This window comes from Anolis carolinensis, chromosome 1, assembly GCF_035594765.1.
Source record: "Anolis carolinensis isolate JA03-04 chromosome 1, rAnoCar3.1.pri, whole genome shotgun sequence".
Lineage (NCBI taxonomy): Eukaryota > Metazoa > Chordata > Lepidosauria > Squamata > Dactyloidae > Anolis > Anolis carolinensis.
Genome location: NC_085841.1, coordinates 235681220 through 235735458, shown reverse-complemented (window position 1 = coordinate 235735458; position 54239 = coordinate 235681220). Strand labels below are relative to the sequence as shown.

The window sequence follows — 54239 nt, the reverse complement described above, 5'->3', positions numbered from 1 at the left end:
ATGGAGCACTGTTACTTTCCCACCGAAGCAGTGCCTATTGATCTACTCACATTTGCATGTCAGCCGGCGTTGTCTGCAGATGCCTCCTAGGTCATGTGGCTGGCATGCCTGCATGGAGCACTGTTACCTTCCCACTGAAGCAGTGCCTATTGATCTACTCACATTTGCATGTTTTCAAACTGCTAGGTTGGCAGAAGCTGGGGCTAGCAACAGGAACTCACCCTGTCCCACAGATTTAAACTACCGACCTTCCAGGCAGCAAATCCTGCAGCTTAGCGGTTTAACCTGCTGTGCTACCGTGACCCCTTCCTTGGCAGTAGGGATTCTTATTTTGACAGCATATTCAGTGTAAAGGGCACTTTACATATTTACAGAAGACAGACCTCAGTGCCAAAGTGCTCTCTTCTAGAACACAGAAAACATGGGAAGCCAATGAAGAGGGGGGCATTGTCATTTTTGGCTGTGACACAATGTATTTCAGTGACTACAAACGCATGTGTGTTGCACAGAATTCTGAAACATTCTATCTAGAGACCTGACCATCTGTGTGCTTTGCTGTAAGTAAAACCAACTACAACATGAAGTGAATCGGCCCAGGGGGAATTGCTGACTTGCTAAAAGAGTCATGTGTCTTCTGACTGTCTGGAAAAGGCTTGTGCAATTTCCTTGCCATCTTTTTGATGAGCTGAGATAATATCTCATGCCTCTTTACCTTGCAGTCCGAGTAGGAAAAGCAAGGGCCTGGAATTCATACAAATTAGATTCAAAGCACAATCCCATGCGAGTTCAGTAGTTGAGCCCTTGTTGTGAATACAAAAGGCCACAAATTAGATCCTTACATCTCCAAGGATGGTTCAGGAAAGCTTAGATCTGAATCTCCCAAGTAAACATCCTACTTCTGGATTATTAGAAAACTATTAGAATCCTACTTCTGGATTATTAGAAGCTTCATCAGAAAAGCAGATGAACTGCAGCAGACAGGATGCTGGACATTAACCAACATTAATTGGTTTCAAATGTCTGTTGAACTATGAAATTTCATGCATAACATTGAACAAGTCATTACTTGTCAGTGTAGTCTACCTAATTGTGGTGTTATGAGGATAAACTAGAATAATACCACTTTGTTTCTTTAAAGGACAGAATGAAAAGCTGTGTTACGGAGGTCGGGTAAATAAAGTATGCTGGAATATTATCAAGCACATTTGGCTTGACTCTCCCAAGGCTAAATTGATCTGCACTTCTCTAATGCAACTAGTGACTTGTAGCATTTTAAAGACTCATAAATTTTATTATGGTATAAGCTTTCATGGACAACACTTTAGCTGCCAAGCTTGGAGGGGAAAATGTTTTAGACTACAATTCTCACCTGTAATCCAAAAAAATAACTTTAGTTGCATCTGGTGATATCAGCTCTAGTCTGTGTTGAGCTCATTGCATAATGATATTGCTTTTTTTAAATAAATTTTTTATTAGATTTTCAATTAAAGAGCTTACAGTGAAAGTGTGAGAACAATAGTTTCCAAGGAAAGAGGTGAAAGAAAGAGAATAGACTTCAGGAAACAAAATAATAATAATAAAAAATAATAATAAAAATAGTAATAACAATAATAATAGTAATAAGTGAAAAAGGAAAAAGAAAATTATATTAAGAAAAAAAAATTAAAAAAGAAAAAAAATATAATAAAGACTTCCATCTCATACACAGTTATGAGATGATATTGCTTTTTTTGGTATGATAAATTAGAATGGCTACTTCACTAAAAAAATTTATTTCGTGTCAAAAGCATTGTATGACAAATACATTTCAAATAATGGAAATTAAAAAAAAAAGAAATCACAAGCAACTAAATAGTTTTGGACCAAAAGCGGGCAACAGCAACTGCATTGTCTGTAGCTTTAAACAACTCCTTCACTAAATGATAAGTAGGAATGCTATACTTGTCGAATTTTCACTAATTCAACACTTCCCTCCTGAACCTGCGCCCATGTCCACTAGTCAGCATCCATACAGTAACAGAGAAAAACTGATCACACCAGAATAACAACAATAACCACTTATGTATCCCAGTGTTTATTAGGTTCAGAAAAAAACCTCTGAGTGGCTATCAAAGGGATATTTTTTCCATTTAGTTCAATTTTTCAATTTTCTTTACAGTATCAAGTATGAGTTTATCAAGGTCAAGGCACAATAAAAGTAAGCAAAGAATGTCAAAATGTGCAGATCAAAGTTGCTAACCCTTGATATTCTCCTAGAGTTGCCCTGCCGTGAAAATAAACATCACCATTCTTTTTAATCTTCTTCTGCTCCCACTTCCCACAATCAATGTTTTTCCCTGTGTCCACAAATCTGTTTAAAACCGATAAGTAAACAAAGACCGTACTGCTTTGAACTAGTCTTCTTTTCCCTTCTGTATAAGCCTAGCCCAAAATGCATAGTAATTCCTAGTTCTTTGGTTTCAGTTACTTACTCATTTCTAATGAAACATTAATGGTGTCTTTTATTTAAAAAAAAACATGCTGCCTTAAAAAAACATTCTATATACTAAGATTCAATACTTGGAAATTTCAATTATTGTCACCCCTCGCCCCGATAACAATGCATCGATTATTATTCTGATCCCACACTTCCTGGACTTGATTCACACCTTCCCTGAATTTAGGCATTTTAGGTCCAGGATGCTGGTTAAAAGGTGCCTCAGGCAGCACTGAGTTCTGGGGCTGTTGTTCCATAGTCCCCTTGATCCGCTACTAAGTGCTCATTGGAAACTTCCTGGTAACCTCTGGTCTTGTGCCGCCGGATTCTGTATATCACAAGAGCAATGGTTGTTAGCAGGACAGCCATGGAGACTGAAATTCCAGCAATGGCGCCTGCAGATGGTCTCGACGTTTCCGTACCCTGTACAAGAAAAGCCATTTGCTTCTCATCTGTGGCATTGGCCAGCCGCCAGCTCCCAGTCTGGCGCATTTTAACCCAGGCCAAGCTACCATCAGAGCGCACTAGGATGGTTTCAGGAAGATCGCCACTTAAAGTTGGCGCACGTAAGAAGGGTGGAAGCTTGATAGGAGCTAACTGCTGAGCAAAAAGGGTCCCGGCCTGCAAGCAGTAGAGGATTTCACACCCATCACTGATGTAGGCCTTATGCTGGCTATTTCCAGATGGGCATTTCATGGGATATTGAGTGGAGGACTCCTGGTAGAAAAAGTCCTGGAGGATCCCAGGGCTCTGTCCCTTCAGTAATCCAGCCAAAGGGTTACCAGACTGACAACTAAAGAAGCCACCAAAGGGCACTGCAAAGGGTGTTCCCATCTCATAGTCACTACTGACACACACCTTGAGGTTATCAAATAGTTCCAGTGGGAAGAAATAGGCCGGGCAGGCATAGTTGCTGGTAATGGGGTTCTCACTCCCACTACTATACAGTCCTCCAAAGAGGAATCCTGAATTCTGAGGCACTGGCCCTGTGGCAGCACACCAGTAGGCATTGAACTTCACGGTGGTGGGGTAGTAGCGAATGCCACACACTCTATTACAGCAAGAAAACAAAAGCCAACAGGAATGGCACTGCTCATGGCACTCCGTCTTGGGTTTGCTTGTGGTGCGTTGCTCTCCATGCAGCAAGACGGTGGTAAAGTTAGCTGGGCAAGAAAATCCCCCTGTCAGTGGGTTCTGGACCTGATATGACTGGCAGAGCTCTTCTGTGTCCTGGCCAGCTATACCGTGACACTCCTGGAAGACCCCACCAAAGGTGAAGTTAGTCTTGGAGGCTTGACACGACCCATCATCTACATTGGCCTGGAAGTTGAAGTTGCTAGAATCAGGCTTGACACAGCCTGGGTGGGTGTTCACAGCATAGTAGAGGCGGATAGCGTTTTCCACCAAAGCCGCCACGCGTGTAACTGTTGGTTCTGGCAGTTCTGGTAAGGCCTCAGCTGTGATGAAAAATGGCAGAGGCAACCCAGATTTGCCTATGGCCACTAAGCCATTGGGGATGCCCTCCTGCCACTTCTGGAGGGTGATCCCAGGGTAGAAAGGCACGCTGCCCCAGCTCTCGAGCTTGGAATCCACCGTGTTTTCTATGTACCCCTTGGTCAGATCATCTGAGGTTTGCATCGAAAAATTGATTCCCACATTCACTTTGCTGAAAAAGGTGGCTGAGGCTGAGGCAGTGATGCCTGCTTTCTCAGACTCCTTGTCCAACACAAAACTGCGCTTCACCTGGTCCTCCTGGATTAGGCTGGCTCCAGCTTCCACACCTGTAAGCACATGGGTGCCATAGTTGAGAATCAGCATCTCTGCAAGATACTCAGCGGTCCGGCTCTGGTTGTTCTCCAGCTGGTTGCCTATGGTGAGCAGCTGATGACGGAAATCCTTGTTCAAGGTGAAAGTGGGCTGGGCTTTCACAGAGTAGATGTGATACCGCACTTGCATCCGTGTGGTGACCGTCTCATCGTAGACATTGTGCATCTTTGTCTCCTGGGAGCCCGACGAGAACTTGCCATTGAGTACAGAAAGGAAGGAAGCTTCTGCATTGATGGATGAAGCAAAGGCATCGGTGTAGCTCAGCCAGTCCTCAATGAGCTCCGAATGCACTTCCACCGTGCTCTTCTTGAGGGGCACCACATAGACATCATTGGGAATGAGGTACTGTCCATCTTCGGTGGTCCGGCACTGGGAATAATTGAGGCTCATCACCATTCCCATGTCCACATTGCGCAAATTGTCCCAGCCGCCTCCTGGCAGCACCTCCAGCACTTTCTCCTTAAAGCCTTGAAGCCTACAGGCCGTGAAAGCTATGTCTTCAGCCACTCCCTCCTCTGCCCTCAGGAGAACCAGGAGAGGCCAGAGCCAAAGAGCCATGCTGGAGAGAAGGGAAGGCACCACCTACAAAACAATGGGGAATCTTGTTGTTTAAAAGACCAGCAAATGTATGATGACATAAGCTTCACACTAAAGCTTAAAAAAATAGGGAAAGAATATGCATCCCATCTGAAATCCTTTGGCTTCCTCCTGTAGAATTCTGGGGCTTGCAATTTAGGGGAGGGGCCTTCAAAATGCTCAGCAAGAGAGATCCTGGGCCTTACTAAACTACAAGCCCCAGAATTTTGCAGGAGGTAGCCATAGGATTTCAGATGGGATGCATACTCTTTGCCTACTCTTTAAGCTCTGGTGTTTGTGATAAGGCTGTTGACCAAAGTCCATTTCACCAAATGCAGAACAGTTGCCTTTAAAGGCTGAGTAAGTATATAGAGACAATATATACACATGCCAAAGGAAACATGTTTATTTGGGCCTAGAATGATAAAGTACATCAAGTACATTTTTGACACTCCAATCACAACTTTAATGTGCCCATGATACACAATAGTCTGCAATTCACGATAGCAGCAATAGGAAATAACATGATCACCTTCTTTTGCTAAGGAGTGAATAGTTTTGGCAGGACAGGAAGCAGACAAAAAGTTACTAGGGAAAGTTATTTTTTTGGACTGTAACTCGTAGTTTTTTCCAGCTAGTATGACCACTTTCCCAAGCTCTGTGCTGGAATACCCTAAAAGGTATAGCTTTTTTAAATCGTGTTTTACCTGAGGAGGGGGCCATGAGGGGGTGCCAGAGTGGTCGCCAAAGACCACTAGAAAATACATATTTTTGATGGTCTTTAGGAACCTCTTTGACAGAGAAAGTGGAATATCTCTTCGCCTGTCCTTCTCTTCTTTTTTGGAAACAGACGGTGAATCCTCCCACCAAAAGCCCAATTTGCCCAGTTCTATCGTTGATGGGGTTCAAGATGATCTTTGATTGTAGATGAACTATAAATCCTAGCAACTACAACTCCCAAATGTCAAGGTCTATTTCCCCCAAACTCCACCAGTATTCACATTGGGCATATTGAGTATTCGTGCCAAGTTTGGTCCAGATCCATCATTGCTTGCATCCACAGTGCTCTCTGAATGTAGGTGAACTATAACTCTAAAACTCAAGGTCAATGCCCACTAAACCCTTCCAGTATTTTCTGTTGGTCATGGGAGTTCTATGTTCCAAATTTGGTTCAATTCCATTGTTGGTGGAGTTCAGAATACTTCTTGAATGTAAATGAACTACAACTCCCAGCAGCTACAACTCCCAAAGGACAAAATCAAATCCCCCCCCCCCAACCCCACTGGTATTCAAATTTGAGCGTATGGGGTATTTATGCCAAATTTGATCCAGTGAATGAAATCCATCGTGCATATCAGATATTTACATTATGATTCATAACAGTAGCAAAATGACAGTTATGAAGCAGCAATGAAAATAATGTTATGGTTGGGGGTCACCACAACATGAGGAACTGTATTAAGGGGTGGAGGCATTAAGAAGGTTGAGAACCACTGCATTAGATGACCTTGGGCAAGTCATTCTCTTTTACATCCAATTCTGAACAAATCTTTGCCAAGAAATCCCTGTGATAGGTTTACCTTTAGAACACGTATAGGCAAATTATAGGCAAATTAAGCAGCTGAGGGGGAAAAGGAAGGGGCCTGAGGCTGTTAGGAAGGGTGGGAGTCGAAGTCCAAAACATCTGGAGGGCCAAAGTTTGCCTATACCTGCTTTAGAACAAGAAGCCCCTCTGCAACTTTTGCATCCCTTTAAAAAAACCCAGGGTAAATGACCCAAAAGCCCACAAAGCTTCAAATATCACGTCCAGCCTCTGTGAAAAGGCCTAGGGTGCATCTACACTGAGGAATGGTTGTGGTTTGACACCACTTGAACTGCCATGGCTCAGTGCTATAGAATCAAGGGCGTTGTAGTTTTACAAGGTCTGCCAAAGAGCGTACTAGCACTCACTAAACCACAGACCCTAAGATCCCACAGTATGGCGACAGTGACAGTTCAAGTGGTCTCAAACTGCATCCATCCTCCAGTGTAGATGCTCCCCAGGAGGAGAATAAGTTCTTTACCTGCAACTCCTTGACTGCTTCTGTTTCTCTGGTCCTACAAGTGTTGTCCCCTTTCTGTCTCCAAGTGGGTCCTATGGTTGAGAGGAAGACACTGATTTTGAACAGGGGGTGAGGCGGAGAGAGCAACTCCTCTTGCTCAATGCTTTTGTTTTGGAGGCAACCCTCCTTCTCCCCATGGGTGTTTCCTTTCCTACCTCAAGGGAGTACGAGATGAATCACAGGTCATCTGACCTCAGGAACCGTCGCTGGGGGAAAGGGAAACACGAACCCCTCATAAAAAATCCCTTCTACGACCCATCGCTGCTGTGCTCACACCTTTCCTTGGATCCTGTTCCTTCCCTTTGCATTGGAGTCGATTCCCTTTGCAGCTGGGAATTTCCAGCCGGGGACTGAAACGAAAATGAAACCTTGCAGTTTCAGACAAATAAAAATGGGGAATTTCTAGCCTTAAGTGGCACTATTTGTATGCCGAAGGAAGATCACACTCTGGAAATCTTCGGGGAACATTTGCTTCTGTTAGAAGCCGTTTAATGTACAGTGTTTGCTCGCTTATCATTCCAGGACCACCCGTGAAAAGTGAAAATCCGCAAAGTAGGGATGCTATATTTGGACATTATATAGGGATGCTCCCGCCACTGCCTTATGAGGCAAAAACAAAGCTGCTTCAGCCTCCTTTGCTCTCCCTTCAGCTTCTCAGTTCCTTCCTTAGACTTCCCCTTAGGAAGGGAGTCGAAAGAGGGATTTGTAATATTATTTTATGATTTATAATATTTTAGTGTTTATTAAAAACCCGCAAAGTAGTGAGGGAACACAGTATGTGTTGTCGAAGTCTACATACCCTGTTTCCCCGAAAATAAGACATCCCCAGAAAATAAGACCTAGTAGAGGTTTTGCTGAATTGCTAAATATAAGGCCTCCCCTGAAAGTAAGACCTAGCAAAGTTTTTGTTTGGAAGCATGCCCGTCAAACAGAACACCAGAGCATGCGGGATCGGTAAATGTATGTACCATAGATTGTTGTACATGGAAATAATGATAGTAACAAGAAATTCTTGATAGGATTCACAGTTTGTCTGGTTATGCTGGTTTGTATGATATCTACTGTACAGTATATAATAAATGTTCTTTTTTTTTTGTTCAACAATAAATGTGAATTCTTCTTCATGGAAAAATAAAACATCCCCTGAAAATAAGACCTAGCACATCTTTGGGAGCAAAAATTAATATAAGACACTGTCTTATTTTCGGGGAAACATGGTAGAGATCACCAAATGCAGCATCGCCCAAACACAAATCAAGGAACATGAAAGGCACTGCAGACTCATTCAGTTGGAGAAGTCCGCCATAGCAGAGCATGTGATGAACCAACCTCAGCACAGTGTATTATTTGAGAACACAGAAATGCTGGATCACTCTAACAATCACCATGTCAGACTACACTGTGAAGCCATTGAAATTCACAAGCATGTGGACCATTTCACCAGGAAGGAGGAAACCATGAAAATGAATAAAATCTGGCTACCAGTATTTTAAAAAACTCTAAAATCAGGGCAGTAAATAAAGAACAACACTCTGAAAACAGGAATTCCAGACATGAAACAATCAGGGCCAGCTAACACCTCCAAACAAAGGATGCCCCCAGGCAGGAATCAACTAGGACATGAAGCTTTCAAGGCCATTAATGCTAAGCAAGGTGATTAATTACTACATTCACACTGTCCTCCAACAGACAAGAGTTCTTTCTCCCACCCTAGACATGACCTTTCACCCACATCTACAGAAGGAATCCTCAGAGGTTGTGAGGTATATTGGAAACTAGGCAAGGGAGGTTTATATATCTGTGGAAGGCCCAGGGTGGGAGAAAGAATGCTTGTCTGTTGGAGGCAAATGTGAATGTTGTAATTAATCATATTGATTAGCATTGAAAAGACTTGCAACTTCAAGGCCTGATTCCTGCCTGGGGGAATCCTTTGTTGGGAGGTGTTAGCTGGCCCTGATTGATTCATGTGTGGAATTGCTGTTTTCAGAGTGTTGTTCTTTATTTACTGTCCTGATTTTAGAGGTTTTTTTAAATACAGATAGCCAGATTTTATTTATTTTCATGGCCTTGAAGCTGCAAGCCTTTTCAATGCTAATCAAGGTGATAAATTACAACATTCACACTTTCCAACAGACAAGAGTTCTTTCTCCCACCCTGGACCTTCCACAAATATATAAACCTCCCTTGCCTAGTTTCCAATAAACCTCACAACCTATGGATGCCTGTCATAGATGTGGGCAAAATGTCAGGAGAGAATGCTTCTGAAACATGGCCATACAGCCCGGAAAACTCACAGTAGCCCAGTAATTCTGGCCATGAAAGTCTTCGTCAACACAAGAACTAATCTTATAGATAATTAATAGAAAGGGGTGATGGAGATGCTACCTCCATCACTCTGTGATGGAATAGTTGGCCTTTGTGATTACAATAACCCCATGAAAGGAGAACACTTTCAAAGAGGAGAAATACCAACTGGCTTGTTATTGCTTGTCAGGGAAGCCAGCTCTTTGTAAGCTGATATGTGACATCTTAAGCCGGCCATTCTCAGAAGAAGTTCGCCAGCGGCTGCCCTTGGAAGCAAACACTTAACCTTTGGAGGCTCGCTTAGCATCTCCCTTCAGATATAACTGCTCACTTGTTTCAGCAATCAGCAGGCATTTGCCTGAGCAACACTGACAGATCACCCAATCCTGGGGTTTCCAGACGTCCCCAATAGCCGTGGTAAATGACAAGTAGGCAGGGCAACTGGTGGCTTCCATGTCTGTGCAGCAGTTAATCCATGCTGATTTTAAATGTAAATTTTAACTGAGGCATCCAAACTGGCCAAATCTATTTTCGGGATAAGGTTCAGCACCTTGGATCACTCCTTTGAAGTATAGATAGTGGCTCTGTAGATCAACTCCAGGGCAAACTATAAAGAAGATATCCAAGTGCTGATCCTATCTCGGGCACCTTGGACTAAGGACCCCATCACATGTAGGACACTTTAGGTCCATTTAAAGTGGGTGAAGTGGCATGGAGCCCATCAGATAGTCAGATGACATTTGCCTACTTTTATTTTATTTTATTGTATTAGTAGCTTAGGTACCTGGCAATGCCCAGGTTATTTGAAAAGGGCCTTGTTTGTTTTATGATGTTAGGTAATATCAGTTTGGTCATATGTTAACACTATGTCTTAGAAAAAAATGTAGTCTTTGCTTTTGCTTTTTATGAATGCTCTCATTAGAAAATGCATAAGGATGCTGGTGAACTACAATTCCCCAAAATCTTGGGTCAACCCTCCCAACCCCCCCCCCCCCCCCCCCGTATTCACAGTTGGCCACGATGGATCTGTGTGCCAAATTTGGCCTAGATCCACCATCTGCTGGGTTCGATGTTCTCTGGATAAGGGCAAACTACTACTCTCAGATTCCTAGGGCAATCACCCCGAAACCGTGCCAGTATTCACAATTGGCCATGTTGGGTCTGTGTGTCAAGTTTAGTCCAGATCTGACATTGGCAGCATTTAGTATTTTCTGAATACAGGTTAATTGTAATTCCTGGATGCCAAATTCAATCACCCCCCCCCCCCAAACCCCGCCAGTACACAAAGTTGGCTGTGTTAGGTCTGTGTGGCAAGTTTTGTCCAGATTGGTCATCTGCTGGTCATCTGCTGCTCTGAATACGAATGAGCTATAACTCTCTGATGCCAAGGTCAATCACCCGCAAAGCCTGCCAGTATTTACAGTTGACCATGTTGGGTCTGTATGCCAAGTTTGGTCCAGATCCGTCACTTGCTGGGTTCAGTGTTCTGTGAATGCAGGTCAACTATAACTCCCTGATGTCAAGATCAAGCAACACAAGTTGGCAGTGTTGGGTCTGTATGCCAAGTGTGGTCCAGATCTATCATTGGTGGGGTTCAGAGATAAAGTTCAATCACCCCCCAAAGTCCACCAGTATTCCCAGTTGGCCATGTTGAATTTGTGTGCCAAGTTTGGTCCAGATCTGTCATCAGATGGGTTCAGTGTTCTCTGAATATGGATGAACTATAACTCTTGGATGTCAAGGTCAATCACCCGCAAACCCCGGCAGTATGCAAATTTGGCCATGTTGGGTCTGTATGCCATTTTAGTTCCAGATCCATCATTGGTGGGGTTCAGACTGCTCTTAGATTGCAGGTGAACTATACATCCCAGTCCCTACAACTCTTACAATTCATGGTGAATTCTCCCCAAACCTCTCTAGTATGTTCAGTTGGTGATAAATTCCTCTGTTTGCTGTGTGCCTTAGAAAAGGGTTGGTAAGGGTTAAGGGAGAGGCAGTGGGCGAGATCATGCAAATGAAAAGAGAAAGGAACACTGGGGTGTGCTCACTGTAACCTGCAATGTCCTGGGAGGGAGTCAGTTGGTGGCTCCTCAGCACCAGGAACTACAGCCTGTTTGGGGTGGCCAGAGGCTGTCTGTGTGAGCAGACACCCATGCCACATACACACATACAGATTTTCATTTTTATTATGTGTAAAGATTTTATGTTGTGAGCCTCCCTGTGTACCTTGGGGAGATGGGGCAGGATATCAAGTTTATTATTATTACTACTACTGGCCGTCATCTGTTGCCTTTTGTCCTTGAAATGGAACTGAAGCGTGTTGAAAGGAGTGAGTTCAGAACATGGGGAGAAATCGTGTTCTGAACCCTTGGCGCATACCAGAACCATTGCTAACACCGAAGAACACATGTGATGGATTCTGACAGATTCTTCCCCTGTTGAATGGTTTCAGTGATGTGGAAAAATGGGCATTCCTTACCACTTTGCTTTCAATGCATTTTTTCCTTAATAGTGATCTAGCCTCTAAATTGTGCTCTTGCTAGCTTTTTAATGTAACACTGGTCTAATGAAGAGAAGCAAAGCCCTGCAAGAAGGGATCAGAGCAAAGGGGCTTATAATTACACTGATATAATGGAACGAAGGAAGATATGGAAAAGACTTATTGTGGCAAAGGGGTTTAAAATTCCCCCACTCCCGCCCCCCCCCCCCAATGGGATAATGAAGTTATCCCTGATTTTTTAAAAAAAGTAATATGGAGAGGATAGAGAAAAATATGGCATTCCCCGTGTGATGTTTCTGTATGTAGGCGATAATGGACAAAAACCTGAAGAGAAAAACATGTGTGATGGGAAGACAGAACTTGAAACAGAATGATTTGGGATCCAATGCTACTATTCCCTTTGCTAGACAGATGGTCCCCCGCACTTCTCAAAGTCCATGTGATGAGGTCCTAAAATTTGAATGGAATCACAGTCCTGTTGACATGTATGGCAGAAGTTGCTATTGAAAGAAGGCGAGGTATTGTAGCAATCAACTTTTTTTTATATTGGCCCAAGGAAAGGAAATCCAAGAGACACAGATATCTATAGCAAACACCAAATAGCGAAACAACAAGTAGTCAACTGTTATACAGTACTAAAATGTATGAGTCAATTTAATCTAGAAATGAATAGCTGAACAAAGATATACAATGCTACAATACCCAATAATGCAGGTTTTTTTTTCCTTTGCAGAGATTATTAATATAATCAGAGTTTTTGTCTTCACTCGTACATATAGTATTTTAAATATAAATCCCGTTGGTAATCTGTATATTCCTTGTGGGGGTAGTTCAAACTGTCAGAGTTATATCTTCATTCTTCCATATAGTCTTATAATTGGTTGAAAGTCAGCTGTGATCAACATTGCTGTGCAATTTGAAGAGGCACGAATGGAGGGCGAAAGGGAGAGGAAGGCGTGTCAAGCCAACCCTGACTGGGACCGCCTTCCACCTGGAAACTGATGCCCTCACTGTGGAAGAACATGTGGATCAAGAATAGGCCTGTACAGTCACCTACAGACCCACCGCCAAGACACTACACTTGGAAGGCAATCATACTTGGACACGAGTGATCGTCGATGATGATGACGATAGTCAGTTATTGCTGGATGGTGACCTATTGAAGGACCTATAGAGTCTTAAAGAGAATTTTAAATCAAATCCATGGATAACCAAATCTGTAAAAGTCAAACTCACAAACGTGAAAGGCCAAGCATACACACAGAACAGTCAGCACTCCAATAAATGTTCTAATATCACTTGGATGTTCTGAAGGTTTTCACCCCATTACAATTTCTCCTCTAAAGTTCCCCACAAAACCTGTGCATTCCCAAAGACTCTCCTGAGACTGCTGAGATGTGTTTATTATGGCCTGATTTTATTAGTTGCATTCATACTCTGCCTTTTCTTCAGTAAGCTCCAGATGTGTTTCATGGCTCTTCTCTTTCCCACATTTTCCTCACAAGAACCCTGTGAGGCAGGCTGAGAGTGTATGATGCTCAAGAGCAGGGGTCCTCAAACTTTTGAAGCAGAGGGCCGGTCCACAATCCTTCAGACTGTTGAGGGGCCGAATTATCATTTGAAAAAAAATACAAACAAATTCCTATGCACACTGCACATGTCTTATTTTTTGTAGTGCAAAACAGCAACAACAACAACAATGATAGAACAATACAATATTTTAAAACGAAAACAATTTTAATCAACATAAACCTATCAGGATTTCAATTGAAAGTGTGGGCCTGCTTCTGGCCAATGAGATAGTCAAGTTAATTAGGATTGTTGTTGTGTGCCTTCAAGTCATTTCAGACTTTGGCCAAGCCTAAGTCTAAAATTAATTATTTATTTACTGCATTTATTTACTGCATTTATATCCTGCCCTTCTCACCCCGAAGGGGACTCAGAGCAGCTGTATGTACATACAATGTATTATATTATTAGCATAGTACAATATTAGCATTATATATTACTATATTGAACTATACCACTATACTGTAATATTATATCTAATATATAACATATAATTAATTAATATAATAAGGTAAAGGTTTTCTCCTGACGTTAAGTCCAGTCATGTCTGACTCTGGAGGTTGGGGCTCATCTCCATTTCTAAGCCGAAGAGCCAGCGTTGTCCGTAGACACCTCCAAGGTCATGGGGCCATTGGCATGACTGCATGGAGCGCTGTTACCTTTCCGCCGGAGCGGTACCTATTGATCTACTCACATTGGCATGTTTTCGAACTGCTAGGTTGGCAGGAGCTGGAGCAACAGCGGGTGCTCACTCCGCTCCCGGGGTTTGAACCTGGGACCTTTCGGTCTCCAGCTCAGTGCTTTAATGCACTTCGCCACCAGGGCTGCAGAATTAATATAATAAAATAATATTATTATCAATATTATATGTATATACAATATATTATATTATTAAAACTGATATAAAAATATTATATTATAAAACTGAGGACTGGGGCCAGGTAAATGACCTTGGAGGGCCGCATCCGGCCCCCGGGCCTTAGTTTGGGGACCCCTGCTCAAGAGTGTGTTTTATGGGTCAATGAAAACAGATATTCAAGTCCCAGGTCATCACTTTCCAAATTAAGTTATCATATAAATATGACTGCTGTATTGCTTTGGATTATGCCTCTCCATGTCTATGAGATGTGTCTTTTTAAATATCCGGACACGGACACAACATTTTTAATTCGCTGTGTAGGATCAAATCTTGCAATTTTATGGTACGGGCCTATCATGGTGACCTGAATATAAAAAGAGATGGACATTCTCAGGACCGCTAAAAGGAAATACTTTGCTGATCCTCTTTTTCCCAACAGCAGTTTTTCCTTTTTGTGGGATTTTTCAATATTTCCTTCATGCTGGATCACAAAAGATACTCAAAGGACCCGCACAAAGGACAGGATCTGACTTGCTGTCTATGCAGGAAGAAGGCAACATCCCTCATTCAGCTTGACCTTCTAAGCATGGAGCACCCACAGTCTTGGCACACATCTTGTGTTCTTGCACATTATTAGTAGAGGAGGAGTTATACGGCTCTTGTATTGCATTTCTTTCCTAAGAGCTGCCCACAAGTCCTCAGAAGAACAATCAAGTGGTTGTCCAGTATCTCACTTCTATGGTGGCGTGGATTGCTTGTTTCTGGTGAAAACATCACCCACGGTCTGAAAGCCTCTAGTTTCAGATCTGAGCATAAATTTTGTCTAATGAGCCAATCTGGAAACAAATGCCTAATAGCCTGCCAAAGGAGACTAGAAAGAGGTCTTGTTTGTTGCCTTGTGTAACCTACTAAACACACAAATCCCACATAAATCTCATTATTAGCCAAATATGTTGGAAATGACAACCTTCATCTAACAATCTGTTTGTCTATGATCTTGTTGCTTGGTGTTTCCTGTATGTATGTTCTGATGTGCAACTTCCTTTATGGTATCTGAGAAATTATAAAAGGGGCTGCAGACTACATGCTCTTTTTCTCTCCTTTTGACTATGTGACCTGTTGATAGCTGTTTTGTCACTAGAGAGATGCCCTGGCCAGCTGGCACAGGGAACCATCTCAAAGATATTTGAAACTGGACTAACAAGTTTTTGTACCTGTGTATGCTGATCACATGAAAGTTGTAAGTAAACCAAATATGTTATTTCCATCAAAGTCTACTTCATTTGTGTCTCTTGAGTGCATGATATGAAACAAGTCGTTTTATGGAAGAATACATTTTAGGCACTGAAAAAGAAAACACTTCTAAAGCTCTGCTGTTTTTATGCACTGGCAAATCTCTCTTTTCCTGACAGATCGGAGATTACTGGTTGTTCAATCTAACAACTGAAACCACTGCCTAGCATGATTATATTTGGTTGTATACTACAAGAGGAGATTCTGCACTAAAGGGTTGTTGTTGTTTTTTTGCTCTTCTCTAAAAGGTCATGTTCTCTAATCCATCACCCTGAGGAATAGTATGTTTCACACAAATGCACACTTGCGAAGTTCTTTTTTTCATGCACTTAATCATAGCAATCATTAAAATGTTCAGCCTAGTTAAGACTGAAAGTCATTTCTGTTAAAGAAAATCAAGAAGCTCAGTGCTGAAGAAATGGCAGCATTAACAAATATAATTTTTGTATTCCTACCATGGGGTGATAGCTAGGCTGAGGGCTGTTTAAAAATATCAGGCACATTGCGCCCTCCATATCTGTAGGACCCAGATCTGTAATTTAGCAATCATTTGTGGTCTTTTAATGCATTATATATTGGGATAATGGATAATGGCTTGTTAGGATCACAAACTATTAGGTAGCAGAGTTTCAGGAGTGTGTCTTTAGTTTATTGGGTAATGGAAGATCACTGGGCGTGTAAATATCTTGTTTCTATTCGATGCTCTCAGTAGACAAAATTTCAAGTATACTTTAAAATAACGTGTTTGTTTTACTCATAACTTCATGTATTTAAATATACAGATACATTTCTTATCAGGTTAAGCTTTAAACATTTAAGTTTGTATCTTTAACTTACAGTCTCTTTACAAACCATATTGCTCTGTATAGCTCTTTTTTATAACAGTCTACTTCCAAGAAACTCAAGCCTCAATATCTTCTAACTCCTAACACTGGCTTCTGCACTCTAACAGACTCAAGCCTCAACTGACTTCTAACTCCTAACACTGACTTCTGCACTCAAACAGACCCAAGCCTCAACATCTTCTAACTCCTAACACTGGTTTCTGCACTCCAACAAACTCAAGCCTCAACTGACTTCTGTTATCTTTTTAAAACTGAACATTCTAAACAGTCTCTGAACCAGACACATAGTCTGCAGCCCCCCCCCCACCCTGCTTTAAGTACATAGAGCTAAGAAAACTGCAAACCAAAAAAGATATACACTTCAGGAAATAAAACAACACGCTATAAACAGACAAACATCAAATAAAGGAGGCTTGAGAAGGTTGCTATCTCCAACATTATAACTGTATTCTCAATTCGATTCTGACATGACAAATAAAGAATTGGCTGTCTGCAAGGACGTTGCCCAGGGGACGGCTGGATGTTTTGACCATCCTTGTGGGAGGCTTCACTCATGTCCCCGCATGGAGCTGGAGCTGATAGAGGGAGCTCATCCGCGTTGTCCCCGGGTTGGATTCAAACTGGTAGCCTTCAGGTCAGCAACCCAAAGCGCTCTTCCTGGGTTTGATTCGAACCGGCAACCTCCAGGTCAGCAACCCAATCTTCAAGTCATCAGTCCTGCTGGCACAAGGGTTTAACCTACTGCGCCACCGGGAGCTCTGGGATAGGAGTAGCTTTGGGTGTTCCAATGCACCTTGGTTTGGACTAATGAGGCTACAGCAAAACAGATCACAATAAATTATCATAGAATCGGAAAGGACCACAAGAACCACCCATTCCAACTCCATTTTGCCATACAGCAATTATTTTTATTCCTATATGACAGAATAGGGTTGGACTAGATGGCCCTTTTGTTCTCTTCCAGCACTATATTTCTATTATTTCTACAATTTACTCTGGCTCCCTCTTGTGGAATTTGTTTTCATCTACTAATACATATTGCAAATGCAAACCTCGGACTTCAACTCCCAGAAGCCCCAGTCAGCTGAGCCAGTATTCAGGAATTCTGGGCGTTGGAGTCCAAAACCCCACAGTCTAGTTTCCAAAGCATCAAAATGCTGCTGCTCAATAGGCGCTTGCCATCCCATAAACTCCAGCGGAGATGCACCTCTGGATAGAGCAGATGCGACTTGCAACATAATATCCAGTGACCTCAACGGGATATAAGGGAAATGAATAGGACTCTGACTTTCTCTATTAGGAATACAGCTTCCGCGTCGAAGACCAATAAGCAGCTCGGGAAAGTTTTTGCGTCACAGGACGGGAGAAAATGAGCCAATGGGATTTTAAGTTTCTCTTTCCTTCTGAAGAGGCGATTTTCAGGAAATCGAAAGCGCGGGAAATTTAAAAACGAAAAAGGAGAGAGTGGTCGTTCGTTCTTTCTTTTTTGGTAAGTGGGCTCGTTTTGGGGGTTGAGTGGGTTGCATCTACGCTGTAGAATTAATGCGGTTTGACAACTGCCAGGTCTCAATGCTGTGGAACCATGGGCGTGGTCCTTTTAAAATGACTTCATAGAATCCTAGCGTTGGAAGAGACCCCGAGGGCCATGCAGTCCAGCCCCATTCTGCCACTCAGGGATACACCATCAAAGCCCTCCCGACAGATAGCCATCCAGCTTCTGTTTAAAAACCTCCCGAGAAAGAAACTTTGCCTTATCTCCCAAAGACCTTGTAAACTACTGCCTCACTAAACTACAACTCCCAATAATAATAATAATAATAATAATAATACACTATTTCTACCTCACCACCATCTCTCCCTGAAGGAATGCGGGTGGCTAACAAAATCTCACTTATCCAAAATAAACGGGCCAGCAGAACATTGGATAAGCAAAAATCTTGGATAATAAGGAGGGATGAAGAAAATTTATTATATTTATTTATTTACAGCATTTATATTCCGCCCTTCTCACCCTGAAGGGGACTCAGAGCAGATCACATCACACATATAGGCAAACATTCAATGCCTTGACATAGAACAAAGACAAGACAAATACAGGCTCTGAGCTGGCCTCGAACTCATGACCTCTTGGTCAGAGTGATTGGTCTCAGCTGGCTGCTCACCAGCTTGCGCCACAGCCCGGTCCTATTAAAAAAGCCTATTAAACATAAAATTACATTATGATTTTTCAAATTAAGCACCAAAACATAATGTTTTACAAGAAATTGACAGAAAAAGCAGTTCAATACACAGTAATGTTATCTAGTAATTACTGTATTTATGAATTTAGCACCAAAACATTGCAACGTTTACTACAAAAACAATGACTACTAAAAGGCAGACTGCCTTGGATAATACAGAACCTTGGATAAGTGATACTCTACTGTACAGCAAAGTGCCGCATACAGACAATACATAAACCCAAAACGATAAAACCATAGAATTATAATCACACACATACATAATTACAGTGTAAAATATTAAAATTCATAGAATGCAGTCATAGCTGTGGATAAAAACAAGTTGTTTCTATTGACACAGCCCAGTGCTGATGTGATGCCCACAGTAAGTCCTCAGACTAATCCTTAAAGACCTACATAATATCAAAGGCTTGCTTAAAAAGCCATATTTTTAAGCTGGAATGGAAGGCTTGAAGCAAAGGGACTAGCCTGATCTCTCTAGGGAGGGCATTCCAGAGCCAGGGCAACACCACCAAGAACGTCCTTTCTGTCGTCCCATGTATTCCATGGTATTGAGCCATGGCTGTTAAAGTACTGTCAAACTGCATTAAATCTACAGTGTAGATGCAGACTGAGTTGATGGGCCATTAGTTGGAAAGGGGCGGAAGGCATAATAACCACAAATGGTAGGATCAGTGGGATACCTTGGATTGATCTTGCTTTGATTGCCATCACTCCTTTCTTCCAGGGAACCCAAGTCCTTTCGTGGATCTCTGCTTCCAAATGTATCCTTAAAACAACGCTGTGAGGAAAGTCAGACTTCTGTGACCACTGGGGAAGCTTCACTAAACAGGTTGTACAGAGGAGAGCAGAAGCATTGCTTCATCATCCGATAAATTTCATAACAGAATAGGAGTCTGAACCCAACTTTCTTTGGCACTCTTTTAATATTGTTTTAATATTTTTGTGATGTTGATGTATCTCAGAGGTGGAGGAATATGTGGTTGTTTTAAGACTTGTTGGGCTGCAATTCCCATTATCCTTTGCTACTGGGAAGGTGGTTAGAGTTGCTGTCCAACATCTGGAAGATTATTTTCCCCAACCTTCATGCACTCTCTAGATTCTTATTATCACCCCAGGGAGAAGGCTGAAGATGAAGCAAAGGTGGCAAGAAACCATTATGGAAAGGGGCAGAAGAAATAAACTGAGTTACAGAAATGCCAAAAGTCTGTCAAAGGGAATCTCTATTGAATGTTTGTGGGTTACTACAGTGTAGGCAATGGTTGCAGAATTATCAAAATAGGGTTCATTTTGAGTTAACGCCAGGCATGGCCAAACTTCGGCCCTTCAGATGTTTTGAACTTCAACTCCCAGAAATCCCAGCCAGCTTACAAACCAGTTAGGAATTGTGGGAGTTGAAGTCCAAAACACCTGGAGGGATGAAGTTTGACCATGCTTGGGTTAACCTATCATTGGCAACTATTGTGGCTCCTTTTTTTAAAGTTTAGGATTATTTTTTTTTAAATGGGTTGCAAAATTAGATGGCCAAATTCAGCTAAGTGGCGTTCATTATTTACTGTCTTTATATTTACTGTTTTGATTCTGGTGTTTAATACAAAGGAGGAAACCATGAAAATGAACAAAATCTGGTTACCAGTATTAAAAAAACCACCAAAATCAAAACAGTAAATCATGATCACTATTCAAAAACTCCAGGCAATAAGCAATCAAGGGCCAGTTAACACCTCCCAAACAGAGGATGCCTCCAAGCAACAGAGAATAGGCTATCTCTATGCAGATGATCTCACTGATTGACTTTGCAGCTTCATGGTTACTCATTCTATTCAAGCTTGCTAACTGCAACATTCACATTTGCTTTAAACAGACAAGGGTTATTCCTCCCACCCTGGACATCCCACAGGTATATACACTCTCCACTTGCCTCACTGCCAACAGAACCTCTGAAAATGCCAGCCACAGATGCAAGCGAAACAGCAGGAAAGTATGCTTTTAACATGTAATTGGAGCAGTGTAATAAGTAACCATGAATCAAAGTGATTGACAAATGGATTACAATTTGGATGGCGTGATTTTAATTGTTGTTTTGATAATTTATGTTTTAATTGTTTGGTTTTTAATTGTAACTGTTATTTTAACATATATGTGCATGGCATCGAATTGTTGCCTGTTGTAAGGCCATCTTGAGTCCCCTCTGGGGTGGGAAAGGCAAGATATGGTAAATAAATAAATAAATATGTTTTTGGAACATGGCCATACAGCTCAAAAAACTCACAGCAACCCATCCCTTTACTTGCTTTGATGTTGGGAGTAGACACCATGCCATCAGTTAACATCAATTAATATTGCTGCTATGGCACTGGAAAGATCCATCATGTTGTATAGGAGTATTTGCAGAAAACTCTTGAGGATAAAGCACAAAGTAATTTTTTGCATCAGGAAACAGAGTTTTCTTATATATTGCTGAATAAGTCTACTTTTCCTCTTATTGTTGCTTAGTACAACATTCTAATGTAATTTCTTACCTAGTTTCCAGATGTCAGATCTTGTAGGAGAACAAAAGCGGATCTCTACCAATCACTTCAAAGGTAAAGAGTGGTAGAACAACCCGCATTAAGGGAGGAACCTTATATAATCTACTGATTTATCATGCCACCATTTCTGAATTTACCAATTTCTTCCCTTAGTTGTACCTATAAAAGCCAATATGAATCCTAGAAACAAGAAGAAGCGTTCTAATAAAAAAAAGCATTCAGTTAAAAAAAGGACCAGTGATGGAAATATTGTTCCTTTTCTGAAGGTATGATTTTAATTTATTATGATTGCTTAATTTCTATGTATCAAGCCACCACATGCTCCAGTATCTTGCCTAAAATTGAAAGATTGGAGACTGGTCTGTAGTTGTCCAGTACAGTGGGGTCTAGGGAAGGTTTTTTTTTAAAGAAGTGGTCTTACCACAGCTTCTTTGAGTCCTGCGGGGAACCTGCCCTGATGCACGGAAACATTAATTGCTTTCCTGACCCACTCTACCAGTCCCCCTCTGGCCTGTTGGATGAGCCAGGAAGGGCAAGAGTCTAGAGTACATGTGGTAGCTCTCACCTCTCCAAGAATCCTGTTCATATCCTCAGGCTGCACAAATTGAAAATTACCTATCAGCGCTGGACAAGCCAGAGCGAGGGTTACATCCACTGGAGCTGTATCAACTGTGGTGTCTAAGTCAAAGCGAATCTGAGCGATCTTATCTGCAAAGGACAAGCTCCTCACAATCTGCTGTTTCGTGGGTGGAATTCTCTTTTGAGCCAGGTTGAATTAGGCCCCTAACCACCCGAAACAGGTCTACTTGGTTGATTTTGTACTGCAGCAATAGTTCATATAAAATGCTCTTTTGCTGCTTTTATTGCCCCACTGTAGATCTTCAGATAGATACCAATTGGGACAGACATACGGTTATAATGGCAGACATGAAGTCCTGAGCCACTCCCAACAGGGCAGTCTCAGCATGGATGTTGAAGTCCCCCAGTACTATCAGATGTGGAGACTCCCAACACCAACCCCGAGACCACCCTGCCTAGCTCAGGAAGGGAGACTGTTGAGGAGCAGGGTAGGCAGTACGCCAACAGAATCCCTATTCTGTCCCGGCTCCCCACCTTTAGGTAAAGACACTCAAATCCTGCAGTCTGAGGGACAGGCCATCTGGTTGGGGATGTTTTCCCGATATAACACTGTAACTCCACTTCCCCACCCCCAGGCCTTGCCTGCTGCTGCACAGAGAATCCTGGTGGGCAGAGCTGAGAGAGATTGACAACCTCAGTCTCATCCAGACAGGTCTCTGTAATACATGCCAGGTTGGCATGCTTATTCTGGATCAGGTCCTGAATGGCAGCTGTTTTGCCGTTTACTGACCTGATATTAAGCAGCAGCATTTTCAGCCCTGGGGGTTGCTACCAAGGCTATCCAGATTATTTGGGATGGGTGACAGTTTTGGGGTGACCAACACCCTGTTGTTAATTTTGCCAGCTGGGCGATATGACTGTTCTGTATGCTATTCAGGAGATACATAAAACTAATGGGAGATACGGGGATCAGAGTGCTCTTAGACTGCAGGTGAACTATACATCCCAATCCCTACAACTCCCATAAATCATGGTGAATTATCCCCAAATCTCTCTAGTATGTTCAGTTGCTGATCAATTCCAAGTTGCTGTGTGCCGTTGAAAGGGTACGAAAGGGTTAAGGGAGAGGCAGTGGACGGGGTCATGCAAATAGACAGGGAAAGGAACACTGGGATGTGCTTGCTGTAACCTGCAATGTCCTTGAAGAGAATGACTTGGTGGTACTTAGCACTGGGAACTATAGCCTGTTTGTAGAGGCCAGAGGCTGTCTGTGGAGTGGACACCCATGCCACATACACACATACAGATTTTCACTTTTATTATGTGTATAGATTACTATTCAATAAAACAATCTTGTGAGCATTGCTTTATATTTACTCCTGTCAGTATTCTAGTGACACCCATTATTATCTAAAAACAATAGTAGTAAGTGATACAGAGAAGCAAACATTCACTAAAGAAGACTGGCTGGTCTTTATGATGATCAACTTGACTAAAACTGCACCCTAGTGCTCCCTTACTGAAAGTACACATGTGAAATATGGAGAAAAGCTATACATTGAGGGGCCTAGACAGAATGCTTATCAATTTTTTTTAAAGCAAATCACATAAGCAAAAATGTTTATTTAATATCTTGTCTTTCATTAGTGCTGTAATGAAGGATCTGAGCCCAGTTCAAGTGTCAAAAGAATGAAAAGAGGACATCCTTTGACAGAAATTGGGAATCATCCTGAAAGACAGGCTCCAACAAACACTGAGAAGACAATAGATGAAGAGCGAGAATTCACAGTGAATTTGGGTGATAGTGGAAAGGAGCATGTGGTGAAAGGCACAATCCACGATAGCCTGCTCAGTGCCCTCAAGGCTTCTAAAGATGTTAATGCACATATGGACAAAAAGAAGGGCAAGAAGATGTACTTGTTAGGGAAGAAAGGGATTGAGGGTTGCATTAATTTGGGGATGCCTCTGAAATATGTGCCTAGTGGCTCCCAATTTGAAATGAAATTTTACATAAGTAAGCAAACTAAGAGCTCTGATGAATTAGAATACAGGCAGGATGAAATTAAGAGCAAGGAATGTGTCTTATTCTTTGTTGCTCCAAATGCAAATAAATTTAGAACCAATGAGCCACTAAGTGATAAGATAATTAGATGCAATCAGCTTCTGAAAGAACATAGCAATCTATGTGTCTTTGCCCCAAAAGAAGAAACCATAAAGGATGCCCTATGTAAAGATGGCCGCTTTACGTCTCTTCTAAAAGAAAGAGATTGGGTGCTAATGGAGAATAAAAAGTCCATACCAAACAACCTCACAGTTGATTCATTATCTAACAGGACCTTTACCGTCCATGTGAAGACTGAGAAACGGGCCAGTTCTACTAAAGGTCCAAATAATGAACATGTCCTTCCTGTTTCTCAAGCGGCACAACTCAAAGCTTTGTATAGTTTTAAATCTAATATCCTAAACGCATATCCTGATCTGGAAAACCAGAGCGAAATAATCAATACCTTCTTTCAAAATGTCAGGAAGCAACCTAAACATAAGAATGATATTTTTCGCGTGTACAAAGAAGCCTTTTGCAAGAAGAAAAATAATTCAATTCCAATTAAACTGGAAAATCTCCATGTTAATCTCAGTAATTCAGTTGGGTATATAATGTGGGACAAATTTTTAAAGAAGGGGACTGCTACTTGTTTTGTCTTATGTGACAAGTACATACTCACCTGCCACCATGTGGTAAAGTTCATAGTTGGAGAAGGTGTGGAAGAAAAAGACTGGGCGCGCAAAATAAGTCAGTCAGCCTGTGTGACTTTCTCTTATGTAGATTCACACCCAAATTCTGATCCTGGTAACTGGTTTGAGCTTGAAGAATGGTTTGAAATATCAGATATGGATCTTGATTTTGCTGTCCTGAAACTGAAAGAAAATGTAAACAAAAGTTCACCTCCTGACGGCTTGGTGCAGTTCACCTTCGATCTACCATGCAACGGTCTTATTGATATCATTGGTCATCCAGATGGAGAAACAAAGCAGACAGATGGCTGTTCTGTTATCAATGTGTATGAACGCCCACAAGAGTTGTTTCATCGCGTACTGCAGGAACAAGAGACACAATGCAACCCCATTGAATGTGGAATTGATGCCTACGGTACAAAATGCATCCATTTATACAATCCTAGAGATTTCCCAGAAATCATTGATAATCATAATACAGTCACCTATGACACCTCTTTCTTCCATGGCTCTTCAGGTTCACCTGTGTTTGACAGAAATGGCCGCTTACTTGCAATGCATGCTGCAGGATATCTTTATAGAGGAAAGCGTAAACAGAAGAGCATAATTGAATTTGGTTATTCAATGATGTCAATCCTCGCAGCAATTGAAAAGAAGCATAAGTCTTGGTATGACTCTGAAATTGGTCCTTTTCTACAGGCAGGTTGTGATGGTGACAAGAATGCTGTTGGTGCGTACCCTACAGATGTAGAAATGCAACCAGTTGATTAGCTCAATCCCATTTAGCCAAACAATGGGATTTTTTACTTTTTAAAAATAATTCAAACTATTACACAAAATAAAATTACATTATAAGATTTTCTTTTTTAAAAAATAGTTTTTATTGAATTTAAAATTTTTCATACAATAATTACTTTTATCACATAGCAGATATATAATGTATCATACAATGCTTGCATAATTATTTTATATCTATTGTTGATTTATATCTACTACAATATTAACATTTGTCCATCTATATTTCTTCACCACTGTGTATCCCCCCATTATAAGATTTTCTGATACAAATTGTGATATTCTAAGGAATGAACACAAAATCATTTGTCATAATTTTCAATAAAAGCAGATCTAAATATAAATCCAGATGTAAGTTGCATTTATGTATCACAATGTTGAGTGATGGAAGAAGAAGCTGAATTGAGGCATGTAAAGCAATGATAGACGGGGAAATGTGGTGAAAGAAGATATATAATGGAGTTTGGATGGGTTTATTTTAGGGATTTTGGCTGGGATTCAAAGACATTGAGAAGGCTACAACAGCTATTCTCAAGGATTTTTTTTAGGGGAAACCCCCCTAAAAAGAATCAATACAGCTCCCATTTGTAAAAAACAAAAAAAACCCTTTAACAATCCTGAGTAATAGTGGGGGCCAGTCCTATTCAAAGTAGTGATCATGACATCAAGGCTGTCAGCTATTGATGACTTTTTAGGAAGGAAATCTTTTTTGACAATGGGTATAAATATTGTACCAGCCCGACGTGTGTGTGTGTGTGTGTGTGTGTGTGTGTGTGTGTGTGTGTGTGTGTGTGTGTGTAGGAATGACACCGCTGGGTCCCCCAAATCAGATGGCTGAAGAGTTTAGGCTGTCCCATGTAATTGCGTTCACATATACTAATGTAAAGGTAAAGGTTTCCCGTAACGTTAAGTCCAATCGTGACCGACTCTGGGGGTTGGTGCTCATCTCCATTTCTAAGCCAAAGAGCCGGCATTGTCCATAGACACTTCCAAGGTCATGTGGCCGGCATGACTGCATGGAGCGCCGTTACCTTCCCGCCGGAGCGGTACCTATTGATCTACTCATGTTTGCATGTTTTCGAACTGCTAGGTTGGCAGGAGCTGGGGCTAACAGCGGGCGCTCATTCCGCTCTTGGGATTTGAACCTGGCACCTTTCGGTCTGCAATTTCAGCAGCTCAGCGCTTTAACACACTGTGCCACCAGGGACCCCTACACATATACTAGACCAGGGGTCCCCAAACTTTTTAAACAGGAGGCCGGTTCACGATCCTTCGGACTGTTGGAGGGCCGGACTATAGTTGGCCACCGAGCAAAAATAATTAATAACATCAACAACAACAATAATAATAAAGATGGTTGGAAGAGACCCTTTGGGCCATTGAGTCCAATCCCCTTCTGCCTTTGAGCACCAAAAGCACAAGCAAAGCACCCCTGACAGATGGCCACCCAGCCTCAATGTTAATAATAATAATAATAATAATAATAATAATAATAATAATAATAATAATAATAATAAAGAGGGTTGGAAGAGACTCCTTGGGCCATTTAATCCAACTCCTGACTTTGTGCACCAAAAGCACAAGCAAAGCATCCCTGACAGATGGCCATCCAGCCTCAATGTATAATAATAATAATAATAATAAGGGTTGTAAGAGAAGAGACCCCTTGGGTCATTTAGCCCAACCCCCTTCTGCCCTTGTGCCGTGGGGGCCGGATAAATAGCTTCGATGGGCCGCATCTGGCCTCCGGGCCTTAGTTTGGGGACCCCTGTACTAGACTAAAGGAAAGCTTTAAAGCAGGAATGGGAAATGTCACAGAATCTGAGGACTGGTTTTACATACATACGACCTGCCATGGGCCACGATAACACAATACGTAGAAATTAAGACACATTTTTCAAAAACACTTTAAAACTTTTTGAAACCAACAAGTTTTTTGGAAGGGGGTTGTATCAATAGTTTTTTTTTTTTAATGACAGCTTCTTTGATCAGAATATTCTGAGTCGGGATCTTTCTGTAATATATTTTTCAGCAATGATGATACCTGGACTAACAAGTTTATAAATGGCAAGTCTCATAAAAATATCAGAACTGCTTTAGAAACATCTTTAGGTTTAAAAAACACTGACCCTGCCTTAGTGAATTACACCTTGATGGCTGTAGTCTTGTATATGCCCTGATTTAATTATTAACTATTTAATTATTAAAACTAGAGAGCAGTATGGAGTAGTGGTTTCCAGACATCAGGGTTTCAATCTCCACCTGACCACAAAACCCAGTGGGTGGCATTGGGCAAGTCACACTCTGCTAGCCTCAGATGAAGGCAATGGCAAACCCTCCCTGAACAAGAAAACCCCACAGTATGTTTGCTTGACGGTTGTCATAAGTTGGCTGCAACACAAATATTTCTTCACTGTGGAACTTGGGAAAGGATCTCAAAGACTTTCAGTGAACTAGATACAGAATGTGTTCCTTTAGATTCCGAAGACATAGAATTGTACCCGAACAGAAAATGGAAGTCAAATATTTTTGCAAAGTCAATAAACGCCATGTAGAGAGTTTGATTTTGTTCTCTGCATTTTTCTTGGAGCTGTCATGCAGTGAAGATAATGTCCACTGTTCATCTGGAGGGGTGAAAGCCGTTCTGGGATTCTGGGAGGCCTTCTGTCTCCTTCAGTGTCCCATTTGTGAGCCATAGCCAGGTCTTATATAAAATAATAATAATAATAATAATAATAATAATTATTATTATTATTATTATTATTATTATTAAACTTATATACTGCTTTTCTCACCCCTAGGGGGACTCAAAGCGGTTCAAAAACATAATAAAAGGTAAAAGTCAATGCCTCACAACCATTTAAAGAAAATTACAAGTTCCAAATCAATACCTATAACCATAAATTAGACAATTAAAACTATATAAATCACCAGGCAAACCATAAAACATTAAAACATTTAGTTAAATCCCATGGGTAGAATGGAACTATTCTAATTATGACAGGATTGGGGCTAAGTAATAGTTAAAAGGAGGAGGAAGAGGAAAATGAGTAAGAAGAACAGAGAAGCATAAAGCAAAGCGGGAGAAGGAAGCAGAACAGGAAGAAGGTGAGGGCATTGCTAAATTTCACACTTCCTGTTTATGTTGAGATTCACAAACTACGCTATTTGTTTGTAACATTATATCACTCTTTTCTTCCAGGGAGCCCAAAGTCGTTTCAAGGATCTTTGCTTCCCAATTTATCCTTACAACAACCCTGTGAGGAAGGTCAGGCTTCTGTGACCACTGGCGAAGCTCCAGGAAGCAGGTTGTATTGGTACAGAGGAGAGCAGAAGTATTGCTTTATCATACTGTAAATGTCATGACAGAATGGGGATCTGATCTCTTTGGCACTCTTTTAATATTGTTTTAATATTTTTGTGACCTTGATGTATCTCAGAGGTGGAGGAACATGTGGTTGTTTTAAGACTTGGGCTGCAATTCTTATTTTCCCTTGCTATTGGGAATGCTGGTTAGAGTTGCTCTCCAACAACATCTGAAAGATTATATTCCCCAACTCTGATGCACTCCCTCGGTTCTTATTATCAGCCCAGGGAGAAGGCTGAAGATGAAGCAAAGGTGGCAGGAAACCACTATGGAAAGGGGCAGAAATGTTGCGGGTTACTGCGGTGTATTGCGGGTTACTGTGGTGTAGGCAATGGTTTCAAAATGGACAAAATAGGGTTTATTTTGGGTTAATGCCAGGCATGAGCAAACTTTGGCCCTCCAGGTGTTTTGAACTTCAACTCCCAGAAATCTCAGCCAGCTTACCAACTGTTAGGAATTGTGGGAGTTGAAGTCCAAAACACCTGGAGGGCCAAAGTTTGTCCATGCATGGGTTAACCTATCATTGGCAGATATTGCAGCTCCTTTTTAAAGTTTAGGGTTTTTAAATGAAAAATGGGTTGCAAAATTAGATGGCTAAATGCAGCTAAGTGGTGTTCATTATTTACTGTCTTGATATTTGCTGTCTTGATTCTGGTGTTTAATAAAAAGGAGGAAACCATGAAAATGAACAAAATCTGGTTACCAGTATTTTAAAAAACACCAGAATCAAGAATCAAGTAAATAATGATCACCATTCAGAAATTCCAGACAATAAGCAATTAAGGACCAGTTAACACCTCCCAAACAGAGGATGCCTCCAGGCAACAGAGGACAGGCTACCTCTATACAGATACCCTCACCTATCGCTTTATTTGTTTTGATGTTGGGAGTAGACATCATGCCATCAGTTAACATTGATTAATACTGCTGCTATGGCACTGGAAAGATCCATCATGTTGTATAGAGATATTTGCAGAAAACTCTTCATGGTAAATCACAGGGTAATGTTTTGCATCAGGAACAAAGCTTTCTTATATATTGCCGAACAAGTGTAATTTTCCTCTTATTGCTACTTAGTACAGCATTCTAATGTGTAATTTATTACATAGTTTCCAGAAGAAAAGAGTGATAAATTGAGTGCTGTCAGATCTTGTGGGAGAACAAGAGATTTCTACCAATCCCTTCCAGTTCAAAGGTAAAGAGTGGTAGAATAGTCTGCATTAGCGGAAGGAACCTTATATAATCTACTGATTCATCATTCCTACCATTTTTTAATTCCCTTACAGTTATACCTGTAAGAGCCAATATGGATCCTAGAAAGAAGAAGCATCCTAATAATAACAAGGATTCAGTTAGAAAAAGGACCAGTGATGGAAATATCATTCCTTTTCTGAAGGTATCATTCTAATTTATTATGAAGAGTGATTGTCTAATTTTCATTTTATCAAAAACGTATGCAAGATGGAGGTGATACTGAAATATTTTTGATAACACTAACAAGATATATATCTCCTGATCTCAATTGAACACAGCTATTGCCTATGCATCATGGCAGCTATTATGAAATATATATGTTCTGGGTGGTTATTGCCTCTTTATAGTAAGGCCGGATCTTTTACAGCATCTCACGATATTGACTACTAATTAGTGTCCAGTGGCTTTCAGTACTGTTGACCATTGTATCTTCCTGGATTTCCTTAATGAAATAAGACAATGACAGCACTATTTTGGAATGGCTCTATTCCTTCCTGGAAGTGCAAGCCCAGAATGTGATGCTGTGGGATTCCTTCCCAGCTACCTCTTCAATGGCCTGTGGAGTACCTTAGAGCTGTGTTTTGTTCTCTATTTATTTACTTTATTTATATCCTGCCTTTCTCCCCGAAGGGACTCAAGGCAAGCTAACAACCACACACTTTGATCAATTTTAAACAAAACAAATACAAAAATTTAAAAACAATTAAACAGTACTGTGTGTGTTAGGTTAAAAATACCATTAAAATACAATAGATACAATTAAATGCATTTAAAACACACAAACAAGTCCCCGCTCCCCAAATCCCCCATAACCACCCCCCCCCCAATAGAAAGAGAAAGGTTCTTCAGATAACCTGGACTGGAGCCATATAGGGTTTTGTAGGTCAAAATCAGCACTCTGAATTGTTCCCAGAAACGTGCTGGCAGCTAGTGGAGCTGCTACAACAGAGGAGTTGTACGCTCCCTGTAGCCAGCCCCAGTTAGCAGTCTGGCTGCTGCTCCTTGGACCAACTGAAGTTTCTGAGCACTTTTCAAAGGCAGCCCCATGTAGAGCGTGTTACATTAATCCAAATGGGATGTAACCAAGGCATGCACCACCGTGGCCAGATCTGACTTCTCCAGGAACGGACGCAGTTGACACACTAGCATTATCTGTGCAAAAGCACTCCTGGTCACTGCTGATACCTGGGCCTCCAGGTTCAGAGATGAATCCAGGAGTAGCCTCAAACTGCAAACCTGTGTTTTCAGAGGGAGTGTAACCCTATCTAACACAGGCAGAATCCCTATTTCCAGATCTGTCTTACAACTGACCAGAAGCACCTCTGTTTTGTCTGGATTAAGCTTCATTTTTTTGCCCTCATCCAGTCCATTACAGCTGCAAGGCACTGGTTTAGCACAGGCACTGCTTCCTTAGAATCAGCTGGAAAGGACTGATAGATGTGGAGTCATCTATATACAGATGACGCCACACTCCAAAACTCTGGAAGGGAAACACTCCTCTTTTCCAGTTCTCTATGTAGGTCATCTACCAAGGCGACCAAAGGTGTCTCCATCCCAACTAGGCCTGAAACCAGACTGAAATAGATCTAGATCATCTGCTTCATCCAGGAACCCTTCATCCATGAAGCCACCACATGCTCCAGTATCTTGCCTAGAATGGGAGGCTGGAGACAGGTTTGTAGTTGTCCAGTACAGAGGGATCTAGGGAAGGTTTTTTAAGAAGTGGTCTTACCACAGCCTCCTTGAGGCTGGCAGGGACCTTGCCCTGATGCAAGGGGCATTAATCATTTCCCTGGCCCACTCCACCAGTCCTCCTCTGGCCTGTTTTATGTGCCATGAAGGACGGGTCTAAAGCACATGTGGTGGTTCTCACCTCTCCAAGAATCCGGTCTACATCCTCAGGTTGCACAAACTGAAAAGTATCCATCAACACTGGACAAGTAGGAGCCAGGGTTACATCCCCTGGAGCTGTTATCAATTGTGGCATCTAAGTCAGAGCGAATCAGAGCAATCTTATCTGCAAAATCGTGGGCAAGTTCTTCACAACGTGCTGTTTTATCGTTTGAATTTCTCTTTTGAGCCAGGTTGGATTAGGCCCCTAACCACCCAAAACAGTTCTGCTGGTTCGGTTTTGTGCTGCAGCAATAGTGTTTGTATAAAATGCCCTTTTTGATGCTTTTATTGTCACACCACAGCCCACAGCAGAGACGGAGAGAGAGAATCCCATTTGGAAGGACAACAGCACTGGCCCTCCCAACAGAAGACATAGACAAATCATGGAAGGAAGGAAAAGGGTACCCTTAACAGGCTATTTTATTTTTTTGCTAAGTAGAAACCTTATAAGGTAGCTTACAACCAAACCTTCCTGCTTGGGGAGCAAAAAGAAATGTCAGAAATTGCCCCCAAAAGTTTATTTTTACTCCTCCCACAAATTGGGTGATTTTAACCTGAGTGCAAGGAGGGCTACTTCATTCAAAATTTTGCAAAACATCCCGTGTTTTGAGAAAAATCCATTTCCTCACCTCTTCCTGATACATTGCGGGGAAAATGCTGCCCTCAATGTTTAAAAGACTCAACTACATTCATTTTGACCAAAATGAATGTAGTGGACCCACAGAATACCAAGTGTAGAACTCAGTGGAGTTTAGGTTATGTGATGAAGTGGTAAATATGACAGGTTAACAGAATTTAAGCTTACAATGTAATCATCTGGATTTGAACAAGTGATTGGACTGCAATCTTATTCTTATTCAGAAAGCATAACTTGGTGAGGTTACACTGAATATATAATCCATGTAGACTTGTTGTTTTAATTATTTATTACTATTCTCTAAAAAACATTGCATTGCATTTTATTTACTTCTTCCAGACAAAGAAGCTATCTGTTTAAATCAGTTTTCAATTCTGAATAAGCCTGGAGTGACTATAATCTAAATATGTTAGGTTGCTATATTTTGCAAATAAGAAAACCTTTACAAATAATATCTGATCTTACTTCCTGCTTGCTTTGATAGCACAGTCTTTACTCCAGTGATACCCATTATTATCTAAAAGCAATAATAGTAAGCGATACAGAGGTAAAAGTTCCCTAAAGAGGATCTTTAGGCTGATCAACTTGACTGAAACTGCACCCCAGTGATCCCTTGCTCGAGAGTACACATGTGAAATATAGAGAAAAGCTATACACTAGACATGATGTTTATCAAGGATTTTTTTAAAAAGCAAATCACATAGGCAAACAATTAATTTAATTTCTTGTCTTTCATTAGTGCTGTAATGAAAGCTCTGAGCCCAGTTCAAGTATCAAAAGATCGAAAACAGGGCATCCTGGGACAGAAATTGTGAATCATCCTGAAAGAAAGGCTTCAACAAATATTGAGAAGACAACAGATGAAGAGCGACAGTTCACTGTGAGTAGTAATAGGGGCCACCTCTCGTCAAACTCATTTTTGACAGGTGCCACGCCCCCTTGAAGCAGGAAGTCCTGCCCCTTGAAGCAGGAAGTGCCACCTCCTAAAAGAGGAACTCCCTCCTCCTAAAAACAGGAAATGCAATCCCGGGAGACCCTTCCCCCTGAGGTGAAGCCCTCCCACAGCCCACAGCCCACCCCCCCCCCACCCCTACCATAAGCCGCCCATGTGATGGGTATGTCTATGGTGCATGTTCCCTACTCCTACTGCAGGAGCTTACCACGTGGTGGGGCAAGCACAGACATGTTTCAATGAGGCATTCATGGTGATGCGTATGGGCTGAAAGGCCCCTTGCCTAGACTGACCCCTCTGCTTGAGGAAATGGGGCAGCCAGGACCGTGTGCTAGGTCTTAGTGGTGAGCTCTGTGCTCTGTGTCCAACAGCCAATGGATTTAGGCCCATAAGGTCATCATGTGATACTGGGAGGGCCCATTAGGGCGGAGCTTTTAGGAATAAATACTCCATGTGAGTTTTAGTGCATCCCTTGACTGCTTTCAGAGGAATGGAAAATATGGAATCACCAGATGGCCCTTCAAGCTCAGCGTGCCTTTCAGTACCGGAAGTGCCTAGAAAGAAACAAACTGCTATGAAAAGAAGAGCTGAAAGCGGCTATAGGTATTGGGCCTATCCAAACATGTCAGGAACAACAGGACTTTCCCTACCTGTGACACCAATGAATAGTCCTAAAAAGCCGCGAGAATCCTCGAATGCTAAACCTCCGACAAGGCTTAACTTATTACCAGGTCTTTATGCTGTGAAAAATAAATTCACAGAGGTTAAGCCTGATTTAAATGATCAGGGCACAGACAGGATCGATTTGAAAAAGCTTTTCCCTGAAATGCCGAGAATGTATCATGCTGATGCTACTGCTGTTCTTGAAGAGGCGGATGAAGAGATGCTTTGTAAAACAGACTATAAGGATATTGAGAGAACGGGAGAAGAACCAACCTCAGGCAGATGCGTCCATCGGTCACTCCTAGAGGAGCTGTTGAAGGATGGAGCGGCGGAAAAGGAAGTCATGGCTGTTGATGAAAACACAACTGATGGTTTCGAGAATATTACGGTACGTGCTAGAATACTTGTTTGGGGAGTTGGTGGGGATTGGTCTGGTATGGGGAAGGGAGATGTGTGAGCAATATGAGATATCTTTAGGAATGATGAAATGAGTGTTGTAGACTCAATGCTATTTGTTTGATCTCCGTAGGGCTGTATCCAGTTTTCTGGTGATGTGGAGGATCTTCAGATTGGCGACTCTCAGACCATGGAGCTTTTCAGCATGCCGCGTGTTTAAAGCCTGTTCTGCAGAGCAGAGCTGCTATGTGTGTCTCACAATAAAATTGGTTTGTTTTGTACCCCTGTGTTCATACTTGCATTCGGTGACATAATGTCAGAGTCCGATGAAATCCTAAAGAAAATATATTTTACGCCGGGTAAGGTAGGAAGCCTCGGAGGTGTTTGGCCGCTTTTTCAAGAGGCCAAAAAACAATGCAAAACTGTAAGGAAGGGGGATGTTACTCAATGGCTATCCAAACAAGACAGTTACACGTTACACAGGCCAGCAAGGATCCATTTTAAAAGAAACAAGACTATTGTATCTCATGTGGATTCTCAATGGCAGGCTGATTTAGTGGATATGCAGCGACTTTCCAAGTTTAACAGGGGTTACAAGTACATTTTAACAGTGATAGATATCCTGTCTAAATACGCATGGGGGTTGCCTCTGAAGGATAAGTCAGGTAGAGAGGTGTCGGAGGCCTTTAACACTATCTTCACTCAAGATGGTCGAAAACCTGAAAAATTACAGACAGACCGGGGTCGGGAGTTTCTAAACAAGGCGGTAAGCACTCTGTTGAAACATCATGGGGTTCACCACTTTGTCACCAACAATGAAGTTAAAGCAGGAGTTGTGGAGCGGTTTAACAGAACTTTAAAAACAAAAATGTGGAGATATTTCACAGCTCATAACACTTTTACATATATTGATGTATTGCCTATGTTCCTCAAAAGTTATAACCACAGTTTTCACCATACTATCAAAACAAGGCCCGTAGATGTTAACGATTCCAACGCTCTAGACGTGTGGAGGAAAGTTTATGGGCCACATGTGAAAAGAAAAGAGGAGTTATCGCAATTCAGAAAAGGAGACCATGTGAGGATTTCCAAAAGCAAGGGTAAATTTGCTAAGGGGTACGAACAGAATTTTACCAGTGAGATATTCATCGTGGACCAGGTTCTTCAAAAAACATCCAGGCCTGTATTTCTATTGAAAGATTATGCGGGTGAAGATGTCATTGGCACCTTTTATCCTGAAGAACTGCAAAAGATTAATACTGACAAAGACCGCATCTACAGGATTGAAAAAATTCTAGCCACAAAAGGTCGGGGTGCGAGAAAGCAATGCCTAGTGAAATGGTTAGGCTGGCCTAGCAAGTTCAACAGTTGGGTTCTGGCTTCCGAAGTAACAGAACCTGAGTAGCGGCAGTGTTTTTTATACGCCTAGGAAAATGGGGGGAGGTAGTTTTTATCTCACACTACCTAGCAACGCGAGTGCTAGAGCCTTCCCTAGGAACAGCATTTCAAGCTTTACTATATCTTTAGCAAAACCTCTAGAGCTCTCAGGGGCATGGGAAGTAGGACTAGTTGAGATACAGTACCCCCACACCTGGAATAACGTGACCACCGACCCACGCTTTGAAATTGCACAGGGGGAAAAGAAGTGGTCCTTCCAGCTGCAGAATGGATATTATTCCAGCATCCCCGAGCTGTTGGAATACATGAACGAGCGCATATCATCACGCAAGAGACCGCCCGATGCGATTCTTAAGTATGACCCCGCAACCAGAAAGGTCCTAATTAAACCCGAGAATCAGTGTACAATCGAAGCTGACGTGGAATTACAGCGTATATTAGGACTGTCTCCCAACATTCCTCTCAGAGCGTCAGCTTTCTCAGCAGACATCACAGGAGGTTTCAACACATTATATGTTTACACTAATATAGTGGAGCACCAGCTCGTTGGTGATTTCTACGTGCCTCTGCTGCGCTGCGTACCTGTGAAGGGAAAGAATAACGAGTGTGTCAACATTTGTTACGATAAACCTCACTACATTCCGGTGAGCAAACACCACATCGACACTCTCACTGTTGAGATAAAGTCAGACCAGAACAAAAAGATACCATTTCGCTTTGGAAAGGTGATTGTGAAGCTACACTTCCGTCCCAGGAGGACATTGGATCTTTAAAAAAGAAAATGGTCATCCTGAAATCCTATGGGGATCCCGGTCTTTATAAAAACTATTACAGAGCACAAGCTGGAAATGGACTTCCGGGTTATCATGGTATCCCCCAAATGTACGGCTCAGGACTGGGTGGGATTTTCAGGAGCCTTTTCCGAAAAGCTGTACCGCTTTTGAGAAGAGGCCTGGACATCATTAAACCCCACGCAAAAACAGCTGCGCGTAATATAGCCAAAGACATGGTCGGTCATTTTACACAGGCAGTTCTAAACAGAACAACCCATGAAAACCCACAAGAGGGATCAGGGCTGATGTATATTAGAAGGAGAAGAGGCTTAAAAAGAAAAGCATCACAAGTGAGGTTGAAAGGCCCGCCCCGCCCTGTTAAAAGGAAAGCGCAGCGTAGAAAGAAACCACAGAAGCGTCGTGGAGCGAGAAAGAGGCAGAGGATACAGTCTATGAGCGATATATTCTAAAACAGCATCATGGCTTTTATTCACGGATGTTCTGAAGAGTGCACTAAATCTGAACTAGATTTGTTTCACATTGGGCCTACACAAACTAGTATCGAGAGAAGCCTTTATATCGAAGTACCCCCACTAACGGCTCTTACAGAAGCCGCACCCTTGGATTTTTTTATTGCTGGAAATGGTGAAGACTACATGGATCTCAACAACACACTTCTATATTTGACGTGCAAAGTGGTGAATGAAGACGGAACAAACCTCCCCAACGATGCTGCGGTAGGCCTCGTGAATTACCCGATAGCCTCCATTTTCAGTCAGTTAGATGTGACTTTAGGGGACCGTCTCATCAGTCAAAGTAACAACTGCTATCCTTACAGAGCATACATTGAATCCGTGCTGAACTATTGCGAAGACACACTAGCCACGCAATTTACAGCGGGGCTTTTTTATAAAGATGATGCTGGGGAGCATGAGTCTACCGAGCTGGATGGAGAAAATGATGGTTTTATCAAAAGAGCAACCCTGGGAGCCGGTAGTAGAAAAATAGACTTGATGGGACATCTCCATGCTGACCTGTTTTTTCAAGAAAAACTGCTGCTGAACGGTGTCGATGTGAAAATTAAACTTACCCGCAATAAAAATGCCTTCTGCTTAATGAGCAATGATGCAAACAAGCGTTACAAATTACATATTTTATCAGCCTCCCTCTTTGTCAAAAAAGTGAAATTGACACCCGGTGTCCGCCTTGGACATGCTGAAGCCCTCTTGACATCTAATGCCAAATACCCAGTGGACCGTGTAAGCATGAAAGTATTCAGCATACCGGTAGGGAGCCGTGTCTCCAATCAAGAGAACCTGTTTTTGGGTCAACTTCCTAAACAGGTGGTGATAGGGTTGGTCGATAACGATTCTTTCAGTGGTGCATACAATAAAAACCCTTTCAACTTTAAGCATTATGACATCAATTTTGCAGCTCTCTACTTGGATGGAGAACAGTATCCCATGAAACCATTTCAGCCCAATTTTGAAGAGGATAATTGTGTGAGAGAATATATGAGTTTGGTTCAGACTGCTGGCAAACACATGAAAGACAGCGCACTTTTAATTAACCGTGAGGAGTATGCAAAAGGCTACACGCTCTTTGCGTTTGACTTGACTCCAGATCAAGAATGTGCCGACCACTACTCCCTGATTAAAACTGGAAACCTGAGGGCAGAGCTGCGTTTCGCCAAGCCTCTACCAACAACCGTCAATATGCTGGTTTACGGTGTTTTTGACAACGTGATAGAAATAAATCACAGGAGAAATGTCTTGTTTGATTATATGTGAGATGGATAGCCTTCAGTTAACTCATCTACTAAGCTCAAATCCCTATACTCAAAAGAGTTTCTATGGGGTGTTACCATGTGACATGCTTCCGAGAAAGCATCTGCAGCAAAGGCCGCTCGCGTTGATTATCAACACTCATCCCCATAACCTCCCCGGGGAACACTGGTTAGCTGTTTACCTGCCGAATGAAAGAACTGCAGAATTTTTTGACTCATATGGACACCCTCCTGACTATGCCTTGTTTCCCAAAACCATCGTGAACTTTTTAAAAAGAAACGCCGACAAAACTGTGTATCAATGCAGGCCTGTACAGGCCTCAGACTCTGTTGTTTGCGGACATCACTGCATATTTTTCCTTCATCAACGCTGCAAGGGACTGGACTTTAAAAATATTCACGCATTATATTCCGACGATTTGGATAAAAATGACAAAATGGTTCTTCAATTTGTAAAGAAAATGAACACAAGACCACGTGCCTCGGATATGTTCCAAACGATACAACAATGTATGTCCTGTAGTGCATTTCATAATCGTGTTTAATAAAAAGCTCCTCCTAGAGCTGCTTTTGGAATATGATACGTGTCTGTCGTTTTTAAAAGAACATTCACAAACAACAAAATAGGTTTTAAGAATATAAGTATTTTATTCATTGAAAATAAAATGTATTATAAGCTGAGCCATGCAGGGGTGCTGGCCTGGCGTTGCTTTTTAGAAGATCTGCGTGACAGAGACGGAGTTTGAGTTGGGGGTGAACCCTTAGGGTTCTTTAGATAGTCCAGAAGTTCTCTATTGGACGTATTACCAACCACAGATGTCGGGGTGTTTATTTCGGCCAAGGCCCTCATAAAGGCATCCCACCCTTTAGGGAGACGTGTGACAGGTAAGGCGTGAGTTTGGATCGCAGCTTTGACCAGGTCCAAGATGTTAGATCCGGGAATCACCGCTCCTTTATACACAAAGGATCCTTTATCATCCCATGTAGAAATATTCTTGTTTTGGCTTATTTTGCTGAGCATCAATCTCGCATGATTCTTGTATCTAGCAGGCAGGCCGTCCACCACTTCACGAAACACGGTGTCAGAAGGGGGCTGTGGTGTTTCTTCAGCAGGTGGTTCAGATAGAAACAGATTTAAACTTTGCTTCTCAGCATCCCTCTGTTTTACATGAGTTAAATATTTTTGAAGTAAGGTATCGTAGAGTCGTGCTTTTTCATGTTCGGATAAATCAGACCTTCGTAGAATCTCTTGCATTTCTCTATCTAGGGATGAGATGGCTGTAGTTCGGATGTTTTCATCCTTGGGAGGTGCGCCTCTTAATTGATCCAGTTGACGGCTGGGAACCAGATACATTTTTTCAGCATATTCCATCACTGTTTGGTTAGAAAACTGGTTAACAGAGGAACGGCAAAACTTAGCAGAGGTCCCAAAAACCCTCCAGACTGTTTCACAAGGCACTTCTTTTTTCGAAGAGACACTTTGCTGTTTCCCAGAATTCTAATAAGGCGGCGCCTTTTTCTCAACGCCCGTAGCTGGTGCGGGGCCAAGGGGATGTTTCCCTTTAAAGTATTGAGTGCTATTTCTGAGATAGTAGCAATTAAATCATTGGAGCCCGTGCACAAAATGGCTTTTCTCTGGCGTGGAGGTACCTTAATAAGTAGTTTTAAAAGTTCCAGGTTTCTCTTTACACGATTGGACATATTATCCAGGAGGAGCAGGCAGCCGCAGGTCCTACGCCGTTTTAAAACAGTTGCCTTTTGTAACTCCGGGATTTTTTCTTCATCAAATATACCACAGGCCAATCTGGTGGGAAGATTCCAGTTCTTAATCTGTATGTTTCGGGTGTAGTACCATTCAAATCTATCATTAAATAACCGTGAGGTTTGCTTGTTGCGTCTGCGTAGGATTCCATGAAAAAACTCACATTTCCTGGATACATCTGTCGTGCCAAAGTAGCAATTTGTAGTTTATCCCGGGGGTTTTTAAACAGTACCATATATTTTGCATTAAGACTGATGGTTCTGTTGCTTTTTCCTTTGCAAAAAATATTTTGTGTGATGAGGAAAACACTTATATTCCGGTGATGGACATACTGGGTGAAACACATCTCCAAACCACGGTTATCGCAAGCAGGCTGCATCAAATCATCGATTACTATAAAATTGACTTTATTGGGTGGTAACAATTCATCATCATCAAATTTTTCAGGTAAACCCTGCACAAACTGGATAAAGGGGTATTTACATTGGAGTTCATTGTACAGGGGTTGCCAGCAACTGTAAAACCACACAATATTTTGAGGTAGTACAGAGAACACATGATCGGCATTATCCAGCATATTTTTTATAAAAAAGGTTTTACCACAGCCGCTCGGACCTGCTAGAATAGCAGAGAAGGGATGCTGCCATCGGGTCTGCAAATCAGTATCCATAAGGGAGCGTTGTAAATCCGTCTTTAATTACTCTTTTATCAAAAACAACCTTCTGTGTTTTTTTGAGGGTTTTCGTATGAAGCGTCCACTGACGCTTATTTCGAACAATACCCGGCTGATGTATCACAATTTCACGAGGCTGGCAGCCTTTCTTGTCCGAGACGTAAGCGAATGCCAAGTCTTTTAGACTGCTGAAATTAATTTTCTCACAGTTAGCACTATTCAGGGTGATTCCCTTAACTTTCAAACAAGCTGTGCCATCAGTCAATTTATATCCATAGGATTTTGGACCTACACTGACAAATTCTGTGATAGACCGGCCTGATGAAATTTCGTCAGTAAGATCCCCTAAATAATCTCCTAGAGGCGGTTCCCATTCCCCTTCCCGACTCACAAAAATGACACTGTCCGTGTCGTGATACAAAACACGTCTACCTAATTTATCTAGCAACTTGTAGAGTTCAAGTCTAGCATAAGCAGTGGTAAAACATGCTATGAATTCATTTTTACGCCCAGCGGTTGTCACACGGTCCTCTGAATATTTCCATGAGAGACAGACAGCCTCATCATCCAGACATTCAGACATGGACACCTTATAAGCATCAGAAAATAGAATCTGAAAGAAATCCTCAGGATCTCTCAGTACTTGTGTGACAGGTAAATTTGTTCTCTGTCCAAACTTGCCCCACAATGAGTTTAAAAACAGTTTGGCAATTTGACGTTTTGCAGGATTCACTGCAATCTTGTTTCTGCGTAAACGCACCCCCTCCCGTGCATGATAATCCCTTATATATTTAGATTTATCTTGTTTACTCACACACCACTGTGGGTAACCTGAAGCCTCCTGCTTTTGACGAAGATGCATCTTTATATACCCTGAAAACAGATCTGCAGAACGATGCTCAAAATGCCACACCTCATAAATTTCAACAACTTTGTAGCCCTTCTCTATAGCTACATTCAACTCGATTGTACACCATGTTCCAATTAACGCTCTTTCCTCATCTGTGTGGTCACAAGGGTCCAGATGTCGTGCTTCTGCACAGGTTGAGCACAGTACGAACATGAGTTTTCCAGAGATTCTGGAAGGCAAAACTGGAAAATAGAGATTTCTAGGGGGAAAAACCTTGGCCTTAACTAGTCCAAAATAATTTGAAAGGGGCTTGAAATCCTTGTAAATGATTTCAGGATGCCCCAAGGGGTACTCTTTTGTTTTGTTTACATAGGGGTACAGACTAGTAAAGTCATAATATTTCACAGATTCCCCATCTTTAGGTTTATAATAGAGGCATATTGCATTTGTACGACCCCCAAAAAGCGCATCGCGAGGTTTTAGGGGTTCAGGAAAACTGGCTTTTGCAAGATAAGCCTGGACTTCCAAATCTGTTTTTACCATATTTCTCCACTCGTGCTCCCAAATGGAACGCACTTCAAACCCTAGGCTTTGGAGCTCCGCGGTCCTTTTCTGTGTCGCGTTAAAAAGAAACTCGTAAGATTTCCCCACCACGGGGTTGTCCTCCTCTGGAGAATAACAAATCAAACAACCATGAAAAAAACAACCGAAATACTCATAGGCAACTTTCTTATCATCCACAACTGCAAAACCATCCAGAAAATAATTTCCAACTTTAACCTCCCCACCATTCAATGCGTGACGTATTTCAACTTTTTCCTTATGACTGACAAAAGAGAGCCACTGTATAGAGGCGGATGAGAATCGCTTGTACTGATTATGGTAATCATTACAACTTGGAATCGCTATAGTATTTACCCTAAGAAATTTGAACCTATACATGGCGAGAGCCACACCTGCAATGGTAGGGTATTGAAAAGGATCAATAGCGACCCTGTACCTCTTGACTTTGTCTTTTTTCTTGCCTACCATGACTTCTCTTATACCCATTGTGAGCTGCACTATTTCATGTCTGTACTTGGTACAGGCCTGCTCCAAAATCTCAACATCCTTCTGACAATAGAATGCAAGCTCTTTCTGCATATCAAAGGTTTTTGACTGGTTCTCTGCATACCAGGCTGTAAAGGCTGCCTTTTCAGCAGGCATCATGTATTCTACGCCATAGCATTCGGGCTGTGGCATTGGCCCTACATAATCCCAATTCTCAGGCTTGTTAAAATAATGTGGAAAATACCCCTTGGCATCCTCAAATCCCAAAGCCTTTGGTAATTTAGAGAGTGCCATGGGTAGGTGACTGAGTGAGTCAATGAATTTTATGGAGAGTCCTACCACAGTAACACAGATCAACTTCCCACCCTGTGCTATAATTTCAACATCCAGTTTTTCTTTCACCAACTGTCGGAGTATAAAATAACAGTCATATCCCTTTGAATTGTGAGCTATGAATGTTGCATCTTTAAAGGCTCCATCTTTTGTAAACGTTTTAATAAATTGTTCAATACAGTTTTCGCCCTTAAATTCCCAGGTTTTGCCTGCAAACTTCCATGGCTCCCTTTCCCCTTCCACCTCAATTTCACCATCACTGTCTTCAGACCCACTATTCTCCTCCACAAAATCTGGTTTAAAACACTCCACAGTCTCCCCAGAATAAGCTTTTACAAAGCAAAAATTCGGCACGTGAGCCCCCGTACTCTGGTGACATTCAAAATCGTAAAATAAATATTTCACAGAAAGCTTTGGCTGTTTAAGCGGTTGCATGTAACACAAATGACCCTCATCTTCAACAATGTAACCCCAGCAGACCGTACACTGTCTCCCTTTACACTTTTCATCATCGTGATCCAGCTCCTGATAATATCGACACTTTGTACAATACATTCTCGCTAGACATTTGACTTTCTTCTCTAAACCCAGCTGTTGGTGTAATTTTAAGCAAGCCTCAGACCTACAATGAAACTTACATCGGGGGCATCGAACCTGTTTCCCTATCACATTATCACACCCCTTTCTCAAACACATTCTGCAATAAAATAGACATGAATGATGGTCATGATTATAGAGTTTGCGACAAAATTGACAGTAGTTTCGGATGCCAAATAGCGCTTTTACATTCAGAACCCCATAGAAATGCTCATCATGTAAGAGTAGAGTATAGGCTTGAGGATAAATGGGGCCCTGTGTTTTAAACAGAGCCCACTCTGACTTTTTTGAGTAATAAGCAACATCGATATTGACTCTTAAATGTTGTTCAACAGTAGAAATATCATTAAGGGTTACCTTTTTTTGATCAGACCATCCGAGTTCCATATGCAGTTTTTGAGCAGCTGTCAACATTTCTGAATCTGTGGGTTTATGTAAACTCATAACACCAAATAAAGCTCCAGCAAAACACATATTGCCACCTGCATAATTCAGGTCTATCAGATACTGTCTCTTCCTAGCAATTATTTCACTGGCTGGAATGGAACTCAGTTTTCGACGTGCTCCACCTTGTGGCGGTTTTGTTATAGTGACCACGAGCTCAAAATCACCATGAGCGCAGATTTCCATATTGCTCTGTAATAGACGACTCAGCTGGACTAGAAACTCCTCAGCATTAAAGAGATCCCTACTTCTTTTAAAAGAGAAGAGTGGATTTCGTAACCCTGAGGCTTCTAATCTCACCTGAACAAAATCTTCGGGATCAATTCTCTGGTTCAGATTGTCTAAGATGCCCTGGATCGCTGTGTATAATGCATTTATAACCTGTGCATATGACCTCACGGTTTCTAAATTTCTGAAACGGTATACCTCCCCGATCCGCAATGTGTTATAACTAGGAAAGGTAAATTGCCACCTGTGCACGCATTCTGCAAGCACAGGGGGTGACCCATCATCCTCCTCACCAGAGGTGTCTTCCTGTTGAGGTCGGTACTCAACCTCGTTAGATGGGGATTCTACCTGTTGAGGTTCAGGAGAATGTCCATCCCTCTGGGTGTCTGTACTGGAAGAAGAAGCCGGGTCTGACCTCATTGAGTCTCTATTGCTTTTATGTTTTTGTTTACTTCTGGACCTGGCAAGAGTTTTTCTCGCCTTTGTTATCAATCTACGTCTCCTTTTCCAGTACAGTTCTCTAGGTGTGAGCTTCTTTTGCTTTCTTCTACCCCGCTTGTGCAACCCTCTACCTATCTGATAGTGAGTTGAGTTTGTAAGAGGGTTATAATTTTTACATGCTTTAATTGCTTTGAGAAGTTTTGGAATTTCATGACCGACGATTTGATCCAATCTCATTTTTAAAGCAATAGACTGTTTATAATTGTCGTCCGCTTCATCGTTCAATCTACGAATTTCAGCAAAGCATTCCCCCGCAGTGCTCATAATTTCACAGTCATGATCATCTTCCGAATTCAGCACAATGTCATTGTTGCCTTTCTTCTTCTTTTGAGGTCTAGCTGATTCCTGAGTTTCTGGCCTGGCTCGCTTCAAGCGGGTTCCTAAAAGATATAATAAATATAATAAAATACCTAAACACAATCACGTGTGGCTATTTCTCATATTTACAGAGAGATGTTCTGTGGGGCATACAATTACCTCGAGTTTTTGAAGTTGATAGATTGGTAGTCTTTGGAGTGGGCATGTTGGTCTCCTTATCTGGAAATGCAAATACATACACCTGAGTAGCTGTTTCTCATATTTACAGAGTGGTGTTCTGTTGATTTCTGTAAGATTGTTATTTTGTGTGATTGCGACTTTGTTAATTTTTGTTGTAGTATTTATGTTCTGTGTTTTACTACCATTCATCATTACCTGCATGCTTGGAAGTTGGTGGAATAGCCTTTGGTTTCTCCACAGTCTTGAAATCAGCATCCTCATGACGAAGTGCTTGTTCTGTGGAAAACAGACAATCATTTCAGAAAAGACACACACACACTGGGTGGGCGTTCATTTTATTATTAAATAACCTTTGGAGTATAAGGACAAACCCATCATTTGAGCATCATCCACTTCCAGCTGAGAAATTTGCACATCCTCATAAGTAATTTCATCTGGTAACGGCATATTTTCTATGATGGCTGGGTACTGGATATGAACGTTAGGATAGAAATGTTGGTTGATGTTGCTCATTTCTGATGGTTTGAGTTGTTGAATCTAAGAAGGTGGAGAGGGTTAAGAGGCAAGCATTAAACAGGTTGTGCAATCATTGCTGAGACACATTTCCATACAAGACCCAAACCGCGCCAGACACCATGGATTGGACCCACCCTGACAGATTACCAGAAATTGAAAAACAAACGTTCAGGATTATTCAATCTTACCTGAATTTGGCAGCTGGAAAAGCCCCCAAAACATCATTAGATACTGAGATATGTATCTCTTTACAAAAAATGAATGAGTTGGATGCCAGGATCTTTCCTATAATATCACCTCTGCAATTGGACACTCCCACACAGAGCTGTGAAATCCTTCAACATGTGATGCAGCAAACATTTTCCGATGGCAAGATTAACTGGGGCAGAATTTTTTCTATAATATTATTTGGATGCATTTTAGTCAGAAAAATGCCCTACACAGAAGTTCATGTCGATAATGTAGCTGAATGCATCGCAGCATTCTTGCTAGATCATGAATCTAAATGGCTTTGCCGTCATGGAGGCTTGGTAAGTAAAATAAACTCTTAAAACTTTATAATATTCCATTTAATATACATTATTGTGTATACATATAATATTGATAATAATATTATATATAATATACAGTATTGTATGTACATATAATTTATTGTATGTACATATAATATTGGTAATAATATTATGATGTGGTACAATATAATACTAATATTAATATTACAATATAATACCGGTAATATTATACACATACACACACACACACATATATAAATAATATTACCGTATAGTGTCATAGTACAATATGGTAATATATGATGTTAATATTGTACTATGGTAATAATATAATATATTGTATGTACGTATAATTTGTGAGCCAAATTGCCCCCCCCCCCCCCCACTTTTCTGGTAAGAAGGCCAATATATAAATATAGTAATTAGATTAATTAATTAAAACTAGCATAACAGAATCTTATTTCTCATTTTTTCTAGGAACATGGGGTGAAATACATGAATGCTCTAATGGATGGTAAAACAAAATTGTCGATTGTTGAATTTATGTTATATGTTTATAATCTAAAGTGGTTGATATTCCCTGTATAAATAAATAAAATAAAAATCTACATCCTTTTTGTTATTATTTATATAAAGCAAACAAACAAAATAATGTACCCTATTTTCTGTTGTAAAAATAAGCCGTAGCTTCCAATGAAACAGATTAAATTATAGGGTTGTTGTATGTCTTTCGGGCTGAATGGCCATGTTCCAAAAGTATTCTCTCCTGACGTTTCGCCCACATAATAATAATAATAATAATAATAATAATAATAATAATACTTTATTTATACCCCGCCACCATCTCCCCAATGGGGACATCTATGGCAGGCATCCTCAGAGGTTAAATTATATATAAAAATCTATTAAATGACAATTGGGTGTCTGACCTCAAATGAAGCCAGCCTAGAGGTATAGGATTGTGTATTAGGTTAGAGTACCAGGCACAAGTAATTCATTAGCCCTGATTTTCATAAGTACCCATTTGCCTAGGATGGTTTGAATGTGTATTACCTATTTCCAGAGGAGCATTCTTTTGTTACAGTAATTAGGTCAATACAGTAGATAAGCATATACAGATAATCTGCAGGGGCCTTTCATGTTCCTTGACTTTTTTTGAATGGGCCTTTCTCCCACCTAACCAAACAAGACACGGCTATGGAAATATATATAGCTATGGAAATTAGCTATATATATTTTATATGTAAAATATATAAAACTCTATTAATAACAATTTAATAATAACAATTTAATAACAAATAAATAACATTTTAATTTAATGTTAAGTGAAATAGGTACAGTTTTACCACCAAGGGTCACCCATCATAGCCTTTTAAAGGACAGGATTCAGCCATAGAGACTTTTTAAAAAAAACATCCCATAAGAGGTTGACCCACATGTTAAATTATTTTAAAATCTTAAACTATATATATATATATATATATATATATATATAGAGAGAGAGAGAGAGAGAGAGAGAGAGAGAGAGAGAGAGGAGGTTGGGAGAAAGGTTTGGACTTACCAATTCAGCCAGAAATGTTGCATGGGCCAGAGGATTGAACCCAGGATGTCCCAGGGTTTTTAAAGCGTAAGGGGGTCCTCTTTTCTGGTTGGGGCCGCCTTTCCATCCGCTTTTAAACTGAGAATTCCCATTGGCTGATGAGACAAACACCCTCCTTTTGAGGTGTGGTCATATTTGCAGTTAGGCATACATGTTGTACAGAAACATTTATATAAATCTCTATTAAATAAATGGGTATCATACTTTTTTTTATTTTGAGGGAAGGGGTTGGGGAAAGGTATATTGAAGAAAATTAGCAATATACGCCTTAAAGAGTAGTTGAAATGTATTTCCAAAAGGGAAACCCTCAAATAAAAGCACATTGTGCATTATGTTTTTTTTAAAATCCATTTTTATTTTACCCCATTTTAAAATAATCTGCTAAATGGGGCATGATGGGCTATAAGGACTTGTATTTTCTAAAGGACTGTAACACTCTCCCTTCCCTATAGACATTGGGTTGTTCTGTTGGACCCTTATTTTATTATTTATTTTATTTTTGGTTGTAAAAATAAACCATGTTTCCAATGATGCATTTTAATATATATATATTAATACATGGTTAAAGAAAGGGGCCCACACTTCGCCTTGTGTATTCAGTTAAAGATCCAGGCACAGAGATGCTTATTATCTCTGTTTTTCAGAAGTCTTAAGCATCCGGCCCCACGCCACTGAAAATATGCATATCCTGATTGTCAGAAGGATCAATAAACAGGCACATATTTTCACTTTTCTATTTAGTTAGATATATATATATCATTAGAAATCTTATGAGTGTTCATTAAATGTACTTCTAAAGGTAAGCCCCTCAAATAAAAAACACAATGAGCATTATGTTGTTTTTAAATCCATTTTATTTTACCCATTTTAAAATAATCTTCTGGTAAATGGGGCATGTTGGGTTATAAGGTCGTATTTCTAAAGGAATGTAACACTTAAAGATCCAGGCACAGAGATGGTTATTATCTCTGTTTTTCAGAAGTCATCAGCATCTGTCCATGGCATGACCACTGAAATATGCATTTCCTGTTTTGTCAGAAGGATCAATAAACAGGCACGCATTTTCACTTTTCTATTTAGTTAGATATATATATATACATTAGAAAACTTATGAGTGTTCATTAAATGTACTTCTAAAGGGAAGCCCTCAAATAAAAAACACATTGAGCATTATGTTGTTTTTAAATCCATTTTATTTTATCCCATTATTGAAAGTACCATATATTTTATTTCAATGTAACACACTTTTTTGAATTTTTAAAAACAGTCATCAATAGCTGCAAGTTTTACTCTTTCTTAAAATTAGTTATAATAGGCCAAAATTTGACATAATGTTTGTATGGACGGTTTTTTAGCACAGTTTTGACTTGCTGCAGAATCTCCTGGTTGCAACTCTTCAATCCAGCATTTAGAACTTTAATAGCCTTATCAGTTTGGCCAATATATGTTACCAAATTCATAATGTAGTCCAATATTTCAGAGGTCATATACAGAGAGTTTTGACAGTAACCTATCAAAAGTAAAATATGAAGGGTATTTATGAAGCATAAATTTCCACAAATATCCTTCAATTTTTTGCTTAGGAATTTGTTGTTCCATAACACACATTCATGACTCATCTGATTCCCTGCAAAAATCTGACAACCCGGACACGCCTCAAATAATATTTCGTTTAAACAGTGATCTAATATCCCGTAAACGGTTGCTTTGGCGGTCTCCAACATGACTGTCTTCTGCTCTACATTCCCTGTTTCAGTCTTGACATCCAATCCAAGAATGCTTGACATAATCACATGGCCTGGGCGTTGAATAGCACTCATTTCAGGGGTCTCCTATAAATAATAAAATTAATCAGATTTTAAAACACGCACATTCAGTGACTACCACCCCACCCATACATAAAACACATCTCTTCAAAACTCATACTTACTTGTAGCTGGCTTGATGCTACGCAGCATAGCTTCCAAATAGCAGCGATAGATGGTGACTTCACTTCTTCTTCTTTAGCTGCCCCTGATGAATTTTCTGTAACCCCCTAAAATGATTTAAAAGATAAGTGTAAGTGCTTTCAGTTCACAATTTTGCTCCTTGAAATAGACCCTTTCAACCCTAAGAGGGATCAGAATAATAGTTTTATGTTTTTTACCTGCTCAGAGGATGGTATTGCTGGTTCTGATGAAAGTGTTTCCAAAAGCCTGTTAGCTGATTCGGAAACCACCCGGTCTTCCTCACATTTTCTTTTAGCTAAATCACAGTCATCATCCTCATCAGAACTTGAACTTATGAAGCGTTTCCTGCTTTGGGATTCATCAACTGTTGAATCAGGTAGCTCTGAGGAAGAAACACTGGCATCTGATAATTCCATATTTTCCATTCCTCTGAAAGCAGTCAAGGGATGCACTAAAACTCACATGGAGTATTTATTCCTAAAAGCTCCGCCCTAATGGGCCCTCCCAGTATCACATGATGACCTTATGGGCCTAAATCCATTGGCTGTTGGACACAGAGCACAGAGCTCACCACTAAGACCTAGCACACGGTCCTGGCTGCCCCATTTCCTCAAGCAGAGGGGTCAGTCTAGGCAAGGGGCCTTTCAGCCCATACGCATCACCATGAATGCCTCATTGAAACATGTCTGTGCTTGCCCCACCACGTGGTAAGCTCCTGCAGTAGGAGTAGGGAACATGCACCATAGACATACCCATCACATGGGCGGCTTATGGTAGGGGTGGGGGGGGGGGGTGGGCTGTGGGCTGTGGGAGGGCTTCACCTCAGGGGGAAGGGTCTCCCGGGATTGCATTTCCTGTTTTTAGGAGGAGGGAGTTCCTCTTTTAGGAGGTGGCACTTCCTGCTTCAAGGGGCAGGACTTCCTGCTTCAAGGGGGCGTGGCACCTGTCAAAAATGAGTTTGACGAGAGGTGGCCCCTATTACTACTACTGTGAATTTGGGTGATAGTGGAAAGGAGCATGTGGTGAAAGGCACGATCCACGGTAGCCTGCTCAGTGCCCTCAAGGCTTCTAAAGATGTTAATGCACATATGGACAAAAAGAAGGGCAAGAAGATGTACTTGTTAGGGAAGAAAGGGATTGAGGGTTGCATTAATTTGGGGATGCCTCTGAAATATGTGCCTAGTGACTCCCAATTTGAAATGAAATTTTACACACGCAACAAAACTGATGAATTAGAATACAGGCAGGATGAAATTAGGACAATGGAATGTATCTTGTTCTTTATTGTTCCAAATGCAAATAAATTTGAAACCAATGCGCCACTAAGTGATAAAATAATTAGATGCAGACAGCTTCTTAAAGAACATTGCGATATATGTCTTTGCCCCAAAAGAGGAAACCATAAAAGATGCCCTATGTAAAGATGGCCGCTTTACGTCTCTTCTAAAAGAAAGAGATTGGGTGCTAATGGAGAATAAAAAGTCCATAGCAAACAGCCTCAAAGTTAAATCATTATCTAACAAGAAGTTTACTGTTCATGTGAAGACTGAGAAACGGGCCAGATCTACTAAAGGTCCAAATAATGAACTGGTCCCTCCAGTTTCTCAAGCGGCACAACTCAAAGCTTTGTATTCTTTTAAATCTGATCTCCTAAACGCATATCCTGATCTAGAGAAACAGAGCGAAATAATCAATAACTTCTTTCAAAATGTCAGGAAGCAACCTAAACATAAGAATGATATTTTTCGAGTGTACAAAGAAGCCTTTTGCAAGGAGAAAAAGAATTCAATTCCAGTTAAACTGGCATATCTCCATGTTAATCTCAGTCATTCAGTTGGGTATATAATGTGGGACAAATTTTTAAAGAAGGGGTCTGCTACTTGTTTTGTCTTATGTGACAAGTACATACTCACCTGCCACCATGTGGTAAAGTTCATAGTTGGAGAAGGTGTGGAAGAAAAAGACTGGGCGCGCAAAATAAGCCAGTCAGCCTGTGTGACTTTCTCTTATGTAGATTCACACCCAAATTCTGATCCTGGTAACTGGTTTGAGCTTGAAGAATGGTTTGAAATATCAGATATGGATCTTGATTTTGCTGTCCTGAAACTAAAAGAAAATGAAAACAAAAGTTCACCTCCTGACGGCTTGGTGGAATTCACCTTCGATCTACCATGCAATGGTCTTATTGATATCATTGGTCATCCAGATGGAGAAACAAAGCAGATAGATGGCTGTTCTGTTATCAACGTGAATGAACGCCCAGAAGAGTTGTTACATCGCGTACAGCAGGAACAAGAGACACAATGCATTGAATGTGGAATCGATGCCAACGGTACAAAATGCATCCATTTATACAATCCTAGAGGTTTCCCAGAAGCCATCGATAATCATAATACAGTCACCTATGACACCTCTTTCTTCCATGGCTCTTCAGGTTCACCTGTGTTTGACAGAAATGGCCGCTTAGTTGCAATGCATGCTGCAGGATATCTTTATAGAGGAAAGTGTAAAGAGAAGAGCATAATTGAATTTGGTTATTCAATGATGTCAATCCTTGCAGTAATTGAAAAGAAGAATAAATCTTGGTATGACTCCGAAATTGGACCTTTTCTACAGGCGGGTTGTGATGTTGAAAAGAATGCTGTTGGTGCGTACCCTACAGATGTGGAAATGATACCAGTTGATTAGCTCAATCCCTTTTATCTAAACAAGTCTGACTTGGCCACAGTTCTCCACGCTCTTGTTACATCTTGAATAGACTACTGCAACGCACCGTCAGGCTTCCCCCGCCCCTGCGGGGGGGCGCTTTTCCCCACCCCCTGCGCGGCGCCGACGGGGGGGGGGCTTTTCTCCACCCCCGCTTAATATTTTAAATTATCTCCGGCCGGCCCTGCTGATGTTACTCTTTGTTAAGAGATATGTAGTATCCTGAACTGTATTCTTTTGGAACTAAGATGTTTTTACCTGTATGACCACCATCATACAAGATTGTGAGTAAACATATTTTTACTATTTTACTTTTGATGTCTCTGATGCTTATTTTATGTGCATGACTCTTTAAAGGGAAAAGGAGGCTGGCTATTTTGCTTTTTCTCACCTCTGCTCACATAAACCCCTAGTCTTCTGCATTTTTGCTACTCTGCACCAATATCTAACCATATTGGTATCATAATCCTAACAGGTTATAAATATATTCCTAATATAACTGTTGTGTTTTTGGCATTTAATAACTGGTGAGAAGGATGGGAAACAAATGTACAAAATAAAATAAATAAATTTAACTTTGAATATATTTTAATTGATTTTAACTGTTTTTAAAAATACTGTTATATTTAATTCTGTTTTAATGTTTGCATATTTTATATTTTAAATTGTATGCTAATGCTTTTATTTTAAGCCACTTTGAGTCTCCTTTGGGAGAGATAAAATAGAGTATAAATAAATATAATAAATATAATAATAACAATGGGGATATTTTTACTTTAAAAATAATTCAAACTAAATTCAAAAGTTATGTTTTAATATTGGGAATGAACACAAAATCATTTGTCATAATTTTCAATAAAAGCAGATCTAAGAATAAATCCAGATGTAAGTTGCATTTATGTATCACAGTGTTGTGATGGAAGAAGCTGAATTGAGGCACGTAAAGCAATGGCAGAGGGGGAAATGTAAAAGCAGATAGCTGTGTTTATTGAAATATACTGGAGTTTTGATGAGTTTATTTTAGGGATTTTGGCTGGGATACAAAGACACTGAGAAGCCTACAACTGCTGTTGTTCTCAAAGATTTATTTAGGGGAAAACTCCCTAAAAATAATCAATACAGCTCCCGTTTGTAAAAAAACAAAAACAAAAATCTTCAACAATCTTGAGTATGAGTGGGGGCCGGTCCTACTCAAAATAGTGATCTTGAACCACTGGCTGTGAATGGGTATAAATTTTGTACCAGCCCGGCTCGTGTGTGTGTGTGTGTGTAGAAATGACAACGCTGAGTCCCCGAAATCAGATGGATGAAGAGTTTAGACAGTTTAAACCTGTGCCATATGTCTGTGACATATTAGAAAGACACTCCATCATATAAGGAACAGTGCAACTCTAATGCAGAATATTTATTGCTGTACAAAATGATTTATTTTTTGGAAGTGATGAGTCAAAGCACCAGCATAAATTGAAGCTAAAGCTGTGCATGCAACCTACCCATCAGGTATATTGGCTCTGGGACCAAAGGCACCAGATCCCATCTGATCTTATAAGTTAAGCAGAGTCAGCCATGGTTAGTACTTGCATGAGAGGCCACCAATTAATACCAGGTGCTGTTGGGCTCTTTTTCAGAAGAAGGAACTATCTAACAAAATCCTGTGAAAATCATGGGGTTG

General features: G+C 41.0%; 5 protein-coding genes and 1 non-coding gene across 10 annotated transcripts; 4 read left to right on the top strand and 2 right to left on the bottom strand.

Annotated features, from left to right (window-relative positions):
* Nucleotides 1-2058: 2058 nt before the first annotated feature.
* LOC100565285 (macrophage-expressed gene 1 protein) lies at nt 2059-7332 on the bottom strand. Of its 2 annotated transcripts, XM_003215004.4 has the most exons (3): nt 7137-7332; nt 6943-7013; nt 2059-4885 (listed from the first exon to the last, which is right to left on the bottom strand). In XM_003215004.4, exon 3 carries the CDS (start codon nt 4859-4861, stop codon nt 2699-2701), a length of 2163 nt encoding a protein of 720 aa, XP_003215052.2. In that variant the 5' UTR covers nt 4862-4885; nt 6943-7013; nt 7137-7332; the 3' UTR covers nt 2059-2698. The 2 variants fall into 2 exon arrangements, with proteins under 2 accessions (XP_003215052.2, XP_008108990.2); XM_008110783.3 differs by lacking the exon at nt 7137-7332 and having other exon boundaries at nt 6943-7118.
* A 10187-nt stretch (nt 7333-17519) lies between these two features.
* fam111a (FAM111 trypsin like peptidase A) lies at nt 17520-25573 on the top strand. Of its 3 annotated transcripts, none has more exons than XM_008110772.3 (6): nt 17520-17840; nt 19319-19423; nt 20456-20491; nt 21118-21176; nt 21276-21388; nt 23349-25573. In XM_008110772.3, exons 4-6 carry the CDS (start codon nt 21125-21127, stop codon nt 25203-25205), a joined length of 2022 nt encoding a protein of 673 aa, XP_008108979.2. In that variant the 5' UTR covers nt 17520-17840; nt 19319-19423; nt 20456-20491; nt 21118-21124; the 3' UTR covers nt 25206-25573. The 3 variants fall into 3 exon arrangements, with proteins under 3 accessions (XP_008108979.2, XP_062823218.1, XP_062823217.1); XM_062967148.1 differs by having other exon boundaries at nt 17522-17840; nt 20456-20572; XM_062967147.1 differs by lacking the exons at nt 17520-17840; nt 19319-19423 and having other exon boundaries at nt 19632-20568.
* Nucleotides 25574-28047: 2474 nt separating this feature from the next.
* Nucleotides 28048-33258, top strand: LOC103278864 (uncharacterized). 2 transcript variants are annotated; one of them, XR_010001803.1, is made up of 5 exons: nt 28048-28537; nt 29706-29791; nt 29883-29992; nt 32046-32144; nt 33120-33258. It is a non-coding gene; the product is annotated as an uncharacterized LOC103278864 (transcript). The 2 variants fall into 2 exon arrangements; XR_010001802.1 differs by having other exon boundaries at nt 28052-29791.
* A 3783-nt stretch (nt 33259-37041) lies between these two features.
* On the top strand, nt 37042-38352 carry LOC134294150 (uncharacterized protein F54H12.2-like). Its single transcript, XM_062964208.1, has one exon. The coding sequence runs from the start codon at nt 37042-37044 to the stop codon at nt 38350-38352; it is 1311 nt and encodes a 436-aa protein (XP_062820278.1).
* A 2247-nt stretch (nt 38353-40599) lies between these two features.
* Nucleotides 40600-50851, bottom strand: LOC134295279 (uncharacterized). The gene is made up of 7 exons (XM_062967145.1): nt 50059-50851; nt 49843-49947; nt 47874-49744; nt 45656-45821; nt 45480-45560; nt 45264-45323; nt 40600-45166 (listed from the first exon to the last, which is right to left on the bottom strand). The coding sequence occupies exons 4-7, from the start codon at nt 45795-45797 to the stop codon at nt 40770-40772; spliced, it is 4680 nt and encodes a 1559-aa protein (XP_062823215.1). The 5' UTR covers nt 45798-45821; nt 47874-49744; nt 49843-49947; nt 50059-50851; the 3' UTR covers nt 40600-40769.
* A 242-nt stretch (nt 50852-51093) lies between these two features.
* Nucleotides 51094-53719, top strand: LOC134292320 (serine protease FAM111A-like). The gene has a single exon (XM_062967146.1). The coding sequence runs from the start codon at nt 51329-51331 to the stop codon at nt 52547-52549; it is 1221 nt and encodes a 406-aa protein (XP_062823216.1). The 5' UTR covers nt 51094-51328; the 3' UTR covers nt 52550-53719.
* The last annotated feature ends 520 nt before the right edge of the window (nt 53720-54239 follow it).

What these genes read in the sequence shown, in the direction of transcription:
- LOC134294150 (XM_062964208.1), top strand. Translation starts at nt 37,042, where the DNA reads ATGGCTTTTATTCACGGATGTTCTGAAGAGTGCACTAAATCTGAACTA.
- LOC100565285 (XM_003215004.4), bottom strand. Translation starts at nt 4,861, where the DNA reads ATGGCTCTTTGGCTCTGGCCTCTCCTGGTTCTCCTGAGGGCAGAGGAG.
- LOC134295279 (XM_062967145.1), bottom strand. Translation starts at nt 45,797, where the DNA reads ATGAGCAACATCAACCAACATTTCTATCCTAACGTTCATATCCAGTAC. An exon ending in GGATGATGCTCAAATGATGG is followed by an intron (nt 45,561 to 45,655) that starts GTTTGTCCTTAT and finishes TGTTTTCCACAG; the next exon opens with AACAAGCACTTCGTCATGAG. An exon ending in ATCAACTTCAAAAACTCGAG is followed by an intron (nt 45,167 to 45,263) that starts GTAATTGTATGC and finishes TATATCTTTTAG; the next exon opens with GAACCCGCTTGAAGCGAGCC.
- LOC134292320 (XM_062967146.1), top strand. Translation starts at nt 51,329, where the DNA reads ATGGAGAATAAAAAGTCCATAGCAAACAGCCTCAAAGTTAAATCATTA.
- fam111a (XM_062967147.1), top strand. Translation starts at nt 20,363, where the DNA reads ATGCAGATGATCTCACTGATTGACTTTGCAGCTTCATGGTTACTCATT. An exon ending in AGATGCAAGCGAAACAGCAG is followed by an intron (nt 20,569 to 21,117) that starts GAAAGTATGCTT and finishes TTTCTTACCTAG; the next exon opens with TTTCCAGATGTCAGATCTTG. An exon ending in CTCTACCAATCACTTCAAAG is followed by an intron (nt 21,177 to 21,275) that starts GTAAAGAGTGGT and finishes TTCTTCCCTTAG; the next exon opens with TTGTACCTATAAAAGCCAAT.